General features: G+C 38.3%; 1 protein-coding gene across 1 annotated transcript; it reads left to right on the forward strand.

Annotated features, from left to right (window-relative positions):
- Positions 1–10,908: 10,908 nt before the first annotated feature.
- LOC127422868 (uncharacterized) lies at positions 10,909–48,291 on the forward strand. Its single transcript, XM_051666676.1, has 30 exons — positions 10,909–11,306; positions 16,899–17,067; positions 17,195–17,472; positions 27,320–27,489; positions 27,752–27,989; positions 28,812–28,939; positions 30,709–30,987; positions 31,332–31,427; positions 31,567–31,699; positions 31,951–32,072; positions 32,240–32,515; positions 32,632–32,727; positions 32,838–32,970; positions 33,202–33,305; positions 33,413–33,682; positions 33,784–33,933; positions 34,039–34,174; positions 34,359–34,480; positions 34,568–34,846; positions 35,448–35,543; positions 35,650–35,782; positions 35,884–36,005; positions 36,158–36,436; positions 36,552–36,644; positions 36,764–36,899; positions 38,597–38,623; positions 41,848–42,037; positions 42,280–42,548; positions 45,246–45,391; positions 46,859–48,291. The coding sequence occupies exons 1-30, from the start codon at positions 11,183–11,185 to the stop codon at positions 47,222–47,224; spliced, it is 5,160 nt and encodes a 1,719-aa protein (XP_051522636.1). The 5' UTR covers positions 10,909–11,182; the 3' UTR covers positions 47,225–48,291.
- The last annotated feature ends 23,798 nt before the right edge of the window (positions 48,292–72,089 follow it).

A 72,089-nucleotide genomic window follows, 5' to 3' on the forward strand; every position in this document is an offset into this window, starting at 1 on the left:
CTAGAAAACGTTATTGCTAATTATTGTAAGAAGGCTATAGTATTCATTTAATGTACAACTTCAGAAGCGTATGTTTCTATTTTTTCCTTTATTTCAGTATTACTCTGTTCTGCATTACATTTCAAAGTGGTGGTGTCAATAATTCCTTCCTTTTTCAACGTACTTGTGGAAAGAGTTTATCTTTCTGCCTAGTTGAAGAAGGGAAACTCTTTAGCAAAGGCAGAATTGTTCTGCTCAATTGTTCCCAACTCAAATTTGGGCACTATTTGAGTTGAAAAGTTGTTGCTTCAGTATTTCACAAGTCTTATGTTCTACTTGAAGATGCTTTTTCAGCTAATATATTTCAAGCAAAGCTGATTTAAGTCAGCTTTGGTCCTTATCTCACGAGTGCTGAGAACACTTATCTTCTCTTTATACTGACAGGTCACTCTTGGTCTGGACCAACTCTGTTTGAAAAGTAGCCATGTCTGTGTTCTAGCTGTGAATGATACAATGCAGCTCTTCAAGCTCTGCAGACAATCTACCAGTTTCTGCTCTCAGCTGTGTACTGTCCCTACGCAAATCAGCCAGTTCATTTTTAAATTATTGGAACTTTAGATCTGTATCTTTGTCCTGCTCGTGGGCAAGAGACATTTTATCTATGGATTGTTTTAGTTGAACAGGCCAACATAGTGCTAAACTAGAAAGAATCTTGATTAATGGCACGCCCTTTTAACTTTGGCGCACTGTTTCAGCTGTTAACTGCATTGTTAGATCAGCCATATTAATAAATACTTAACCACCCTTAGCAGCTAAACTGTCTAAATTTACCACACAAGTGTAAACAGCTGTAAGCCACTAAGACAATGGATGTCACACACAGACAACTTTCGGCATGCTGGGGCTTTTGCAGTGATCCGGTGCTCAGTGCTTTCTTTTTGTGGGTGATGGGGGTAAGGCGGCCTGTGCAGCATGGAACCCACTTCCCTCAGTCGCTTTCTGTAAGATAAACACAAATGAGTGTTAGCTTGCATCAGTGAGAGGTCTCTCTTGGAATTCTTCCGCCAGTGTTATATCACCGTCTCCGTGATTGGGGAAATGGAATCTAGTGTGAGCAATCATAACAGTCGGTGTGGATGGTGCCGGTTACTAGAGGCGACACTGGTTGAGGTATTGGCAGCTCGCGACAGCTTACAAAGTGAATCAACCCTATGCTATAGTTTTGGTAGCAATTATTTAAAATTAATAATTTAATCAACATTAACATGTTTAAAAAAAATTAACAGAGAATTTGCAAGATCTATGCCACAATACACAAAGTTCAATGCTTCTTAGTAATCACAATTCTATACATTTGGCAAACCAATCCTATTCATAAATAGTACCAGTGATCTAAACAAGGAACCTAGCAATCAGGCTTGGAGGGAACCACTTTTGCTATGCAACTGGTTACTGACTCGAGTAAAGATTACATTTCCTGCTAAAGTTAAGCTCTTGTTATCTTTTAGTGTACTGACTTGTGATGATAAAAGAGAAGGCTCATTTCAATCTAGGGGCACCAATTAATGGGGCACTAGTTAATGTAGTGATAATCACACTGGGCACCAATTGAAATGAATTAGGCCCCACATAAGACACCAAAGTATGTGGTGATTTTTGATCACACGTCACTTAAGATGTGTATTTGTGTGTGTGAATATGAATATCAGATGGCCCCTCCCTCCATCTTCGGGGCACAGGTGTGGAGTTCCACTCTGTGTGGAACTCATTTGCATGATCATTGCATGCTTAAGGTTCACAGTTAGAACAGCATCTTTAAAATTTTTCCTATGTGTTGTTCACTTTCTAAATCACTTCCAAAATATTCTTGCCTTTGTTCTGAATGCATAGAGTCTAAATATAATTTAGTAAATAATAAAAAATACTATGCAGTGTAAAAATGTCACCAATGAGATATAAAACGATATAAGATTTAAATGCAAAACAGCGCATTGACAGTATGGACATGTGGTACCTGTTACTTTCCTCAGCGCTGGCTAGGACGGGCCAATCACAGTCGTATATTATTACCCCCCACGGACCCACATTCAAACAAAATCTACCACTGGTTGTAGCTTAAATATCTAGATACCTCAGCTTTCATTTAATATTATTTTGTGGTATTGTACTTCTACACTGAGATTGTATATTCAAACTTAAAGGCATAATTCACCCAAAAATAACATTTCTGTCATTATTTAGGGGAGAGCGAGGCACAAACTAATGTGGGGTTAGTTGTAACACACACTGTTTAACATTTCCACACACACTGGTAAAGCCCAAAGTATACTTCGGTTTTGACGCGAACGCTTAGCGTCTGCGAACAGTTGAACACGAGCCTGTCAAAGTATACTTTATTTGAATGTGCACGTATACACAGGTGGTTGGTGCATGCCCGCTATGACTGCAATGATATACTGGACTATTTCTCCTCAGGAGTTTAGACACATAAAGATGTCTTTATATTATTTCAGACTCTAGTTACACAAATACAGGTATCTCCTGACCTCCTCACACAAGTATTCTTGACATGCATATCCACTGTTGTTGTTTCCACATTTGTCTCTTGAGGCCTATACCATGAAGCCAGTTTTGGTGGCTATCCAGGTTAGTTTTAGTTTAGTTTGTGTCAACCCTGGGTTTTAGGAACCATGAAGGCTGGTTTGCTTTTTTTGCCATAGTAACTTACGCTACACGGCTAACCTGCTCCGTGGCAGGTTTTGTTCTGGGTAACAGATCGCTAACAGATGCTGAACCAATCAGCTAGAAGTAAAATAACATATCTGATGAAATGAAGTCACTCACATGTGTCTCTTAAAGCGCACTTTACAGAAAAAATCTTTTTCGACTCTTCATGGTAAATTATTTATTTGAGAGCCTAAATATAAATTTTCAGCTGATGGAGTCTTGTATTTAAATAGACTACAATTGCTTTTCATTTAGATAATATAATATAACATAATATAATATTAAGCTATCTATAAAACAGCTAGTAAGATGGATTAATATAATACCTGCCAATAGTGATTGATTTTAAAATATTAAAAGCTTAATCTGTCCACAAGATGGTAAAAGGTATGAATGCCACTCAAACATCATCTTTCACAGGCTAGAGATAAAAATACAGTATTTCACATGAAGTTCAATATAAGCAGTACACAAATTCTGTACATCTTGTTATTGCATGTCAATTATTGAGTTTGATATTCAGAGTGCTCATTTTTTAATTATTCAATAGTAGCCTATATTAATTTGTAATAGTATTAAATGATTTGAAGCTTTCAATTTAAATGAATATGAAATAAAGTTTTTAAGCTTTTAAAATTAATAAGCCTGTGTGTTCTTGTTGTGGACATATACAGTATGAATTCAGAATTCATTTCCAGCAGTCCTCTTGAGCTCCCGCATCAGCTGGGGTGTTTCTTCTTGCTGTCTTCAATTTTGTAATTATTGTACAGTGATCCTTTGTGCTGTGTAAATGTGTTATAATCTTTCATATTTGTATAACAATCTCTTGTTGTGCTGTTTAAATGTATTTAAATTCTTCATATTTTCATAATGTTCGGGCTTCAGCAGAGAGTTAAATCCCGCTTACTCTCTCGCAAGAAGTTAATCTGAATCGCGCTCACGCTTTCCGTGTTTCACTTGATTGGCTGTTCGCTGCAAACGTCAGTCATTCATGTGCACACACGCGTGAACTAATACTAACTCCGGATCAAAGCCTGAGGTGACAGAGAAAGTTGATTGGATTGTTAAATTGAAAGTTGATTTGAAAGTTGATTATGCTTGATTGGATTGATTTGGTTTTGTCAACTCGTAACCAATCCTGTAACACTGAGTTTGTTCAACGAGCTTTATGGTACAAGCCAGTTTTTACTGGCTATAACATCTAGCAATTCTATGTGACAGCAATGGCTTAAATGTGAGTGTTGCCTCCTTGTGGACCCACTAATTGGTGCAAATAATTCCAGGTGGATACACACACGTTCAGTGCTCGCCATATCAACACTGTGTAGAGAAAATAGTGTGGCAAAATTCAAAAACTTTAAAAGATATTACAAAAAGTTAATTTTACCGTAGCAAAAGTATAAATTCACACGAAACTTAATTTTCATCTCTGTTTTTAGTATTTATTTAAAACTAGGCAAACTTGGTATCATTTTAATATCTAATCTGTTAGCTAGCATCTTGCATAGCCTTTTAATACTTAGCTAGCCAGCAGAAGTGACTAGCCAGGTGTAAATCCCCATTGCGCATTAGAAAAAACTATGTGCAATTCCATGTAGTCAGATATGTAATTTACATAATTCCCATTTATGTGTGTGTGTGTCTCATCAATCCTTGCATTATTTCAGCCAAAACTTTGGCTTTATTATGTAGGCTTTTCATTGTCAAGTGTCAAAATTATTGATATATTATACTGTATTAACCAAATATTTTAGTTGGTCTTCTATTTATTTTAATTAGATAAGATATAGTTACAATGTGCCCTGCCTAACTTCTTTCCAGGTAAATGACAAGAAAATTATACACTGTATTCATGAAACAAGACCACATATTTGTACCAAAGATGTGTAAAATTAATTTGAAAAAAATAAAATACTTTGAACCCCAAATGCATTAACACAAAAAGTGTTAGCTTGTGCCCCGCTCTCCTCTACTCACCCCTCATCATTTGCATAACTAGAACGTGGTGTAAGGGTTGACCCGTGAGGGTAAGAAAAAGATGAAAACTGGTGTAATTAAAATGACAAAGGGGTCCGTAAAAAAATTAATAAAATTCGCTTCTGTTAGACCGTGACACTACAGGTGGTTGTGGCCTCCCCTACACATCTCCCTGTTTTCTTTATGTAACTTTCCTCAATTATTATTATTTTATTTTTTTGCATTTCAAATTGTGATGAGGACTGACGTGTGCTGAAATGAGGGCTTTCATAATACTATGGAAATCTCTTGCCCATGAACTATTAAAGTGATTTGCAAAAATTTTTGCATGTACAGTAAGGTCTTTGGAAATAGAGTATATAAAAAAACAAACAAAAAACAAAAATAACAAGATAGATCGATGAGTAATTGTGTATTAACACAAAAGTATTTTCTCATAATGTATTAGAGAAATAATGACTATATATTAAGAACTATATATTGTATATTATACGATTTCACTGAAATTAGTTTTAAAGAACATTTCTAATTTTTAGACTTTCATATGTTAGAAGACCTAAATCAAGTTCCATAGGCTTATGCATGTACAGTAGTTGTTTCCACTCGAAAGGGAAAAAAGACTTGAAGATGATCAATATAAGGGGTAATGTTGCACTGGGGCTAGCAAGATCCAAGATATGCCATTGCCCTTCATGCTGTTTCAAAACTGTGTAACTTTCATTTTTCCGTGGAACACAAAGGAGAAGTTAAATATGACAACTTCAATCACCATTCACTTTTAATGGATGAACAAAAAATGCAATGAAAGTGAATAGTGATAATGGGAATGGTAATAAGTTACTGTTATCTAAATCTACTTTTCAAGTAAAAAAGTACTGTAATGTAATACATTTTAAATTCTGGTAATCAAATTACAGTTACTGTCTCTCAATGAAGTTAATTAATTTGAAGTACATAACTTGGGTTACCAATTTTTTAAATAATATTATCTATATAAAATACATTTAAAAAATGAATTATGTCTTATGTACTTTATTTGCATTTCTGTGACAGCTGAAAAGCGATTACAGACATAATATAGATATTCTTTTAAATTCATTGAGTGGAAAAACAAACTTTTCTGTGAAATGTGTTTTAGAAAATAACTTTAGTAAAGTAATTAGTAATGTGATTACTTTTTACTGAAGTAATCAGTAATCTGCTTAAAATTTAGAGAGGTTAATAGTAATCTGTAATGTATTACTTTTCTTGAGTAATTTACCCAACACTAACATACTGCCTAACATCTCTTTTTGTGTTTTATGCAAGTTTGGAAAAACATGGGTGAGTAAATGATGACAGAATTGTAATTTCTGGGTGAACAATCCTTTATCCTTTAACTATCTGGATTTTAAACTATCATATTTCTTTCAGCCAGGGGTGCCATCACATGCCACAAAGTACTACAAAGCTGTGTTTTGTTTTAAGGTGTTTTTAGGTTTAATGATTCTAACCATCACTTGTTTTGGACATTTACTTCATCTAACTTATTAAACTATTTACTAACCTGCTCAAACTCTCACTGATGGGTGATGAGGTACCAGCTGTCTCCTTTTGCTGCAACAAAGGACAGTTCGGACTGCTGAGAGTATTATTGGTTGCCCCCCCCCTACAAAATATATTTAAATATTGCTGAATACAATACTATCAATGTCTGCTTTCATTTTTAAATTTCAGTCAGTTTTCATTTTAAGCATCTTTAGGTGTCTTCAGTCTCCCCGCGCTGTATGCTGAGAAAAGTGCTCATTTAAATGAAAAATAAAGCTCAACCAACTAACTATGGCTACAAATACACATTCCCTACCAAACGGTGGCACTTTGCGTCACCGCAATAGCAAGGATTCACAAAATTGAATTGTGGTTGACACTTTTCTGTCCATATATCGATGTAATCAGTATATTGCCCACCTCAAGTAACTTAAAATTATTTCCTGACATTATCTTTTAGCCTCCCACATCCCTTGACAAATCTGTTGAAGAAATAAACTATGCTCTTTTGAGCTGCATGTGCATGCTTCATGGTTGTTTTGGAAATAGCTCACAAAAACCTAGCTAGCTAGCATTATCCACTCCTGCATAGAAAAAAGCTCAAACGTGTACATTTGCCAACATTTGACAAGCTAGCAAGCAAATTAAACATACAAGCTATTTACATAACGCTAAATATGACAATCCACATTTTGTTTTATTACTCCTGACACATTTTTGCTGGTTATCAAGTTAAATGTGAGTTTGGATTATTATTTCCTCATTTAAGGGCACCTTTATATATTTTTTGAAGAACTTCAGAGCATACCAGATTTTGTTTTTGAATATTTTTTTAAATGTGAGTATGTTGGCTACTACACTCAGCCATGCCATACACAGGTTAAATGTTAGCACATTCAATTAAGCAGCAGGGCAACCAATTGATTTTGACCAATAACAATGGTTCCAATCACAACGCGAAAGGTAAAGTCAGGACTTGGTCACATATGAAGATTCTATTTTGAAAAATGCAGGTTAAAGATGCATTCAGTAGTTTTGAGCCAATTTTAAAAGTTTTACACATTAACGAATGAATTGTGTTTTTGTGAAGTTTGATCCGAATGTTGTACACTCACATGAGATGAAGACTAGACTCATAATAGTTTTCTATCAAAAGTGTTTTATTCTACATAGTGCACGTCACCCCCTTCAATGTGTTTCACCATGCTGAAATCACATGACCTGCGTTGTTTCATTAAACGTCGAAGAAGAGAATCCTCACACTCATTGGCTGCCACCTGTGTAGACACTCTTGGCTATGCTTAGAACACTGTTGTTTGGAGACACGAAGACCTAAAAGAATCAGAATGAGCTTTATTGCCAAGTATGCTTACACACACAAGGAAATTGTCATGGTGACAGAACACAATGGAACATACTTATTTATCATGCTTTAGCAGCGGAGACAACGGGAGATCCAGTAGCTGTACTGCCGAAGAAGCAAAAAAAAAGGTCTGAAGCAACATGCTTCAAGCAAGAAGACAGTCAAAACAACCTTGAGCTGAACACGCTCAAAACGGTGGAGATGATTGTGGACTTTAGGAGGAACACCCCAACACTGACCCCCCTCACCATTCTAAACAGCACTGTGGCAGCAGTGGAGTCATTCAGGTACCTGGGCACTACCATCTCACAGGACCTGAAGTGGGAGACCCACATTGACTCCATTGCGAAAAAGGCCCAGCAGAGGTTGTACTTCCTTCACCAGCTGAGGAAATTCAACCTGCCACAGGCGCTGCTGATACAGTTTTACTCAGCAGTCACTGAGTCTGTCCTCTGCACTTCAATAACTGTCTGGTTTGATTCAGCTACGAAATCAGACATCAGAAGACTACAAAGGACAGTTCGGACTGCTGAGAGTATTATTGGTTGCCCCCCCCCCCCTCCCCTCACTCTGGACCCCACTCACCCAGCCCACTACCTTTTTGAACTGTTGCCTTCTGGCCGACGCTTCAGAGCTCTGAGCACCAGAACCGTCAGGCACAGGAACAGTTTTTTCCCTCAGGCTCTCCGTCTCATGAACAGTTAAATTGCCCCATTGAGCAATAACTATGTGCAATACACAGTTTAGTCTTTCTTATATTTATCCAACACATCCAACCTCTTCTGCCATTTCATTCCTCTGAAAAAACAAAACAAACAAAAAAAACATTTGCACTGTACATAACAGATTTGTATTTACACTGTACATAACAGATTGTATTAGATTTGCACTACCCATGTGTATGTGTGTATGTATGTATGTGTGTGTCTGTACGTATGTATATAATTGTTGTACACTGGAAGCTCCTGTCACCAAGACAAATTCCTTGTATGTGTAAGCATACTTGGTAATAAAGCTCATTCTGATTCTGATTCTGAATTAACGTTCAGTTATTATCTTTAATTTACCTGGGAGGAAATGTAGGTGTCCTCGCTGATGTTATACATCATTGGAAAATAGCAAATGCATGTCAGAGTAATGATGGCCCAGCAACAGTTGCTAAGACAGGATTGGTCAGAAATGCTTTTAAGGCAGAGCTTAGTGAAGGGTCAGTTACCTTGTACAATTAATTTTGTTTGACAATATGATGATCATAGCAGGCCAGCTATCCATTCTCTTTTCATTTTCAAATGTAAGGCTAGCCATAGATTGGAAACTATAGAAGCTAATTGTTTTAACTTCTAAATATATATTTAGAAGTGTTTGCATTTCAGTTAAAAAATCTGAGATGTTATATCAAGATATACAGTGTTGTGTTTCTGAAAGCAACTGTTAAACAAAACAAATAACCCACACAAAACAACACATGAAAAAAATAAACAGAAAAGGAATATAAAAATATGCAAATGTAAGATGATTTGCAATCACCATAGGCTATGAGAAGCTTTGTTTGTACTGATAATGAAATAGAGATAATTACAGTATTTTCATAGACATTACATTTCAGGCACGCACACATGCTTGGTCTGATCTGACCACTATGTCCCTGGGAGTCAGGTTCAATCCACTGGAAAACACATTTTGTCACCACAGTGGGGGCCTCTGAGGAATAACTAGTCCGTGGATTTGTAAATGTTTGTAAGATGCATGGCATCATCTCTTTGAAAGATATTCAGAACTTTGTTTTTGTGCATTTATTTGCAAGTACGCATAGTATTCCCAGTCACAACTGTACTGTATTTATGCATTCATAAAGAAATAGAATTGGACAAACAGAAATCATGATAGGAAATCTATACACATTTTCCACTCATTTCTTTGGTTCAATCTTCTACACAGCCCTGTGATGGACTGGCCACCTGTCCAGGGTGTTTCCCTGCCTTCGGCCCGAGACAGCTGGGATAGGCTCCAGCACCTCCCACAACCCTACATAGGACAAGCGGCTATAGAACATGGATGAATGGATAGGAATCTTTCTGCACTCTTTCATTGTGACTGTTATATCATTATTTGAATGAATAACTACTTTTTGCATGTTGGTCCTTTTTATGGTACCATCGATTTTATACCTGCCCCTAAATGTTATTAAAGTTCATCAAAAGACTAAAGGTGGTTGTGGCCTCCCCCTCCTCAACACATCTCCCTGTTTTCTTTTGGCAGCTTTCCTTGTTTATTTATTTTATTTTTTTTAATTGTAGTTAGGACAGACATGTGCTGAAATCAGAATTTTTATAATACTACATAAATCTTCTTCACAAGTGATTTGCAGAAAAAAAAAACCCCAAAACAAAAATGTTTTGCATGTACAGTACAGTTCTTTGGACATACAATATATTTCAGAAAACAAGAAGAGAGGCTGAAAAGTAACAGTGCAAAGATGCTTTCTGATAAAGGTGCCGAGCCCTAATTAACTATATTGTTTATTATTTTGTCACTGAAATTCATTTTATAACAACATTTCTATTTGACTCTGAGACTCTGCTTCATTGAGTTATACTACAAGAACCCAACATTTACTGCAAGTATACCCTAATGCAATGGGTTCTCACTCCCAAGGCGTCATATTTTAGCAGACATTTAGCCTAGTATTGTTGTTTAGCATTTTACAAGTTTTCAGGTCAACAAAGAACGCTTTTGCTCACTGCCCCAAACACCAGTCATTTATTTCCTGGAACTATAGGTAATTTGCTTATATGTGTTTATGAGTGTAATGCTTCCTTAAAATTGTACACAGACATTTTGTTGGGGGAAACTGCATGTAAATATGAATATTCACCCACTCATTACTATTGAAACATTTACACTTGTAATGTGTATACTCTCTATGAACTATTATGAAAAGCAAAATGGTGGTGATATAAGTCAACTTCAAGTTAAGCTTTTATTCATGTTTGTTTTTTTATTTTATGTAGGATCACTGTTAGACAAAGGTTTAAGCAACTTTGTTAATGGATTGATAAATAACAGAAATAGCAAGCTAATCATGATTTTCTTTATTGCATTGGTTACACTTTAGTTTTAAGTCTTCATGCTTGAATGTTGAACACAGAACCTATGGAACAGTGTTAAAAAAAATCTTCTTTAACTTGAGTTTGTCAAACCAATATGGTGTTGTTTACAACAAACATTTATCCATTTGCAGTTTCCCTTGGTTTACATTTATACAGTAATTTTGGCATCGCATGGTCAATTTAAAGTGTGAGTTGCACAAGAACAATGGAATTAAATGTAGATTTTTCACACTGCTTAATATACCTTATATTCATGTGATGTCATCCTACATAGTTCATTCAGCATTTGCATATGGTAGATTAGAGGTGTCACATCGTAGATAACAAAAGTAGTGTTTATTTAATACTCAAACACATCAGCTCTCAACACGCTGGAGGGTTAGGTGAGTTTGTAGGCTATATTACATTTTACTGAACTTCTTTTGATACAGATGAAATAGCACTTTTTCATTGGACCAGGCTTTTATTGTTTAATTATTACTTTGTGTTCTACATATTTATGAATGATAATGGATATATTTACTATTTATTTTCTCCTCATTTGCAAAGCTTAATAAAGGCAACTACAACTGTCTTCACAACAATGGGATACCTCAAATATCTGATGCTGATATTTCTTATCAGTAAGTGTTATTTATTTATTTATTTATTATTATTTTACAATTTCAGATCCTCAATGAGTTATGTATTTGGACAGTATTCACCCTATATAGGGGACAAAATATTTTACAAGTAAATATTCACAGTATTATTACAAATCTGCTTTTGCTCAGGCATTTTCAGTTAGAAATCAATGCAAAAAGATTACTTCCAATGCAAGAAAATCAGAAAATGGGTGTTGATCCATCAAGTTCAAGGAGCAAACTTCCTCTGTATAAAGAAACACTAAACAATTATAGGCAAAATAAAAATAAAATAATAAATAAACAAATTGATTAATAAAGTGCAAAAAAAATAATAATCTTGTAACACATGGCAAGCTAAGGGTTAGAAAGGACTAGAAATAATGTCACTGTATACAGTTATCAATCTAATGTATGTTGATCATTTCATTTCCATGTCTTCCTGATGTCCAGACCTGCACTGAGTCTGTGGCCTGCATGACTACTTAGATATAACATTCACTTGTAAAGAAACAACAAATTAGATAAAAAAATATATATAACAAGATGGCCATACTGTATACATATTTAATTATCAGAGTAATAAGACTCCTTATTAAGGTAAATGTTGGTTTTGCTACTCTTATGGCACTTTGATATATTTAGTTGCTGGTCACAGATATGAGGCAGATTCTTGCTCTGAGCTCTATGGATAATTTATAACTGCATGGAAGTTTTACATTATTCAACTCGATGAACACAATCACGCTACCTGAAAGAACATGTTGTATCCTTGCATAACTCTGCCACAAGGTGGCACTCAAACAATGCTTTAAAAGTAGGGGTAGACCGAGTACAGTTGGAACAGAGGGACAGTTGCAACACTGAATATTTCCCTTCTGTTGAAAGTTTGAACTTTAATTTTCAGTGCATATTCAAATTAGTATCCTCTCTCTCTCTCTGTTTGAAGAACATAGTCCACATGGATGAGAATTTATAATTTTTCATTTCCTTGCTCCTCTTTCATTGTGAATAAATCATAATTTCTGAATGACCATGAAAGGAAACTTTGCTTGTTGTAATTATTAATTTGTCTACCTTAAATTACCTAAAATATAAAAAAATATGTACAGTTGTTTTCCAGTAAACTTAAAATATATTGTACTGTATCTATTCTTAGAATGTAAACCTAAAATCAACCTAAAATCAGTAGTTTAAATTTTTTGATAGTTTATCAAATTATGATAAACTATTTGATAAACTAAATGATACTTAATTTCATAATTCGCAATGCTTCATGGTATTGTAGTTTGTGCCCTCGTAAAAGACGGTATGTATAATATCAGTGTCAGTCTTGTACCATTGCATTTTTGTCCGATTTACTTTTCTTTTCTTTTTGTTTTTTTTTTTGTGCTTAAAATCAAAGTTTATAATGTCGTTATTTACCTCAGAGCTGGTTGGTTTTGTTCATGGCTTACAACTCTTTTATGAAGGATTTTATGAAAAACCTATAAAAAAAAAATTTAATGGGAAAAATACTTCCGGCACCCAGACAGCTGAAAAGGTGGGCCATTAACACTGTTGTGCTCTATTTGGAAAAAAGAGGGGAGCTGTGGAGCTCTGGTGGACAACAGATTCTTTGCCTCACATGCTCATAGCTATCATACAAAGTGAAATGGAGGTTTCGACTACATTAAAAATAGAATGAAAAGTTTTAGTATGCCTGCTTTTAAATACATGTATTTTGTTCAATTTTTGAACTAGTATTTTGAACACATTTACGGGTTAACAAATGACATTACTGCCAGTTTATAGTATGGATCTATTTTTTCAAGTAGATGAATATTTACTGTAGGTGGGGCACTGCCCTACAGTACCTGCCAATAAAGATGAGCCACAGCTGCTGTACAGCCAATGCCAATTGCTTCCTCCCCCTCTCCTACAATAGAATTCACCTTTAATGAGTTTAACGATTGGTGATTTTCAGAGCACTAAACTGAGAGGTAACCATCCAAAAACATGAAAAAGTTTTTTTCACTAACAAATTGCTATAGTTTGTTTTATAGAAACCAGTTACACTGACCAGCTTAATGACGAGTTGTCCATGGTCTAACCTGTGGTCATTCTTACAAATGGAAAAAGTAAAACCATGAAGGGCCATCATGATTGAAGACTTAAATGAATGAACTAAGCTCAGTTTTCCTCCTGTGTCAAATCTGTTCTATTCTAATGCTCTCTGATTGTAGGGCCAGCACACTGCTACATATGCTCCCACATAATTTAATTGATTAAACAGCAACCTTTCAACCACTAAGGTCTTTGTCAAGCAGTGTGCAATCATTCTTATGTTAACATTTATTAAAAATTATATGAAATGCGCCCCTAAGTGTATCTGGTATTTTCTGTCGGCTATAAAGAATCGAAAGATGTCCAATTCATGATTGAATCACTCTTTGGAGATGGTTGTTTTCAATAAAATGGTGGATCCATTTGAATCATTCAGACAGCTGACTCACGCATTGAATTGTTTGGAGTGGATTCTCACTCATTAAAAAAGTAATGGGACGATACTTCAGTGAACAAAAATAGCATTTGATGAAGTGGAATAATTACCTTCAAACAAACAACTGAAACCAACACCGCATCTTATCGTTTACCAGCAAAGAAGAAAGACTTTATTAATTTCAACAGCTTCATGTGCATTGTTTTTAGATGTTAGATAGATGTTTTTTGTTTTCTAATAAATAGGCATTAGATCTAATTGCAGGTGATTATTTTTGGTATTTTATAAATAAGTAATTTATAAATAATTTGAAGGGGCTTAAATGAAGCAAGCTACTTTAGTCATGTAAATTGTAGTGTAACTAGCTACTTTCTCGACAGGAAAGCATACTGTAGCTTTCAGCTTGTCAGTTTTAGTTTAGCTATTTCTTTCCGTAGAGGAGTTGGTATAGCTACACATTTGAGTAGCTTGCCCAACACATTGAATAGATCCAAATAGGCCATAGAGTTGGTAGAGGAATAGCTTAAAACAGGGATGTCAAGCTAAATTTTAGTTTAATATAATTTTTGGAATAATAGAGTTTAAAATAGTGTTACTATTAATGCAAACTTTAATACAGTGAAAAAGACACTCTGTTAGCATAACAAAAAAATATATAAATAAATAAAAATGTCCAACATTATTGTGAATGTCCATGTACTAAAATAAAATGTTTGATGCCATGAGTGTACCTTTATGTACTATTACTATTATTTTGAATGGCCATGGAAAATGAAGCAATGTGATTTTACCTGGTTGCAAAAAGTAGTCTGTTAATTTACCTGATGAACTTTCACCTTTTGCTGACCCTTTATGCTTCTCAGAGCTAATGTGTGCTTCTAAATCACTTGCACCTTTGTTAGCAACTGACACATAAGTGCCAGCTTTACATGTCATACATTCTGCTACCCATGGATCTCGACCTGGACGAAAACATGGGAATTTTTGGTGCAAATCTTCTGTAAATTTGGACTTTCGTTTGGGCATTGTTTCCACTCAGCTGGCATTTGCTGCTACTGTCAAGCAACTGTTTGATGCCGAACACAACAGGGCTTTGTGCGTTCGCAGTGAGATTGACAGGCAGGAATTTGGCCAATAGTTGCTGCAAGCCTCTTATAATCGACCAATTGGTGTGCGAGAAGGTGGGACATACAAAGAGGGGTTAAAGCAATGCAAATATGCACGCATAAACAATGAAGTATTAGATAGTGATGGGCATTCTGGCTCTTTTCAGTGAGCCGTCTCGTTCGGCTCAGCTCACCAAAAAGAGCCGGCTCTTTTGGCTCCCAAACGGCTCTTTAAAAAAAATATGTTTTGTATTTTTTCAAGTCAAACAGTTTGCGATAGTTTGACTATGATTGGTGTTAAAACAATTCTAATTAAATTATTAAATGAAATCATACTCTTCCTTAACCACAAAGTATTTAAAAACGCATTGGTTTGTTATGAAAAAGAATGCTATTAAACATTTGCATTTAAAGTATATCTTTGTAATGTATATAAACAAAGTGCATATAAATCTAACCATTAAAAAAACGAATACAATCTGAACAGCATAATAGAATATTGCACCATATCAAAGAAAAAGAAATAACAATTAGCAAAACTGCAGCATCCCACAAATTGAAATACATGTAAAAAAATGAAGGATGATATTACACGTGCATTTAAAGTATAACTTTTTTTTAATGTAGACAAACAAAGTGCATATAAATGTTACAATTCAAAACGAATACAATCTGAACAACATGATAATAGAATATTGCACCTTATCAAAGAAAAATAAATAACAATGTGTGACTGTGTCTGTGAGTGAGTTGGCTCCGCCCTCCCTCACACATCTTTGGTTCATTGGTTGACACTGTCTGACACTGTTGACACTGTTCATTGGGAGTCTGATTGACAGGAACAACAGGTGAGCATTTAGGCCTATATTATTTTATTTATTTTTTCGTTCTTTGAATTAGTTAATTCTATTCATTTAAATCTTTTGATTATTCATATCTTTATTTTTTTATATTTTTATAAATAGATTCGGCTCTTCTGATATGCGAGCTGGCTACCAACGTTCACCTACCAGCACCGGCTCTTAGAGTATAGTATTATAGTATAGTATAGTTTTAAAATGCCCCCTGACTCCCAAACTAGGGTACCCCCAGTGAATCTCTGCCATTTCTACCACTGCTTAGATTCACAATGCATTCAATGTGTAACCTGTGAAGGAGCTAATTTTTTGCTAATGCAAGGTGGGTTTTTCAAACTACAGTGGTTCAAGCTTTAGGAATGCTGAGGTGACTAAAGAAATGTTAACAGCAAGGTGGTGTAAAACTGTGCATTTCTTGTCGACTACCACCTTCTGCTACTTATACCAAAGACGGAAATATGTGCAGTTAGAATAGCTAATAATATAGGAGAGCATTGTTTAGAACCATACTTTGACCTTATTGTAATGCAATATGAAGAACTTAAAAGAATATAGTCGCTCAAGAGCAGAGCCCAGAGAGAATAGCCAGAGAAGAGTGAGAGGAAAAAGCCCAGAGCATAAGTTACAATCCTGTTTTATCCTTATCTTGACCATGTGACCACAAACAGACCTGATACATTTAAACTGACCAATCAGCAGACCATTTTTATCCCCCACTGTATTCTAATTGTGACCATTTGCAGAGCCCCAGTACACAAAAACCTCAGCCAGTGGGCTGATAGATCACTATCAGCACTCTCTGGAATGCAAGAGGTCTATTTTCACAAATAAATGGAGTTTTCTGCACAGAAACGAATTCCTTTGTTATTTTTAACCCTACACTAATACTGTAAATAGGAAGATGTTCAACAATTTGAATAATGGTCAGCTTGACACAATATATATATATATAATTGTGATAAGCAAACTTTAAGCAAACTCTTTCACTTTGCACTCTTTTAATGGGATGAAAAAGTAATTAATGGTAATGATGAATTTAGGGATCAAAATTGCTAAAATTGGTAAATGAGTTAAATTATGGTCTGCTTAATATAATCAACTCTTTCAGTTCATTGAAAACTTTTCCCTTCAATATTCTCTTCAGCAGAATGCTGTGAAGTGGCCCCGTTGAACACTTGTATTGTGGGGGGTGAGAATGCATCTGTAGGTAACTGGCCTTGGCTGGTCAGTCTACATTACTTTGATTATCACATCTGCAGGGGATCCCTCATCAGCAGTGAATGGGTGCTCACTGCAGCTCAATGTGTTTACCTCTTGTAAGACAACAAAACAGATTTGTAAATCAAATAATATAAGATTTAATGTCAAGATAAGCTTGTTGTTGTTACAATTCCCACAGATGTTCAGAACCATCACACTGAGCAGATTTGTTTCCTTCTTCAGACCCTTATCCAGTTCATTGACTGTTCATCTGGGCCAACAGAACCAGAACATTTCCATCATCTCCAATCCAAACATGGTGAACCGGAGCATCCAATCCATCATTCCCCATCCAGACTATGACCCCTTACAGCACACCAATGATGTTGCATTGCTGAGACTGAGTAAACCAGTTACTTTTACCAACTACATCAGCCCAATCTGCCTAGCTGCTAATGGCAGTGTCTTTCACAATGGCATCACCTGCTGGTCAACTGGATGGGAATACAGTGGCCTTGGAGGTAATGTGTTATCAAGTTATGATATAAATTGAGACCAGGGTTGGTCAAGGTCAGTAACGTATTCTAACTACTTTGGATTACTTCTTCAGCACTGGTAGATTTTATCACTTGTTTTGACTATAAAAACTCTTCCAGTACAGTAAGACAAAATACACATGTTAAAAATACATTCTCTGAAAAACCTAAATATCTTACACAGTGTTGTTTCTAAAACAAGATCAATCAAATTGATCTTGTTTTAATGACTTTTAGATATTGTTACAGGAAAACAATAAAAAAAATTATCATCAAGAATACGATTTTTGCCCTAATATCAAAGGTCTTACTAGAAAAAATAAATTATGATCCAACGTGAATTTTCTTGATATATGATCGTGCCTGGTAACGTGCATGTAAAATTCCTAGAAATAGCATTTTAGCTTAGCGTAAAGCTGACAATTTACACAAGGTTTATTTCTGTTTCTTCTGCTCCAAACTTACTTCAAACGTACTTCTCTGTCTGCTCGTATGAGCAGAAAGTGTTTCACCGCTGTTCAAATGCACTTTGGATCGCATCATTTATATGTATAAATTTAATCAAAATACTTTTTAAATGTAACTGTATTCTAAATACCAATGATTTAAATTGTAACTGTAGTGGAATACAGTTACCTATATTTTGTATTTTAAATAATAAAGTAAAAATGTAATCCCGTTACATTTATTTCGTTACTCCCCAACCCTGACTGAGACTTAGTTTTAAAAGATCTCTAAGAATGATTTTTTTCTCTTTAAAATGTTGTACCTCTAAAGAAATGAATAGTACCTTTGAAAAATATGTTTAAAAAAATCAAGTACACTCACATGAGATGTGAGTCCAGGCATATCATCAGAATCAGAATGAGCTTTATTGCCAAGTATGCTTACACATACAAGGAATTTGTCTTGGTGACAGAAGCTTCCAGTGCACAAAAAATACAACAAGACAGAGATAATAATAAAAAATAAAAATAAATATAAAAAGTGAATAGAAAATATAAGTATAGTATATAGAAATACACGATAGACCTAATATTTGCTGGCAAAGGAAGTACAACCTCTGCTGGGCCTTTTTCTCAATGGAGTTAATGTGGGTCTCCCACTTCAGGTCCTGTGAGATGGTAGTGCCCAGGAACCTGAATGACTCCACTGCTGCTGCCACAGTGCTGTTTGAGCGGGGTCGATGCTGGGGTGTTCATCCTAAAGTCCATTATCATCTCCACTGTTTTGAGCGTGTTCAGCTCAAGGTTGTTTTGACTGCACCAGTGAGCCAGCCGTTCAACCTCCCTTCTGTATGCAGACTATCATCATCTTGGATGAGGCCAATGACAGTAGTGTCTTTGCACCTTGGTGGTGCAGTAATTGGTGTACAGGGAGAAGAGTAGTGGAGAGAGCACACATCCCTGGGGGGCACCAGTGCTGATCGTACAGCTGCTGGAAGTGAATTCCCCCAGTCTCACTAGCTGCTGCATGTCTGTCAGAAAGCTAGTGTTCCACTGACAGATAGATGTGGGAACAGAGAGTTGGTGTAATTTAGTCCAGAGAATAGCTGGGATGATGGTGTTGAAAGCCGACCTGAAGTCCACAAATAGAACTTGCATATGTCCCTGGCCTGTTGCAGGATATGATGCAATCCCATGTTGACAGCATCATCTACAGACCTGCTTGCTCAATAAGAAAACTGAAGGGGATCCAGAAAGGGTCCAGTGATGTCCTTCAGGTGGGCCAACACCAGTCTCTCAAATGACTTCATGACCACAGACGTCAGAGCGACCTGTGATTTTGGGTTTCATTGGAACAGGAATGAAGGTGGAGCATTTGAAACAGCAGGGAACTTCCAGTGATTTGTTGAAGATCTTTGTGAAGATGGAGGCCAGCTGATCAGCACAGGATTTTAGACAATAGCCTAATAAAAGCTGCTGCTATTATTATTATTATTATTTTAAAACATTCTCGTTATTGCTTTTTTAAGAGTAGAACAAGACGTAATTTAAACTACATGTATGTGACATTTCAATTACATATCTTTTCCAATTTGTATTGACAATATTTTACAATATTCAACTTTTTACACACAAAAAAATAAAAAAAATAAATAGACAAACAAATAAAAAATGTCAAATGTGCTTACAGTACATTTGTTTCAAATAGGTTAGGTCTTTGTTGGAATCACTACAATACCATTGAAATATAAAATAAAATGTATGACCTTTAACCCTTAGTGAGAACTTATTTTTTTTCCAGCTGGAGGTATTGCATAACATCTCTTACCCAAGAAGAGTGAGTGTGTGTCTCAGTCCTCGTGCAAGGAGTGTAACAAATACTTTCATAATGTATTGACTCTTTGATAGTGCTATGTTATCTTCCTTAGCCCCAAAGAGAGCTAGAACTGGGTCAGGATCCAGAGGTCTTCCTATAATGTCCGACAGTATTAGAAAATTGAGAGTCAATAATTACTGATGCTAGGACACTTCCAAAACATGTGTGCCAGTGAGGCTCCCACTTGTCCACATCGATCACAGTTTGAGTCCACAGACGGGAACATCTTGAAGAGCTTTACTTTAGAAAGGTGGATTCTGTGCAATATCTTGAATTTGAAAAGTCCATGTCTAGCACACATTAAAGAAGTGTCAACCCACTCTTGTGCCCCATCCCACTGATCGTCTATGAAACTTATTCCTAGTTCCTCCTGCCATGTCTCTCGTAGGTATTCTAATGTGACATTACACTCAAGTTGTGATAGTGTATCAAATATAATAGATTCACCACCTTTAGTAAATCTATTGAGTCTATTGGTGAGTTTGGCGGATCATCAGGGAAGGATGAGAAATTATTTTTAACCAAGCTGCGTACTTGCAAATACTTATAAAAAAATGAGAGCTAGGTAAATTCAGCTTCTGGTTTAATTTCTTGGAATGAGGGGAAGCATTTATCAATGCATAGGTCTTTGAGTGAACAAATTCCTTTCCCATACCAGGTGCGAAATAACGTGTCTGACAGGGAGGGAGCAAATGAGTGATTAATGGGCTATAAATGGAGCATGCATGCCATTTAAAGTGTCTTCTGATTTGACACCATATCTTAAGAGAATGAAATACCACTGGGTTTATTATTCAGAATGAAGGAGGGGTAGATAAAGCTGAAAAAAATAATCCTGGCCACGAGGGGAAGCATGAGTGATTTTCTATTTCAGACCAGTCAACCAGTGATCCCTGAAGTGTGAATGAGAGAGCTCTTATATTGAATGACCAATAATAAATTGAAAATGAGGTTATCCCATACCCCCTTAGACTTAGGTCTTTATAAGTAAATCTTTTTTATTCTAGGAGTCTTCTTATTCCAGATAATGTCACACCAATTCATTGGCTGATGGCACTTAAGCGACGCCACTAAGGAGATACATCATGGGCTCCTTATGAGTGTCACACGTAGCGCCATCCCCTCAGATTTTCTGCAAGAGGCACGAGCCTATGCAGCGACTAGAGAGTATGGCCGGCTACGCAGTGTCTCGTTCCGATAAATCCCATAAAGGGACGAAAAGGTGTCAGCCTGTGTACTCTGCGCATAAAACGAGAAACAAGAGAATGTCTGCCAATAGAGACTACATTCACAAGTGCGTGTTAAGCCGCTATAGTGGCAACATACACTGGCAGCCAAAAGTTTGGAATAATGTACATATTTAGCTGTTTAGGAAGGAAATTGGTACTTTAATTCAGCAAAGTGGCATTTGACTGATCACAAAGTATAGTCAGGACATTACTGATGTAAAAACAGTACCATCACTATTTGAAAAAAGTCATTTTTGATCAAATCTAGACAGGCCCCATTTCCAGCAGCCATCACTCCAACACCTTGTCCTTGAGTAATCATGCTAAATTGCTAATTTGGTACTAGAAAATCACTTGCCATTATATTATACAAAGCTGAAAGCTATTTGGTTTGTTAAATGAAGCTTAATATTGTCTTTGTGTTTGTTTTTGAGTTGCCATAGTATGCAATAGACTGGCATGTCTTAAGGTCAATATTAGGTAAAAAATGGCAAAAAAGAAACAGCGTTCTCTAGAAACCCATCAGTCAATCATTGTTTTGAGGAATGAAGGCTATACAATGCTTGAAATTGCCAAAAAACTTCAAACAAAGGTGTGCACTACAGTCTTCAAAGACAAAGGGCAACTGGCTCTAACAAGGACAGAAAGAGATGTGGAAAGCCCAGATGTACAACTAAACAAGAGGATAAGTACATCAGAGTCTCTAGTTTGAGAAATAGATGCCTCATATGTCCTCAGCTGACAACTTCATTGAATTATACCCGCTTAATACCAGTTTCATGTACAACAGTAAAGAGAAGACTCAGGGGTGCAGGCCTTATGGGAAGAATTGCAAAGAAAAAGACACTTTTGAAACAGAAAAACAAAAAGAAAAGGTTAGAGTGGGCAAAGAAACAGACATTGGATAACAGATAATTGGAAAAGAGTGTTATGGATCTTAACCCCATTGAGCTTTTGTGGGATCAGCTAGACTGTAAGGTGCGTGAGAAGTGCCTGACAAGACATCTACATCTATGGCAAGTGCTACAGGAAGTGTGGGGTGAAATGTCACCTGAGTACCTGGACAAACTGACAGTTAAAATGCCAAGGATCTGCAAAGCTGTCATTGCTGCACGTGGAGGATTTTTTGATGAGAACTCTATGAACTAGTTTAAGAAGTTCTGAATTTTTTTTTCTCCAAATTGTAATAGTAATTTTTCACATTATTAATGTCCTGACTATACATTGTGATCAGCTGAATGCCACTTTGGTGAATAAAAGTACCAATTTCTTTCCACAGGAGCAAAATCTGTACATTATTCCAAACTTTTGGCCACCAGTGTAAACTTTGAGCATTGCCGGGGCAACCCTGGACCCGAAACACTCCTGTAAAAACTCCAGCACTGAACCAATAGGGCAGTGAACAGGATTCTCATTTTGCGCTGCACACCAAGATGCGAAAATACGCCACTTGAATGTATATAACCTCCTCGTTGATGGAGCTGTTGCATTTAAAATGGGATCAGCCACAGCAAAGGGATAAACTATCATTCACAACTGTGTGCAGCAGGCTGATCAGAGGAAATGCACAAAGACGTGCTATCAGCCACTGATGTGCCAGCGAATCGATGCCCAGTGCTGCCAGGGGCGAGTGAGAAAACCAGAGGGAACAGTGCAACGTCTCGCTCGAAGCGAACAGGTGAGGATGTAATGTCCATTCTCAGGGTATCAGACCCTGTCTGGACAGAAGATCCTCCCCCAAATTCAACTGGCCTGGAACATGTACAGCTCGTAGAGACTTTACATTGTTCTGTGCCCATAGAAGAATGCGATGTCCCAGCTTCAGCATTGCACGAGAGCACACTCCTCCCTGACAGTTGAGGTAGGCCACTGCCATCCTGTTGTAAGACTGGATGATGACATGATTGTCCCAGATCTCCAGAAGGAAAAATGTCATTGCCAACAGCACAGCTAACATCTCCAAACAATTTTATGTGCCAATCCGGCCGCTGGCCCATCCACACTCCATGAGCTGGACGACTTTCGACACAGCACCCCAACCCACAGAGGAGGCGTCTGTCATTATCACTTTGTGGCAACACACCTGTTCCGGTGGAATGCCTGACCGTAGACAGTGCCTGCATTTCCATGGCAACAGTGTCTGGTAGCACCCACACGTCACTATGATGGAACAAAACGCATGCTTCAGTGGTTGTAGTCCCTTTATAGAGATCATCCAGCACTGAAAAGGTCTTGCATGCAACAAGCCTAGGGGATTGACAGCGGATGCTGTGATCATGAGCCCAAATAGCCTGTGAAATGTTCGTGCAGGGAGAACATGTCCCACTGTGAACATCGCTAGACAATGGCGTAAGGACAGAATGCGGCTGGAGATAGACATGCCTGCATCATTTGCGAGTCTAGATCCACACCTAGAAACAGAGTCTGCTGCCTTGGCATCAGGATGCTCTTGTTTATGTTGACTCGCAGCCCTAGATTTTTAAAATGGCTGAGAACGACATCTCGATGTTGGGCAGCCAGACTCTCTGAGTGAGCTAACACCAAACAATTGTTGAGATAATTCAAAATGCAGATGCCCTGAAGCCTTAAAGGCATTAGAGCTGCATCCATGCTTTTCATGAATGCACGTGGTGTTTCCAGGGCAAGTCCGAAGGGAAGGATGCAAAATTGGTACGCTCTGCCACCAAAAGCAAATCTGAGAAAACGTTATTATTTGTTTGTGTGTCAACATTCTGATTCAGCATTTCGTTAGAGTGAAATGCAAATGTCTCAAATTCAGAATGGGATGCAAGCTGCTATGTTTTTTCTGGACTAGGAAATAACGGCTGTAAAAACCACATTCTCTCTGAGGGGGGAATCTTAACCATTGCCCCCTTTTCTTAAAGCGATTGATTTCCCAAATCAGTGGTGATCCTTGAACAGAAACCTCTATCAGAATAACCCCGTAGAACATTGGTGGTGCCCGCCTGAATTGAATTACATACAGTAACCATGCTTAATCGTTCGAATGACCCAATTCTATAAATGTATTTACTGCTACCAAGCCGCTATGGACAGACAGAGGAATTAATGCATGATTCTCTCTTGCAGTGCAATGTGTAACCAATAGATGGCGCTCTTGGCTTGCTTTTGGGGGCTGCCCTGCAATCATTGACACAGCAGAGGGGAACTTGTGTACCTCTGTTATTGTGACTGATTGAGTGGGGTTTGATAATGTTTTAGCCTATTGTATTAGACATAAATGATGGTTGCCCTTAAATGTACTGACAGCAGAGACGTTTCCAGAAAAATTCCTTTCTTGGCATTTTGATTGGGAAAGAGTGTATGAACACTTGGGGAAATGCTTTTTGGAACAAGCTGATTTATCACATCAGCCCCAGCATTCTTTTTGGGGAACAGAGTGTGGTGCTTATAACTGTGTGTTTTGTAACCACTTGTGCTTGTTGAACATTGAATTCTATAATGCATGACTCGGGACTCTTGGTCACAGAGACAGAGGCTGAATTTGTGATAAAAATTCACATTGCCTGTTCCCCAGTGCAAGCTGCATGGGGAGACTGGGCTATAATCTGTTTTTTTGGGTGTTCGAGGCATGCACAAAGGTGAACTTGTCCCGATACTGTCCAATGGGCAAACAGGGAAGAACTGGATAAGTTTGCACAGTCCAATTTCATTCAATGAATGGGGGCTGAATGGGGGCTTCGTTTCACAGCGAGCATGTCAGGCTAACTTCTGATGTCTTTGTGTTGTACATTGAGTTTTATTATGTGTGCCCAGGGACCATGGAAATGGAGGCAGAGGCAAAAACTCAAGCTGAAAATATCCAACGCTCATTCACCAGCACAAACTACGGGCGAACTTGATTCAATAATGTCCTCCGTTTCATAATAAACATGTTAGCGGGCTTCGGCTGGCCGGAAGACTGTGGTCCTCCGAACGGTGCCGATCCAATCTCCAAGCACTCATGTGAGACGTGAACATGCAGGGGGGAAGCGTTTGCTAACCTCAAATCGTAGAAGGAGGCACACATTCCATCACCCTCGCAAAAAAAAGTTTCAGCTTGACTGACACATTTCCCACCACAATCCACGGGGGGAAATCTACGAAAAGTCAAAACGGAGCTGGTGAATTCAAACAGACACTCCTTTACGTGATGCACATGGTTGGACTGCAAAACCATAATATGTAGATCCAACAGCTGTCTGAAATGAGCGACATTCATGCCATCATCGAAAAACCGAGCAGAGATAGCAGTGAGCGTCTCTTCTCTCGCAAAAATGCCTACGTAAACCATGAATCGGGCAAAAAAAAAAAAATTTGTTCAATACCACGCATCTCCTTATAAAATCCACAGAGAATAATGGCATGGACGAAGCACTCAGCACGTTGGTTTGCCATCACTCAGTTGGGGAATTTTCTCTTATTCTGGCCTCCTTATTCCCAGGATGGGGTTCACTGACCATGCGGGATCTCACCTGCCATGAGACAGTAATCTGAACAGGGGAGAGAGAGAGAATGAGAGGCAGAGGCCACGCCTCCAACTTCCTCATTCATGTGAGCTCTTTCAGAACTACACAGAAAAAAGACAATAGGGGCAATGGGGCCTATCTTGTTTTCTTACCATCCAACAATAAAGCCTCTTATACTGCGTTTCTTAGTGGCGGCGGCTCACAAATCGCGTGGCTTTCACACGCAGATTCAACAGAAAATGGCCACCAAAGCCAGCCATCACGAGCACGTCTAATGGGCGAGAGTGGCACATTCGTTTGGGGGGAGGGCAAAAATATGAAGGTAAATCTGTTGCAAAACTCGAGAAATTGTAGATTTGAATTTGAGAACTTGTACAATAAATATTTGTACTAATGAACTGGCATGATTGTATAGGGCTTTAGGCCACATGACCACTAACGTGTCCCCAAAGCGTCTAAGCGACGCAGCTTGGAGTTCCCTACGAAAGGGAAATCTTATCAAGTTTTTTGAAAAATTACTTATTAATAAAAAATTGAATGCACTGGAATAGGAATGCAATTTTTGGTTAAATGTTCATTTTTACAATATTAATGTGGCCTGCTAGAGAATTAGGGAAATTGGACCACCTTTTGGTAATGTCTGATAATGTAATTTAGATAAGTTTGCCTTAAATAATGCTAAGAGGCATTTAGTAATAGTGACCCTCAAGTATTTGAAAGAGTCTGACACCTTGAAAGGGTGGGAATAAGGTGCATGAGGTACAGTTATGTTGTTAACAGGGAATAATACACTCTTAGAAAAGTTAATCTTGTATCCTGAGATTTTCCCAAATTCCTCTAAGGTTGACAAAATGGCTGGTAGTGATTTTGAAGTATCTGAGATATATATAATAATAAATCATCAGCACACAAGGACACCTTATGTTCCTTCCTTCCTCTAAATATCCCTCTATATGCTTGTGAGGTATGCAGAACAATGGCTAAGGTTTCTATAGCAAGTGCAAATAGAAGGGGAGAAATAGGGCAACCTTGTATGGTAGAATGGCTGAGTAGGAAAGAACTAGGACTATTGCCATTGGTTTGTACAGAAGCTTGGGGGCAGGCATAGATTAATTTAATGAATGAAATAAACTTGGGTCCGAATCCAAACTTTGATAAGTTCGAAAAAATATAGTCACACTCTACCCTTTCAAATCTTTCTCTGCATCTAGGGAGATAAGTATCTCAGAGTGATTGGGGTTAGAATAAGGGGTGTAAATAATATCAAATAATCTTCTAATATATATATAAAAGAAGTCGGTTTTTAATCAATCCTGTTTGATCTGGAGAGACCATAGAGGGGAGGACATTTTCCAGGCGAGTAGCTAATATCTTAGCCAGTATAAAAAATAACCCTTGTTTTCTACATCAAGGCTTATAGGTCTATATGAACTTGGATCCAATGAATCTTTATTCATCTTGTGTATTAAAGAAATACTAGCTTGATAAAATAATGGAGGTTTGTAATACTCTGATGTAAACCCATCGGGGCCAGGCCTAGAACACTGCATACTGCTTATTGCCTGAATTATTTTTTAAATAGTTCAAGATTGTTCAAAGGAATCTTTATTCTCTGAGGAAATATTACCTGCTTTATCTTGATAATCCCCCTACATTCACACATAACTTAAAGTTAATTTTAAATCATTTTTTAAATTTTAGAAATGAAACTTAGATTTTTAAAAAGGTCACATTTGTACTGTAAGAGTATCACAGTTATACATTTATTCATTAGAATGTCTCAAAAATCAGTTTTCTTCTTAAAACCCTTAGATTTTCTGCCCAGTCAAACTCTGCAGGAAGTAGAGGTAACAGTGGTGGGGAACAAGGAGTGTGATTGCATGTTTCAGTTTCAAGACTTTCAAAACCCATTTTGGTACATGCCAAGAATCACTCCTGCAATGATCTGTGCTGGAAGAAAGACATGCAAAGGGGTTTATTACGTAAGTTCATACCACAAGCATTTCATACCACAACATTGTTGAATTGTTGGTCTTGGTTTACACATGTTCCACCATTGTCCTGTGCCCTGTGATGATGGGGATCCACTGAATTCAATGAGGGGTTCGGGTCCACCCTTAGAATTGTTGTGACGGCCCATTTGATAATTTTTTTTTCATAAACTTTCAAATTAATTTAATGATTATTATTATGATTCCAAGTTTCTTCTTTCTCTCTGTCTGCCTTTTTCATTTTCATTTTCAGGGAGATTTTGGTGGCCCATTACAATGTAAGCAGGGCTCTGTATGGATCTTGGCTGGTGTCACTAATTTTGGGATTCCTTGTGGTACTGAAATTGCACCTAATACCTATGCTAGAGTTTCTAAGTTCCAAAACTGGATCTTGGAGAATGTTAACGGAACAGACATTGGATTTGTGAAATTTACATCTGATGGTGAAGATAAGGACAGCAGCTTTCTATGTGATGGTGAAGATATATTAGGTAAGAGTGAAATTAGGACATTCATTCCTCCCCGCCCGTTATGAAATTATCAATAATAAATTCCAGAATTTGTAAAATTGTAATCATATACATCCAAAACATTTTCTGGTGGTCTTATTTATTTATTACTTATTTATTATTTATTGACTTTATTGATTTATTGATTTATTCATGTTTTATACTTTCTCTTATTTAAAAGAAAGTAAATACATTTCTAAATATAAAACAAATAATTATTAAATGGTATTTTATATGAATAGGTTTTAAAGGGGCATGACAGTTTCTGAAAAACAATTCTCTGTATTTTACTCAGTTGCTAAGCCATTCTAAGTTCACACAAACAGAAAATCTGTAAGATGAATTCATAATACTGACATAATACTAATAAATACAAATACTAACTCATGTGGAGATAGGGCAATATATTAGGTTGCATGGCTACCCCAGCCTCTATGTTTCTGTTTTATTTTTTTTATTTTTTTTATTTTTTTCAATTATAAAATAAAATGATATTATTTACAAATAGCAAAAGACGATTTGATTTCATTGACTTTTGTTTAATATTTAAATAACTTCTGACCACTGCATCAAAAGCAGCTTTTGATGCTCCAGCGTGAGGAGCAGCATGATTTCAGGGGGCAAAAATTTCTGTCTTCACTTACATGTCATCTCCAAATACTTTTAAAAAGCCTTGGACTAAAAGTGCTGCTTTGACTAGTCAATGCATTTCTAATGTCTTACAACACAATACAATTAATTTGCTACATACAGTACATGACATATACATTCTATTGTAGATCAACTGTTTTTAACATTTTATAGTTCCAGACATTTTCTACCCATTTGGAAATGGAGACACAGTGAACCCCTCTCAAGATGATGGAAGCTCTCCACTAGTATTATTGAAAAATCCCTTTGTATATTTTGGGCGTGTTTATCAACAGATTTATGTAAGTTTCATATATATATATATATATATATATATATATATATATATATATATATATATACAGTTGTGCTCAAAGGTTTGCATACCCTGGCAGAAATTGTGAAATTCTGGCATTGATTTTGAAAATATGTCTTTTATTTAAGGATAGTGGTCATGTGAAGCCATTTATTATCACATAGTTGTTTGGCTTCTTTATAAATCATAATGATAACAGAAATCACCCAAATGGCCCTGATCAAAAGTTTACATACCCTTGAATGTTTGGCCTTGTTACAGACACACAAGGTGACACACACGTTTAAATGGCAATTAAAGGTTAATTTCCCACACCTGTGGCTTTTTAAATTGCAATTAGTGTCTGTGTATAAATAGTCAATGAGTGTGTTAGCTCTCACATGGATGCACTGAGCAGGCTAGATACTGAGCCATGGGGAGCAGAAAAGAACTGTCAAAAGACCTGCGTAACAAGGTAATGGAACTTTATAAAGATGGAAAAGGATATAAAAAGATATCCAAAGCCTCGAAAATGCCAGTCAGTACTGTTCAATCACTTATTAAGAAGTGGAAAACTCGGGGATCTCTTGATACCTAGCCAAGGTCAGGTAGACCAAGAAAGATTTCAGCCACAATTGCCAGAAGAATTGTTCGGGATACAAAGAAAAACCCAAAGCTAACCTCAGGAGAAATACAGGCTGCTCTGGAAAAAGACGGTGTGTTTGTTTCAAGGAGCACAATACGACGATACTTGAACAAAAATGAGCTACATGGTCGAGTTGCCAGAAAGAAGCCTTTACTGCGCCAATGCCACAAAAAAGCCCGGTTACAATATGCCCGACAACACCTTGACACGCCTCACAGCTTCTGGCACACTGTAATTTGGAGTGACGAGACCAAAATAGAGCTTTAAGGTCACAACCATAAGCGCTATATTTGGAGAGGGGTCAACAAGGCCTATAGTGAAAAGAATACCATCCCCACTGTGAAGCATGGTGGTGGCTCACTGATGTTTTGGGGGTGTGTGAGCTCTAAAGGCACGGTGAATCTCGTGAAAATTGATGGTAAGATGAATGCAGCATGTTATCAGAAAATACTGGCAGACTATTTGAATTCTTCTGGATGAAAGCTGTGCATGGGACACTCTTGGACTTTCCAGCATGACAATGACCCTAAGCACAAGGCCAAGTTGACCCTCCAGTGGTTACAGCAGAAAAAGTTGAAGGTTCTGGAGTGGCCATCACAGTCTCCTGACCTTAAAATCATCCACTGCGCCACTGCGGTTCATGCAAGACGACCAAAGACTTTGCATGACCTGGAGGCATTTTTCCAAGACGAATGGGCAGCTATACCACCTGCAAGAATTTGGGGCCTCATAGACAACTATTACAAAAGACTGCACGCTGTTTTTGATGCTAAAGGGGGCAATACACAGTATTAAGCACTAAGGGTATGCAGAATTTTGAACAGGGGTCATTTAATTTTTTTCTTTGTTGCCATGTTTTGTTTTATGATTGTGCCATTCTGTTATAACCTACAGTTGAATATGAATCCCATAAGAAATAAAAGAAATGTGTTTTGCCTGCTCACTCATGTTTTCTTTAAAAATGGTACATATATTACCAATTCTCCAAGGGTATGCAAACTTTTGAGCACACATATATATATATATATATATATATATATATATATATATATATTTAAATTAATCTCAATAATTTATATACAGGCACATTGACATGGCTGTATTGTAATATTGTATTTTCTCTGCTTTAGGTAAATAACAACGGACACTTGACATTTGATGGGCCTCTTTCGCAGCCAATACCGAATTCTTCAGTATCACAACTGAAAATAGACATCGTTGCTCCACTTTGGACAAACATGGACAACCATGTCAATGGGACCATCTCTTTTCACCAGGTCACCCGTGGTGGACTCTTAATAGGAGCCTCAAGCCACATAAACCAATATTTCCCCAATTTGAACTTCACTGCCTCATTTCTCCTCATTGCCACTTGGGATAAAGTCCCATACTTCAACAACTCATGGTCGGTAAGCTCTCTTCTTACCCATGTCTGGTAGTTAACCCATGGTAGGCCCACATAGCTACCATTATATTCCAAACCAAAAAGTTTTTAAATAGCATTAAAAAAAAGCTGATCATGATCCTTAAGGCATGTAAATTGTATAAAATGTGAATGCAAATATTGTTTTTAGTTCAAGCTGAAATTTATAATTTCTGTGGAAAAAGATAAAAAATAAATCTTTTTTATTTTTTTGAAGTTGGGATAGGAGAAAGTATTTTTGCACACTTCAGGTTTTAGGCACTGGGGTTAATCCTAAATAGTTTATCTCTGTCTTTTATCTATTAAGATAATGTTCTGTTTCTGTTACAGAGTTCATCATTTCAAGTTGTTTTGGTGTCTGGTGGTTCTTTGTCTTTTCTCTTGATGAACTATGGAAATATCTCATCAACAGATCAACATTTTCAGGTTAGAAATTATTAGAACCATATTACTGAAATTTGGGACTCTTTTAATATTATGGACAACTTTAAAATGTCTTTCATTATACAGAGGAATACATGCTCAAAAGTCTATGAATTTTGTTCATTTATTATTGTTTACCTAGGCTGGCTATGACACAAGAAACTCAACACATCATTTTTTAATTCCTGTGCTTGATGAAAATATGCTCTCCAACTCCAGCAATGTCAATGTGCCTGGACGTTGGGCATTCCGTGTTGATTGTGGACCTGAGGAGGGTAATGTGTTGTTTAATACAGTGCAGTGATTCTCAGACATTTCAGTTACAACCTAGTCTCCACCTATAAAAAATCAAGACCAGAGTAACTAGTATGAACTCAAAGCAACTGTAAACAAAAGTAAAATATCTCAAAGACATTTTATTCGTACCATTTATAGTATAACCTCAATATAACACTTAGTTATACTCCAAATTAACATTACATATTTCAATATATTTTAAGTTATGAGATTACATTTATAATTACAGGTTTATTCTACCCATATGGAGATGAGGATACAAAGAACCCTCAGGAAGATTTGGGAAGTTCTCTTCGGATCCCCCTACTGGAGCCATTTGTCTACTTTGGGCTTATTTATAATCAAATTCATGTAAACAGTATTTTCACTTTCATGACATTGTACACTGGATTTTAAAATCTTTTAAAACAACATCAGTAGCGATATGTTCCACATGGAGTATGCTTTGTTTTAAAATGTTATTAAAATCCAATGTTTGGGTCCCATAAACAGTAATAATGTTTAATATGGTCCTGCAGGTGAATAATAAGGGCTACTTGACATTTGATGAGCCGTTTTACCAGTGGAATCCTGATTATTTTCCTGCATCAATCAGAGACATCATCGCTCCACTGTGGACAGACATTGATATTACACGCTATGGTACCATATCTTACCGACAAGTAACAGATAGTCGTCTCTTGGAGCGGGCCACAAGAGACATAAACCAATATTTCCCCAACTTGAACTTTTCTGCCTCATGGGTTTTCATTGCTACATGGGATAAAGTACCATACTATGGATACAGACATGCAGTAAGTCCCTATTTTAGGCTGAATGCATTTGCATTGCATTGTGTTTTCCTTGAACTGAAATCTGTGAAATGGAAAAATATATTTTGTATTTATGATAAATTCCTGGTATCTTACAGGTGTCAACCTTCCAAGTGGTTTTGGTGTCTGGCAAAAACCTATCATTTACACTTATGCATTATGGTCACATAAACCCTGTCAGATACCCTATGACGGTAAAGCAGTTTGGAAAATGTATTGGTTAAATTATATTTTACCACCTAAGCATATGATCTTTATTTATTAATTTTGAACTAAACCTTCCCTTGTGTATTTTCATTCACAGTCTGGCTATGACACAAGTGATTCTACTGATTTCTTTTCAATTCCTGTTGACATCACAAACCTATCATACACAAGCAATGTCAATGTCATGGGTAGATGGGTATTTCGCACTGACAGTGCATTGAAAAACAATGGTAATAGCTGAATTGAACTGGTCTTTACTTCAAATATTTCATTTAAGTCATAACTTCTTAAAACATGTCAAATAAATAATTGGGTAATTAGTTTGTACATTTTTGTTTGGAAATGTAAATAAAAAAGAGAAGATCCTATTCAAAGGCCTTTACACTATAAATTAATTCACTAATTCACTAAAAATCATTTACAGCTGACATGAGCACTGAAAAATAAACATATTATTTCAGGACTGTTCTACCCATTTAGTGTGCGGGACACTGTTTATGGATTTAATCCTACCTACTTGCAGAAGCCATTTCCTTACTTTGGGCGCACATACAGCAATGTTTATGTGAGGACACTCGTAAATGCAATCTTTATTTTAATAGTTATCACTTATTAGACTGGTATTGTATTAGTATTTGTTAACATGTCATCTGTTATTTAAACCCTTTTTAGGTTTACAACAAAGGATTTCTTACTTTTAGGTGGCAATTGTTTCAGTCAAATCCTCAGTCTTTTCCTGCTTACACAGATACAGATATTGTTGCTCCACTATGGACAGATATTGTCAGCAGTGACTTTTACTTCCAACAATACAATAGTTTGCGAATACTACAGCGAGCTACAAAAGATATACGGCAGTATTTTCCTAATGTACATTTTACTGCAGACTCAGTTTGTGTTGCTACTTGGGATAAAGTGGCATATTCCTACTCTTCAGGGCAGGTAGGCTTTTACTAGATTTGTTAAATTTTTTAATTGTCATAGTGACTGTGAGATAATAAACAGCTACAGGTCTATTTATGAATTTTATGTTTGTTTTTCAGAATTCCTCTTTTCAAGCAGTGCTGGTCTCAGGTTCTGGTTTGTCATTTATTTTATTTAACTATGGCAGCATTGCACCAACTAAACATGCTGCAGTGGTGAGAGAACTTTTAAAAGGCCCATTTTTCATTCTAAAATTATTATACTGTTTTGCAATAATGTAATTTTTTTTTTGTCTTTAACATTTTTGTCTTTAAAAGTTTCTTTACATCTTATGACATAAACCTGTAACTAACATTTTTGTAATTGATATATAGGCTGGATATGACACTATTGATTCAACCATTTATTTTGCAATTCCTCTATCTAACATCACTGACCTGAGCCACTCCTCAAATGTCAATGTTACGGGACGTTGGGTTTTTCGTGTTGACACTTTGCCAAATGAACATGGTAATATGCTTCCATACATTCCCTCCCCCCCCCCACTCTCTGTTTAGGTTTATGGTTAGCGTGTCATACCCAATACCTATTTAACCTGTCCTTACTTGAAAATGCTGTACCATACTTATTTAAAACAACACCCACACTGACAAATTTCAAATCCTAAGCCAGAAAAGATGACATGTTCTTCCAGGTTTATTCTACCCAACTGGAAATCAGGACACTGAGAATCCCCATCAAAGGAATGGAAGCTCTCCAGCTCTACACTTACAGTATCCATTCATATACTTTGGGCGCAAATACCACAACATATATGTGAGATATCATATGAATTACATTATTGTATAACAAGCCACAGCCAAAATATGTTGACTCATCTAAAAGTTCATGTCTTTACTGTAGGCCAACAATAATGGACATTTGACTTTTGATGAACCATTTTATGAAAGGGTCCCCAGGGCTTTCCCTTCCAACTCTTCCAGAGACATAATAGCTCCACTTTGGACAAATTTTGACAATAGTGTCAATGGAACCATCTCTCACTGCTTGGTTACTCAAAGCCGTACTCTGGACAGAGTGAGAGATGATATCAGACAGTATTTCCCTCAGTTTCATTTCACTGTGTCTTCTGTCTTCATTGCTACTTGGAATAAGGTGCCATACTTTAACAACTCCAGGGCAGTAAGTTGATTATATTGTTAGGTTTGTAAATAAATTATCTGAAACTATGATTGTTGACAGATGTTGGACTTTAAAATTCTCGCCAATATTCTAAAAAGATTTAAATGATTGCATGAATGTGCAAGTAGTTTTATTTTCTGAAACCAGGCTTAACTTCATGTTAGTTTACATTTACATTTATTCATTTGGCAGATGCTTTTATCCAAAGTGACTTACAAAAGCAGAATAATACATAAGTGATTCATCTTAAGGAGACAGTGGTACGAAAAGTGCTGCATAACAAAGTTTCACTAACATCAGAATAGTAGTATCCAAGACAAATTAGAGTGCAACAAGTATACAGTATATATATATATATATATATATATATATATATATATATATATATATATATATATATATATATATATAGTGTTTTAGGAAGTGGCATGGCACAAATGTGGGCACTCATCCACATGATGGAGGGTTAGACATACAATTCTGTCTGCATGTTGTAGATATGCAAAATAGAATTGTAATTATTTTGACGCTACTTTTGAGTATTAGCTTAGGTCTTGTGGTTTTCTCTTTGAAGCGTAATGTTTTTCTGGACCTTTCCTAGGAATCCTCTGTCCAGGTGGTTCTAGTCATTGGCAGAACTCTCTCCTTTGTCATTATGAACTATGGAAATGTCTCCTCTACAGATAAAAGTTTTCAGGTTAGAAAGAATTAGAATCTTGCAAATGTCTTTCAGTGGAATGGTCCAAAGCTTACTAAATGAACCCAATATATGATTGATTGATTGATTGATTTTGCTCACTTAGGCTGGCTATGACACAATAAACTCAACAAATTATTTTTCAATTCCTGTGCGTAATGAGAATATGCTCTCCAACTCCAGCAATGTAAATGTACTGGGACGCTGGGTATTCCGTGTTGATGGCGGACCCATGGAGGGTAAAGTCACTATTTAATGTAGTGAATATCAAAACACATTGCTGATAAATAGCCAGCTTAAAGTCTTTAAACATTCATAGTAATATTATTGGGATTACTAGGAATATTGTACCCATTTGGAGATGAAGATGCAAAGATCCCTACATCAGATGATGGAAGTTCTCCACCGATACCCCTGCTGGAGCCATTTGTCTACTTTGGCCGTATTTATAACACAATATATGTAAGAAATTTTGTGGCTTTCATGGCATTTATTCACTTAATGTAACAAAATTAGTACATATTCAACAAGGAGGATGCCGCATTTTAAGATGTTACTTTTTCTGTTTGTTCTGTTTAATACCCATTTAATTATGTCAAATTTTGGTCCTGCAGGTGAATAATAATGGAGACCTGACATTTGATAAGCCACTTTATCAGTGGTATCCTGATAATATTCCTGCATTCTTGCTCAGAGATATCATTGCTCCACTGTGGACAGACATTGATATTACACACTATGGGACCATCTCTTACCGACAAGTAACAGATAGTCATCTCTTAGAGCGGGCCTCAAAAGACGTAAACCAATATTTTCCCAACTTGAACTTCTCTGCTTCATGGGTTTTCATTGCAACATGGGATAAAGTACCATACTATGGACAAATATGGACAGTGAGTCTTTCTTCCATTTTGATTGCACATGCATTGCATTTTCTTTTAACAAAGTGTGTAAAATGGAAAAGGAGTGCAGTATCAGGATTTATGAGGAATTCCCTGTATCTTCTAGGAGTCAACCTTCCAAGTGGTTTTGGTGTCAGGCAAAAACCTATCATTTACACTTATGCATTATGATTATATTGCCTCCACCTTTTATTCAGAGGTAAAATACTATGGTTTCTGTATATAATTATGTTGTCTTACATAAACTTATCTTTTACAATGTTTATTTGGATTTCATGGAACGTTTTTTTCCTTTGTGCTTTTTTCCCCTGTTAACAGTCTGGCTTTGACACAATTGATTCTACTGATTTCTTTTCAATTCCTGTATCTGATGCCACAAACATTTCATACACGAGCAATGTCAATGTCATGGGCAGATGGGTATTTCGTATTGACAATGCAACAGAAAACAATGGTAATGTTATTATTAATGATATTTGGCATTCAACCTCAAATATCTAATTGTCTATTTTTTTCTTCTGAAAACCGAAGCATTTTTTCTGTCTGTTTCTTTATACACATACACACGCACACATGCCCACATTTGTTTGTGTGTATGTGTGTGTGTGTAGTATTAGTAGAGATGGACGTTTTATACAGTGGCTCCAAAAAGTATGTGGGCACTTAAGCCATGTTTAAAATGAATGCTAGTTGTATTAGATAACAAAATATCAAACAAGTGTTATTCATTTAAAAGAAAAACAGCTCAAGCACATTTTTTCAAGCAAATATTTCACAAAGTGAAGTCTGTTCTTTTCTCCCTGAAAAAGGCCAATGCTAAAATGCATAGGGGAGTTTGTTTTTTTGTATACAGCAATGTGATAATAACGGATTTAATAAGAATGCTATGGTTATTTTATTTTTGGACTAAGTATATGGATATTTTCTGATTTGGGGCAAATTCCAAATGACTTTTTTTTTTTTTTTTTGCTCTTAAAGGGCACTGCAAGTATAGTCACTTTAAGGAAGTAATTTTGCCATTTATGACCATGTCCTTGTGATTTTGAAACTCGAGGTAATTCATTGAAGATCTTACCTGAGATTTTAAAAACATCCATACATTGCTCTTGTACACCTAAAAACTATCAGTGGAAAATATTCCTCATATACAGTACACACATATAATACATACATACTGTACAATGGCTTGGACTGTTTCTAAGAAGTTATTGGATTAACAATGACATGTACTTGTATGTGTGTGTGTGTGTGTGTGTGTGTGTGTGTGTGTGTGTGTGAGAGAGAGAGAGAGAGAGAGAGAGAGAGAGAGAGAGAGAGAGAGAGAGAGAGAGAGAGAGAGAGATTGAGCGTGTGATTATCTAGTTCTGTCACAGTCTCTCAGCAGTTATCTGCAGTAATGCAAATACTAACAAATAGAGAAGCTGTTAGATAAACAAATTTTCTCAGCTGTACTGGGGCAGGACCCTGCTTTGAGTGATCGTGGAGCGATAGACAATGGTGATTTTCTCTAAAGATGTATTGTGCATGCATGAATTAATGTCTTTGACAGTGTTTATGACTCATTCAATGTTTTGATGGTCATTCATATATGTAATGTCACAGGGATAAATCCAAATTCCCACCTTTACCTCTCTGCACTCCTCTCATTCTCTGGGTTAGAATGCTATGAAAACAAGCAGTGCGAACAGTAAAGTGTTCCAGTGCTGTTGAACTGTAAATCAGCACTCTTGGAAATGATGCTTGTTTTCAAATGGAATTCACCATTTGGGGAATTCCATTTGAAACTATATGTCTAAAGTTAATGTGATGAACTATGCCTATGGTTACTCTGCTAGGACACCTGTGTGAACTTGAGGGGAACTGACTTCATACATTCACTAAAACTCACCTTGACAATAGTTAGTTAAAGGCCATGGCAAAAAGTGAAGTTAGTTCTGAGAAAAGGTCTAGCATCGTTTGTTCACAGATGTGAATTTGTTTGATATATTTTGCTATACAATACAATGAAATTCACATATTTTTGAGTGTGCCTAAAATATCCAGATTTGTTTGTGTGTGTGGGTGTGTGTGTGTGTGTGTGCGGCATGGTAAGAAGAAATATTTGTATGTATATGAACAGTATGTAACATCTGTCTCTGTTTTGTTTTTCAGGAGACTGTGGTGCAAATGAAACACAAGGTATATTAATAAGAGGCTGACAATGTAGTTTCTAGTTCCCAATTTGTGTATAGTAAAATATATTTGGTGATATCATTGCAGTTTCATTTCTTTACAGCCTTGTCCATCAAATATGTGTATTTAAAAAAAAAATATATCATGCCTGGCTTGCAGCTTGTTTCCATTACTGAGCAGCACTGAAACAGAACAACAGTCAGAACAGTTTACAAAACGTAAATCCTTTTTTTTTTTTTTAAACATAGAGCTGTGTATGGACACATGCTTTCAAAGGCAGTCTCTAAATTGGATAAGTACACAATCACACACATTAAAAATGTAAGTTATTTAGTTTAGTTTATTTGTCCTAAGGAGGAAATTCTTTCCACAGTGGGTGCATATATAACACAAAAAATAAGACATGCAGACTTATACAGAGATGCACAAAAATACAAGGTTTTCAGGGACACTTAATTACAGGGATCACACAACAGATATAAGGACCTGGACTGACACTTACACATCGCAGGCTGAATTTCTTGTAGTTTATTTAGACTTATTTATAGGCAGGAGAGAGAGAGAGAGAGAGAGAGAGAGAGAGAGACAGAGAGTCATTGTTGTTATTATTGAGTAGTGCAAGGTTGGCTGTGTCATCTGCATATTTAAAGTAGAGGGAGGTGTTGGATGGACTTTGACAGTCGTTTGTATAGAGGGTGTAGAGAAATGGACTAAATACGCACCCCTGTGGGGCGCCAGTGTTGAAAATTATGGTGGGTGACAGTGAATTGTCAACCCTTACTGCTTGTGGTCTGTTGAAGAGGACGTTATGGGTCCAGTGGATTAGTGGTGATGGAACTTGTAGGTGCTGTATTTTCTTTATTACCTGATGGCGCTGGATTGTGTTAAAAGCGGAACTAAAGTCAATAAAGAGAGGTCTGGCATAGTACCCGGGGGTGTCTAGGTGTTGTAGCATCTGCATCATCTGTACCTCTCCTCTGCTTATATGCAAATTGGAGGGGATCCAAAAATGGTAAGACATATGGAAGGATGATGTTTGGAACCAGTTTCTCGAAGCATTTCATTACAACAGAGGTTAGCAATACAGGCCTGTAGTGGTTTAGATCTGATAGGTATGGTTTTTTAGGAACAGGGATGACAGTTGTTGTTTTCCATATAACCAGGATTGTTGAAGAACAGAGTGATCTAAGGAAGAGAGAGTGAAGGATGGGTCTTCGTTCCAGGGTGCAGTTTTTCAGGACCCGACCTGGGATTCCACCCGGCTCATTTTGGCCTTAAGAATTTCATTTTTAATGTCCTGGTTTATAGTTTTAAGACCTGCAAAGTCCTTCTGCCTAAAAGCATGTTTTTTTCTTGTTAAAAAGATGTTTACTTTGTAGGGTGATCCAGGGTTTTGAGTTTGGGTATGTTCTGTTAGTCCTTACTGGTATCATAGTATCCATACAGAATTTGATGTTGTCAGTGATGACCAAGATCTGCTCGTCCAGCTCTCCATCAAAGACTTCCCAGTCCGTACATGCAAAGCCACCTTGAAGGCGTGCAATAGCATCCTCCGACTAGTGTGTTACGGACCATTGCTGTTTCAGCTGTTGCTTGTAAACAGGAAATGTAAGCGCAGCGTAGTTCTAGCGGGAAGACTAGCAGCTGTACATCATCGCACCATTAGCTAGGTAACTCCTAGCCAATCACATGTAAGCCATTGCTTTATAAGTCTGCTCACATTCTATCACACTGCTGTTTCAGTTGTGCTAACACGGCAACCTCCACCACCCCACCACCACCAATCGAGTCCCGTCCTGCACAGGGGTAGGCTCTTTGCCCCTGCCTCCTATCTCCGGCAGGATATGACGGTTCCGAGTACAACTTCTTCGGACCGCCAGATGGGGCTTACGCCAAAGAGAGACATTACATTTTCTGTTTTATATTCATCAAATAAATGTCATGAATTTCACTCAAGTCTGCAAGTTTTCCTGATAGAAGTATGTTTATGATGTTGTGGTCCGCTAGTCCTAGTGGTGGAAGTGCTCTGGCTGTGTAGGCTCCAGAAACATTGGCGTGGCACAGATCTATAGTTTTGTTAAATCTTGTTGGTACATCTACATATTGGCTGAAGGCTGGAAGAGCATGATCAAGCCGACAGCTGTTAAAATCACCAAGGAGGAACATTAGGAAATTAGGCACTGGGCTCTGTGCAGAAGAGGTACCTTGTAAAGATGGTTAAAATTAAAACTGATGCTCCTAGCATTTCTTGTTGCACACACAATGTATGACATCTGTATGAGAGCACTTTAATATGACAACAAAGCCAAATCCTGGACATTTTAGGCAATTTAGAAATCCCAGCAATTTGCTTTTTAGGGTCTGAAAAAGAGAACATTTTTGGAGAAAAAAGAGGACATATACAGGACAGAGAAGGAGACATTTTAATGAATAATTATGTATTTAATGGCAGTTGATAGGTTCAGTTGAAAAGACCCCATAAAAGGGGCCCAAAAGTATCATTAATGTCATGCAACTCGTGCGTCATATCCCATGTCTTCACAAGGCATGCAGTTGGCTTTGGTGAGAAATAATCCGAAATATAAATATTTTTTCAGTGAAAATCTTGACGTCTGCTGCAAACTTCTCTCATGCACTCATGAGCATGCTATGAACATTAAGATTTTCACAGGAAAATCTCTGACATTTTGATTTGTTTCTTACCAAAATAACTGCCATTGTACTGAATGGACCGGAATATTACGAATATAAAAATGTAGCTTTATAACAACATGAGGGTAAATCAATTCCACTTGTATCTATTAAATTGATGGACAGCATTTGGAATTATGCATCAGTGTTTTAAAAAATAGGTAAATGACTGAGAATTTGGTCAACGCAACCTCTTATTTTTATATCATGGGCAACCCGAATGGTTTTGGACATTGGCAGCTTTTTTTTGGACTTTTTGTTGTCACAAAAATTTATTTCCAGTGTTTTTTTTTAAAGCTTTCTGTGGCTGTTATGACACCATCTAACAGTGCAAACTCTTTCAGAGCCTCTGCTGTTTACCATTGTCCATAACGTTGTCTAGCTAATAAAAAACAAGCGGAAGTGCAGAGCATCCTACAAGAAGTCTCTCGTCGTAATGGCGACACCCGCAGTGAAGTCAGGAAAAAGGTGGATATGCTGCACCACTTAAAAACTATTTGGGTAATGCAATGTTGTGCATTTTGTTATTGCTTTATAAGGAAACGTTTCCAGTGCCGTAGTGTGTGGTAGAAGTACAATTGCCACCAGTAGCAGGATAGTAGGAGGTCAGAATGCACCAGCTGGACATTGGCCATGGCAGGCTAGTCTTCGTTGGAATGACAGACATTTCTGTGGAGCTTCTCTTATCAACAAAGAGTGGGTGCTGTGTGCTGCCAACTGTGTTTATGGGTAATGTTTTTGAATTTTTCTATTTGGCTGTGAAAAAATACAGAGATGTTTAGAAAAAGTACATCTTTTTACATTATACACTGATCTGAGTTATGCACATTAGTAAAAACAATTAATTTTATCACTTTAGTTGTTACATTCATTTTGAGTAAATGTTTTAGAAGACTCCCTTGCCTTCTCTAATGGACCATCACTGAACTCTTAATGGTTACTTTCTCTCCATTCCCTTTAATCTTCCTCAGTGTAAACCCTTTTTATTTGAGCGTGCATTTTGGGCAACAGACCCAGGAAAGAATCAACACCAGTGAGGTGTCCAGAAGTGTGCAGTTGATCATCAAACATCCCAATTACAATCATAGTACAAATGACAATGATATTGCTCTGCTCAAACTGAACTCTTCTGTCATCTTCACTGACTACATCAGACCTGTGTGTCTGGCAGCTGATAACAGTGTGTTCCACAGTGGCACAGAGAGCTGGATCACTGGATGGGGAGACAATGGTAAAGGAGGTGAGAATTCTCATTGTCATAAGCAACTGAATTTTGCAGTTCTTAGTTCAGTAGACATTAAAGTCAACATGAAATGGCAACTCATTTTACTTCCATAATATGACATATTTCATAGTTAAAAAGTATATCCAACGTGACAATGCAAAGAATTAATTGGACCATGAAAGTGGTTTCTGTAAGACAGGTGGTAAGGGAAGGGGTTACAAAATTTTTTGGTGCTGTTCAGCTGAAAAGGAGAGTTTATTAAAAATTACGCATACAAACTTAAATATTATTTAACATCACGGAATCAACCTGACTACAATAGGCTGCACCAACAAAAAACATTTTTCAGGTAGAAATAGCTCCTTAAAGATGCACTCAGTAATTTTTTCCTCATTATTTTTTTTTATTATTTTACATTAAATAGGACATAAATTTTGCAATATATGTAGGAAATCATGACCGCTTAGGTCTTTCCACGTTCCGTCCAGGGGCCAAACATGGAGATTCCAGAGGTCTGGTCGTGGGTGCCAGATGGTGCCCCATCCCTGAGAAAGAAGGTCCTTCCTCAGGGGAATTCGCCGGGGGGGGGGGGGTCTGTCGCGAGGAGCGTGAGGTCCGAGAACCACGTCTGGGTGGGCCAGTAGGGTGCTACCAGGATGACCTGCTCCTTGTCCTCCCTGAACTTGCACAGAGTCTGTGCAAGTAGGCTCACTGGGGGAAACGCATATTTGTGGACTAATGTGGACATCGCCCGCCCGGAGAGCAAGGTCGGTTGCCGAGCGCAGTTCCTGCATCAGATCTGGGGCAGAACTACCCTTGTGCAGTTCTTTTAGCGCCTTGGCTTGGTGGACCTGCAGGAGAGCCATGGCGTGCAGGGCAGAGGTGGCTTGTCCAGCAGCACTGTAGGCTTTTGCCATCAGGGACGACGTGAACCTACAAGGCTTGGACGGTAGCTTTGGGCATCCACGCAAGGTGGCAGTGCTCTGCGGGCATAGGTGCACCGTGAGCACCTTATCCACCGGAGGAATCACCGTATAGCCCCTGGCTGCCCCGCCATCGAGGGTAGTGAGGGTGGGGGAACTGAGAAATTGGGACCAGGCAGTAAAAGGTGCCTCCCACAATTTTGTCAGCTCCTCGTGCACTTCCGGGAAGAAAGGCACTGGAGCAAGGCGTGGCTGCTTTGAGCGGCGCCGTGAGCCCAGGAACCAATCATTGAGCCACGAGGATTCGGGGGAGAGCGGAGGGTTCCACTCTAGCCTGACGCTCACGGTCGCCCGGGAAAGCATGTCCATCATTTCCATATCAGCCTGTGACTGGGCAATCGTCCCCGAAGGGGGGAGCCCAGCTGAGGCTTCTGCGTCCGACTGGACAAGCCCGCTCTCCGATGCTGCGCTCGAGAGCTCATCAGCTTCATGGGCTCCGAACAAGAGATCGAACTTGCCGTGAGACGAGCCGGCAGACTCACCCGGAAGCCCGATCGGGGCAGACGAGCGTGCTGGGGAATGGGAGGTCCGCGGGGGGATACCCGGTGGAGGTGGTCCCATTGGGCTCCCCAAATCGCCCCCAGTGCTAACCGCGCTGGCCTTATACCCATAGGTAGAAGGACCAAGGCGGGGAACCGCTGGGGTGGTCGCGCGACCGCAGTGTTGCCATGGTCATGTTCTCGCAGTGAGAACATGAACTATCCACGAACGCTGTCTCCATGTGGGTTGTGCCCAGACGCGAAAGACAGCGATTGTGACCGTCTGAAGTTGAGAGGTAACGACCGCAACCAGGAATAACACACAAACGGAAAGGCATCTTTAAAAAGATGCGTCTTTAAAAAGACGTTCCGTGTGTGCCGCTCTTTTAGAGAAATATACTCTTTCAGGAAAATATACTCTCTTTTTTCTGCCGAAGCGCCCAGGGGCATTCTCTGCAGTGCACCAGTGCAGAGGAGGGAGAAGCCACTGAAATGCGCCGTCAGATCCAGCAAAGATGAATGAACAGTCAGCTCAGTAAACATCGACCGTTTGGCTCCGAAGAGAAAATCTGAGTGAGTGGTTGCACGCTAGCTCCTTTTATACTTGTATGTCCGAGGGAGTGGCATGCAAATACCACTCGCCAATTTTCAATGGCCTTTTATCAAAGACCAGAGGTGTCTTGGGCTCACAAGAGTGACCCCTAGTGTCACTACATCGACACAATGTCGAGTGAGTGACAGATAGGGAATCACATTTATTCTTATCACACGCTTAATCTCAGTAACTGTCATGTTATTTGACACTTTCACACACTGATTAAACTAATCATAGCTGACTGTGAATACTACATTTCTACAATGGCATCTGAAACTGAAAACTATTCATTTTAAATTATGCTGCATCCAAGTCGCTAGGTGTCAGTGTAAGTCCAAGATGACAAAAATAGTTACTGAGTGCACCTTTAAGGTAACATGCAGGTTACCACTATTCACAGTATTTGTATTAAGTAAATGGGGTCACTTTTGATTTCATGTTGACTTTAAACAGTCTGTTCAATTTCACAGATTGTTTACAGTAGGCTGTGATTGCTCTATGTAAATACAATAAGCCCTATAGCTTACTTTTATCATTCAGTTTCAGATTCAACACATTTGTAGTTATTATATATATATATATATATATATATATATATATATATATATATATATATATATATATATATATATATATATTTATTTCCCTCCAATAGTATCCCTCCCATCCCCCAAGATTCTTCAGGAAGTGGAGGTTTTAGTAATTGGTAACCGAGAGTGTAACTGTCTCTATGGAGTTGGAACAATCACAGACAACATGATCTGTGCTGGTCAGCTAGACGGAGGCAAGGACTCATGTCAGGTATGTATATACTGTTCAATGTCCCCATTTACAGAAAACACAGATTTACAGGGTTTTGTTTTGTTTTTTTTGCTGCTGTGCTGCCACATTATATAGTCAGGTTCAACAGGTTGTTGTTTAAAGGTACATGCACATTTCATAAGAAATGAACAAAATACCATTATTGAGTAAAATTGTGAGTGTGAGTGTTCACAACTGCCTTCTTGTCTTAGCCCGATTCACTATGGTAAACTTACAATAATGAATCATATTTAGTAATTACCAGCTTTCGTCATTTGTTCTTGTGTTTATGTCATATACGTAAGCAAAGAATAGAAGGTCCGGCTACTAAAGCATGTGTTTGGGTGCTGGGGAAGCAGCGGCAGATTTCCTACTTGGCTTAGATTACTTCTTTTTCTACTTGTGACTCTTGGTGTAGCTATCCAACTGCAGAGCCACAGAGCCATAGGTGGATATATCTCCAATAGTCATGATCTATCGAAATCATCTTTAGTACTTCACTCCAAAGAATGAGCAGTCTACTTATATTATTTTTTCTTTTCCAGGCAAAGCATTGCCAACATTAGTGCAAGAGCTTGCTAGGATTTGTGCTGTTAAATTTTGCATGTCAATGAGAACGTCAGCACATGACATGATTGATTGCCCAGTCAATGCTGTCTATCATGTACAACCAAGACATTACTGGGGTCATATTGTACAATCTGATAAGCAACAATTATAAAGGACAGAAAAAAATTATACAGTGCACTGCCAGTTTAAGTAACAAGCAAACAGGATATTTTTGAAGGCACCTGAATTTTCTGCTTTGTTTTCTGATTTGCTGACTGCTGTTTGTGAAATAACTTTTAATTATTTATTTTGGACTGACAGAAATTTTGTCCACAGAAAAAGAACAAAAAAAAAAAAAAATAGAAGAAAGTTAACACTTGTTTCCAGACATTTGTTTTTTTGATTGTTGTAGCATTATTTGAATGGGCTATTATTGTGGTATACAGAGTGGCAGATGATGCATCCAAGAACAGCAGACAGTTTGGCTGACTTTAACGGTGTGAAAAAATAGTATCGTAATCCCTGACTTCCTCACTGTGACTGGACAAGTGAAGTTTCCCAACACCAGCTTGGTACTGTTGATATTTAAATGAGGATGATTCTGTTAATGTATTTATTTTATCTATAAAGTAGCATATCTTTGGAGTCGTTTTTGTAACTTATTGTCATTAAATGGTCTTTTTGGATTGGGGAGGATGTCTTGAGTTCTGAAAGATACAGTAAGTTTTCATAGTACACTGAACTTATTCCGTGTACACTCTTATTTCAAAAGATCAAAGGAAGTTTGATACTTCATGATATAAAAAATGTTGGGCAAATGTTTGGCAGTGGCTTAAAATGTGCATGTATTATGTTGTGGCAATATGTTGTAGCCAGTATATACTGTATGTTCAGTTTGTTTGTGATTTGTATTTCCAGGGAGATTCAGGAGGGCCAATGGTGAACAGACAGAACTCTGTATGGGTCCAGTCAGGTATTGTTAGCTTTGGGGAAGGCTGTGCACGACCTAATCTCCCTGGAGTCTACACCAGAGTACCGCGCTATCAGGAATGGATCTCCTCTCATGTATGCAGTGATCCTCCAGGTTTTGTCCAGTTTACCTCCAATGGAGCTGATTCTGACAACAGTTACTCCTGCCCTGGTCTACCTCCTCTCACCACATCTACTGCATCCACATCAAGAATAACCGTTGCAAGATCTGCTTCACAAAAGTTTTTGTTCCCACATGTTTTATTTAAAGCAATGCTGTTCTCAATTTATATGTTAACATACTTACAAATGTAGCCAACAAAGACATTCTAACATAATTAATCATAACTATGGGCTCTCTCTACAGCTATGATCCTGCAAAATTTAGTTGTATTCCTGATCATTCTTATACAATTTTCATGTCTCTCAAGAACTCTGAAATAGTTTTATATTAAAGTCCTTTCTTCCATGAAGTACATGTGGGTAGGGACGTGCACAGACATTTTGGGGGGCAGGGGATCAAGTGGAAAAAAAGGGCTACAAAATAATCAGTTCATACAGAGACCATGGTCTTCTTTAGTATTCACTAGATTTATCACAAGAGCAGGCAACTGCAAAGAAAACTATGCCACAATGTGCAAGTTTCAAATATATATTTAGAATAAATGACTGCACTAAGGAGAGGACATAGTTTCACAAATAATTTGTTTATTTTGCACAAGGCAATAAACCATTTTAATTCTTTTGGTGTTATTGGAATACATAACACTTCAAAATCAGCAAAAATCTTCACACTAAACTGAAAAAGGCTGTTGCTGCTATTTCAGTGTTTATATGGAGACCAACTGGTCCTCAGTATCCTCTGTGGACGTAACTTGGGAGGCACTTAAGGCGGTTCTTAGGGGTCGGTTCATACAGTATGCCTCATTCATCAAAAAATCCAAAGCACGAGAACTCGTGGAGTTGGAAGGAAATATTAAAAGTGCAGAGGCAGAGCTGAAGCGCCGTATGTCATCTGATGGCCTCAGAGAATTGACCCGATTTAAATATAGATATAATACTATTTTGTCGCAGAAAGTAGAGTTTTGGTTATTCAGGGCAAGACAGTCATACTTTGAGTCAGGGGACAAAGCAGGGAAGCTTTTGGCTAGATATATAAAGCAGAGAGAGTCTCGTTCTATCATTTCCTCAGTGAAATGGCTTCCGTCCATTTGGAGAAGTGGTCCACAATGACTAATAATAGTTTATTGTTTTGACACGGCGGCATGTGTATAAAATAAATTTGCAGATGTTGGAATAGTAGTTCCGGATGCGGTAACGAGTCGTGTTTTATAGGCTTATGTCTGTTATTCTGTGCGCATGTTAAACATGAATCAAGGATTAAATTTACCACATTCCCTACCCCGTTTATGCAATAAGTTTGATTAATTGACTGGATTACCATTTCTTTTGACACATGAGAAATACCATGATAATGTCGGCAAAGTACTACTATGGCTGTTTTTGTTAAAGCTAGGCACCCTTATTTGTCTTGTAACAAATTATTTTGATCTGGTTTTACTTCATTAGAGGCCCAGTGTTAGAGATAAGATTCAGATGGATTAGCCTGCAACAATTTGATGTCAGTATCTCTGACTAAAGTAAATTGCATCATCGAAACAGTTTCATTGATTTAGATCACGGCTTACCACAACTTCCTTCGCTGCCCATTTTGCAGCCTCATCAGCTAATCTGTTTCCCCTTGCCTTCTCAGAGTCTCCTGTCATGTGTCCTGCTACTTTTATTACAGCCAGTTTAGCAGGCAACTGTGCTGCTCTCAGGAGCTCTGCTACTAGGTTATAATGGGATATCCATTTGCCCTCGGCTGTCTTAAAATCTCTTTCTTCCCACATCACGGCAAAATCGTGCACCACCCCATATGCGTATTTTGAGTCTGTGTATATATTTATTGATTTATCTTTAGCCAATTGGCATGCTCTGATCTATGTAAACAGCTCAGCTGTTTGTGCGGATTTGTATGGAAGTGAATATGCTTCGATAATATGATTGGTAGTTCAGTTATGGCATAACCACACCAGTATACAGCATCATTCAGTTTTGAACATGACCCATCTATATACCAGTGATGCCCCTCCTCCAGGGTGGACGAGAAAAGTCCAGCCTGCAAGAGGTGGATGCATGCAGACAATCCAAGCAATCATGTGAATCATCAGAAAACTGATCATTGGTTAATAACTTATGCAATGACAAAGTTGGACCATGCACAATGGAGGCTGGTTTAATAGTCAGATTAGCAGTAGCCAACAAAATAGCTTCATACCCCGATCAACGTTGTGCTGTCATGTGTTGTGTAATAATATTATGCATAATTGCTCTTACCTGATGCAAGGTGTGCACAGTCATAGGGTGTGAAAGAACAATGCATTCTGCATCTTGTACCATCAATGCTGCAGCAGCAGCTGCCCGCAGACACGCAGGGAGGCCTTTGGAAACTGCATCTAATGTCTTCGACAAGTACACCACCGGTCTATATGTTCCACCATGGGACTGGGCGAGGATCGCTGCTGCTGTGCCTCCAGCCTCATGCACATACAGATGGAAAGGTTCACCGTAGTTTGGCAGACCTAGTGCTGGTGGGGAACTTAGACTGTTACGCAAGTGCTTGAAAGCCATGTCCATTTCAGCAGTCCATTTTATGGGCTCTTCAGCCCCTGAGAGTGTGGCCTCTCTCAATATCTTGTCATACAATGGGCAGTTCGGGACCCAGGCTCGACAATATTTAACTAAGCCCAGAAAACTTTGCATTTGGGTCTTTGTTGTTGGATGCTAAAAGGTGGTTATTGTCTTGACTTTGTCTGTGGAGAGACAAACTGTTCCTTTCTGCAGCTCATGACCCAGATAGTCAACTCTCGGTTTTACCCATTGCAGCTTGAATTTTGACGCCTTGAAACCAGCCCGCGCTAGTACATTGCAAACAATCGTTGAGGTAGCAGTGCATGATTCGGCGTCCGGGCTGGAAACCAGGATGTCATCAATGTATTGCAGCAGACAGGTCTGTGGTGGCAGCTTGGTGTCTTTCAAAGTAGCGTGCACTACAGCAGAGAACACAGCAGGCGAGTCTCTAAATCCCTGGGGCATTCTTGTCCACGTGTATTGTCGGCCTCCATACGTGAACACTAACAAGGGCTGTGTGACGGGCGAGACTGGCACACTGAAAAAGGCAGAAAACAAATCAATCACAGTAAAATAAGTGTAGTCTGCTGGAACAGAATTAATAGTTGTGTACATATCTGGCACCACAGGAGACAATGGAACAATGAAATCATTAATTTTCCTCAAATCTTGTGTTAGTCGCCACGTACCATTGGCCTTTTTGACAGGATTAATCGGTGTGTTATATGGTGAATGGGTTGGCTCCAATATACCTTGTGACAGCAACAGTTGTATTATTGAACCAATACCTTCTTCCTTTTCTTTTGAGAGTGGGTACTGTTTGCAGTACACTGGTATGTTAAATCGAAGTTCAGCCACATATGGCCTAACGTCAATGAGGCCAGCCTCATCTTTGTGGGTGGTCCACAATGCTGGGTTGACACTGAGTAGTTCTTGTTTCACATCAGAAGACTTCATAGACGTTGAGCTGAGCACTTCACCACAAGTTCCTGTACACACAGACTGAAAATACACTGAAGGAAATAAAAGTTGCAAGGAGTTAGAGTCAAATGATATCTTGGCACCAATTTTGTGCATCAGATCACACCCTAGTAAGCAGAATGGAGAGTCAGGTAGGATAACAAAATCATGCATTTTGTACAGAGTTGGGTTGTCTGGGGAGGTAATGGGCAATTTTGGTGTCATCTGACATTTCACAGGGATGCCGTTAATTCCTGCAGAGTTTATGGTGCATCCAGTAATCGAGCCTTCGTAACATTGCCCTGCCAGGGAACATTTTAGAAGTGCCAGTGTCACCCAAGAACGTATAGGGTTTACGATCAACATACAACTCAAGAAAGGGCAAGGTCGAATTGTCACAATGCAAAACAGAAGGTAGAAAATATAAAGAGGGCTCAGTACTCTGCGGGCATCCCTAGCGCAGGATCCACTCTGTTGGGTAAGCAGGTGCAGAGCGCTCTGAGGGTCGATTACGCTGAGCATTTCGGTAATTTTAATTATCATTACGATTTCCACAGTTATCCTGTCGGCGATTGTGCCCGCATTTAAACTGTTGTAAATCATATTGTCACTTCCAACAACCAGACTTGAAGTGTCCCGGCTTACCACAGTAATGGCAATTTCTATCGTTCTTACCTTGTACGACTTGTGCCATTACTGGGGTTGGTTTAGTCAGGAATCCCACTGTGGATCTTCCCACCCACCTTTTACCATCGATTTGGCCTCGCTCATATATCGATCTTCAAATGAGCGTCTCTAGGGTACGGATCAAATTAGTATTTTTATTTTATTTAATTTTTTTCTCTGACCACCCAGCCAAATTGCTGATAAACGGTTCAGTATTATAACCTTGATTATTACGAAACATCCATTGTTTTGGTGTTTCCTCCGGTAAAGGATGGCTTATCTCCTGTCTCACAAGAGATATTTGACCTTGAGACTGAGCTCTCCTTCCTATTTATCTTTCAAAATAGGGAAAACCCGACTAGTCGTGAATTTGAGATTAAGAATCTCCTTCTTATTTATCTTTCAAAATAAGGAAAACCCAACTAGTCATGAACTTGAGATTAAAATTCTCCTTCTTATTTATCTTTCAAAATAAGGCAATTGTCAACTCTACAAAAGAGGACTCCTGCCTATAGTTGTGGCTGAGATTAGAATCTCCTTCCTATTTATCTTTCAAAATAAAGCAACCGTCAACTCTACAAAAAGAGGACTCCCAACTATAGGCGTGACCATCAAATTCTCTACCAAATTTTGCATGTAATATTTCAGCAAACAGGAGTTCTTAAAAATTTTATATAATCTTGTCCTACCTGTCTGGAAATATCCCACCTTCTGACACCAAGGCTGTTAGGAATTTTTAGAATTGGCCCCTAAGTATCAAGTCAGGTCTGCAGTCGCTGTCTCAATCCGGATCCTCATGAGGGGAGAAATGACACAGACACTTAAGTATGCATCAAAGATTTATCGTACTTTATTGTTCAGCTCAGCATTATATACCTTTGTAGGAACAGGAAAAGCAGTACACTAACTACATTATCCAATAAGATCAGTCATTACCTAATTTGAAAAAGACATACATACAGATTCTGCATTAATTTTGTAATTGAAACGAAAATGTTCTAGAATAGACGAGTTCAACTTTTGACTTCAGACACTCCGAGGAGTAAAACAGGGAACCTTTCCACATGATTTCCATTAATGACACACACACAATGAAAAAAGGAAATTTTAGGAGTACTAGCTGTGTAATGTCAGCTTGCTTGATTACAGATCAACTGAGAAGGTCAATTTAGAGGTGCTGAGAGGTCAAGTTCTCTCACAACAACTAAATTAAAGTAATATTCTCAAATGCATGTCAGGTTGCCAAATCCCTTCATATTAATACTGGCTGTGTTAGTAATGCACACAGCAAAGAAAATGCAATTTACTAAATTTTTCACACAACTATCATGACTCTGCTATCTATAAAAATTCACAGCAAACAAACAATGAGGAAGATGAAGAAGAGGTAGTGTGAGTAAAGAAAAAGAAAATCTGAGAAAGAAGTGATGAGAAAAGGGAAAAGTTTTCTCAAGTCTTTCAGGTGTGTGCATGGAGATGTGTGCAAGACCAAATGGAGATGGTGTAATGATGGTGAACAGAAAGAGGACATCAAGGTTGAAGATTAGAGTAAAGGCTCAAATGAACTGCGAGTCCCTCTAATTGATCGTGTTATGAATTATTGTCTCTCTAAGACACACAGAGTGTTCGGCCTAATGTGAGCAGATCTACAGTGACTTCAGTCTCAACACAAAAGAAGAAGAGGGAGGAATGGCATTGGAAGAGGAAGAGCAGGGACAATTAGAAATTTAGAGACATTTTATGATAAATGTGTTAATTCAATAGTAGAGTTGTGTGTCTATAGCTGAACATGTTATGAATTTAATAGAGAACATATCTATTGCTTTGATATTAGTATTTAATTTTAATAAACGCATTATCAGAAAAGAATACATTGCTTCATTATGCAGTGAAATTTATTTGTTCTGCAAAATTGAGTGTCTGTTTCTATGGCTGTGTGAATTGTTTTGAGAGCACTGATTATAGTTTGGAGAAATGTATAGAATCGACTGAGAAAATCTATATTTCCAGTGGGGCACAAACAATCCCTTAACCTAACATGAACTCAGGAGATTGAAACAGTTTTTGAAACATTGACAGATAATACCAAGAGCTGTCCGTCATTTTTACAGATAAAAAGAAATAAGTAAATAATTTTAACCTAGTGCATCAGTTTTTGCTTCACTCTCTCTCTCTCACACACACACACACTCTCCTGCTGTTTGTGTGTGTATGCATGTGTGTGTGTGTGTGTGCGTATGCTTCATAACTGGTGCAATCACCATACTGTACCTGGTAATATGTTTATCTTTTGACCAATTTCGAGGGTCTCTGATTTCATGACTGAATACATCAATCATTACTTTAGTGTGTTACTGGATGACAATGAAGCGCAAAAAATTATAATAACAATAAGAAAGCACAAAATGATCCTTTTATTTTATAAATTACATTAAGTTTAGAGCAGAATTGTTAGTCATTTTAGTGGAGTACCTGTATTAACTGAGCTTTAGGGATGTGTGTGCTTCTCATCTGTGACACTTTATGTTGTTATCAGGCACAATGCATGTATACACACTTTAACTGGCAAAGTTTAAAAATATATATTTTTGCACATAGGTTGATTGATAGGAATAACTTTCACCCTAGAACTCCTTGGTTTCACCAGACTTAAGCATGAGTCAAATAAATCTTGCATATACTCTCCTCTATAGATTTCTTCCAATGTACTTTATTAACAGACAAAATATAGTATAATTTTCACATGAATTTAAATTAAATCCATTTGTTTTGGGACAACATAAATATAAACTGAAACTGGGTGAGGTATTTCTATTACTGTGTAAAAATGCTACAGTAAAAAAACATTAATTGATCAACAGTAGTTACCTTAACATATACAATAAAAAACGATAATTTATTAAATAATATATTGTAAAAAAAAAAAAAAAAAAAAAAACTTTTTAGATGTAAAAGTATGATTTTACAGTATAATTAGCGGTACAAAATAATATGTTTAACAAGAGAATACATGTACTTTTGCTGTATACAATTGTTTAAATTACAGTGAAAAACAATAATTGTTTTGCATGACCCTTCACATTACACACATTATATTTTATGGAAATTGTTGTTTCTTCTTATTTTTTAACATCAGTTATGCACATTGGGGTGTATGTTAAATTTTATGTAGTTTAGTTAATGTTTATTGCATTATTTTAGTGTCACATATTTTACGCTGATGGTGTTTTTTTTTTGTTTGTTTGTTTTTTTTTTTTGTGGGTAACTCTGTGCACTGTCTCCACATTTGTATTGGCCATTGCTCCTAGAAGGGCCACTCATATTTTTGTAGTTCCAGAAGGCTGGTATATTAAGTATAATTTGATAATATAAACTGTAGTGAACTGTAATTTACTGTAAAAAAATTTCCCCAGCATGCTTTGCATGAGACTCGATGGTGAGAGTAAATGTTGTAATTAAGAGCTATTTTGTGTGGTTTTATGCAATATAAATAAAGGGGGAGATTTGGAAGTATTTAATCTTCTGTTATGTTGAGATTTAAAAGAGTTTCTGTAATGTTGGAGTTTAAAGGGTTACCACTCTAGTGAAGAATTGAACTTGAGCTTAAAAGCTCCAAAAGTTTCTAGGTCTAAAAAAATAAATAATACTAAATGAGTTTAAAATGCATAGTGGAGTAAACCTAGACTCTTATGGTTAAAACACTGAAATGTATTTGTTGGCAAGGCACAGTAATAACAATATGCTTGTTTGTTTTTAATTAATAGTCTGCAAATGTTTTTTTTTATTGATAATTTGTAAATTATTATTGTTTAATAAGTTAATATTTATAGGCAGTTTGTTAAGGTTTTTTATCCTTAGTAAACAACTTGTTAATCATACCTAACTGATGTATTTTAGTTGATGCAAACCAGTGGTAAAGAAGTGTTTATGAGAGCATTAAGAAAACATAAATTCATAGTTAAAAAATATAACAAATATTTAATGAATTGAGTACACATTTCTGCTTAATGTGTTATGTTTTAGGATAATTTACTATTAAATCATTGAATGTTTAATAAAGGTCATAATAAAGCACTTACTAACCTTTTACGCCTTTTGCGTGACCTAATCTAAAGTGAGAACTATACATGCTTAATTTAACATTTATTAACATGGTTCAACAGTAATGGCCAACTGGCCTGGGGCCAGTGTGATCATTTCAGCCTTTCGGGCCAGTTGTCACTAAATCTTATATTTGTTGATCTTGTAAATGTGTTGTACATGTGTCCTAGTGTGATTATTAAACCACAACAGTCTGCAAGTTCATTAAAGAAATATCCAGTTTTCTGGTGCTGCACACTTAAAAGTGATGTGTGAAGCCGTTGACCTGCTAAAAACACCACATTATGACTAGGCGTGCTGTGTATTAGATTACAGAAAGTGAAACGCTCATTCAATGAGAAGCATGCAGCACATATCAGAATATTTATTTAATTAAATTGTAGCCTCGTACCAGTATAATAATCACACGACCATGTAGAAAACTGCTTATCCGGAATTGAGAAACTACTGTAAAATAGACATAGAGACTGACACAGTGATCCGTCAAAATAAAAGCTTGGTTTTAATTGTCGCCTGAAATTGAAGAAATTACAACAAAAAATATGTTACTGCTGCATAGTACAAATTTAATAATAATAATAATAATACAAATAATAATTATATTATTTTATTTTTATAAATATTATTATTATATCAGGAATAATTATATTTAAGCACATCTCACAAGCAAGTGTGCCTTTGTACTAAATGTACTGTAAGTTTTTCATTTATACAGCGATACTCTGTTGTGCTCACACTATTTGATAAAAAATAATGTGTTTTTGATTCAGCTGTGAAGATGTGATTCAAGCACTTTGCTGTCACTTCCTGTTCCAGTTTCTGCTGGCACGCTGCACAAGTGTTTGTAGCTTGCTAGCCTGCTTTTTAGCATTGCTTATTCTTATATGTTCATCGTTTTATCCTTTGCCATTTTGCCGCGTGCTTCGGGTTTTTCCACTTTTCTACTGTTTCAACTGCGTGTATTTCACTGTGTGCACCCGTTTCTCTCTCCACCCCAGCCAACATCTCGTGTCTCGACTGCATGCTTTTATTTTCTCCACTATGTTTTACACACATTATTGCATCAGTCTATAACATCAGTTTATAACATCTGCTGATCAGGAACCACATCGTTCTCAAACCCTCGCCACACGAGAACAACCATAAAAACAACAAACAATTGTGGTAAGTCATGGCAACCACTCTTGTTATTTCTTCCTGCATTGCATGCCACGTTTACTAAAGCTTCCTCCGTCAGCATTAAGGGATTCACATGTGATAAATGTAAGGAATGAGTCAGGCTGACAGAGAAGGTTAATGAGTTAAAGACACGCATTTGAACACTAGTGGAGGTCACTGAGAAAGAAAAGCCTGTAGATACTGTTTCAGATGTGGGTAGTACAGCAGCTAACACACACAATTTGGATCTGGCTGAAGAGCCCCTGGAGCAGGGCATTTGGGTGACGTCTTGGCAGCACACTTGCTCAGCAAAGCAACAGCATTCTCCCATTCCTGTTAGGGTTTCCAATCGATTCTCCCCACTCAGTGATGCACCCAATGAGAATCATGTTGAAAGAGCCTTAATAATTGGTGATTCTGTTGTAAGGAGCGTGGAAATAGAAACTCCAGCCACCATTGTTAAATGCATTTCGGGGGCTCAGGCATCTGACATCAGATAAAAATTTACAAGTGTTGGCTAATGCTAATTGTAGATTTTTTTAAATTATTTATGTCTGCACTAACGATGTCTGGCTTCGCCAGTTGGAGATCACTAAAGAAAATGTTAAAGAGGTATGTGAACTTGCAAAAAAGGACTCATGTCAGATACGTATATAGTGTTCAGTGTCCCCATTCACAGAAAACACGGATTTACCTTTTTTTCCTGCTGTGCTGCCACTTTCTAGAGTCAGGTTCCACATGTTGTTCTTTAAAAGGTACATTACTAAAGATGTTTTCATTAGAAATTAGTAAAATACCATGGAGTTAGCATAACATATCTGTTCTCAACCACATTCTTGCCTTAGCCCGATTCGCTATGGTAAGCCTACAATAATGACTCTTAGAGTAATTAACAGCTTTCGTCATTTGTTCTTGTGTGTTTATGTCATGTCCGTAAGCAAAGAATAGAAGGTCCGGCTACTAAAGCATGTGTTTGGGTGCTGGGGAAGCAGAGGCAGATTTCCGACTTGCTCAGATGACTTATTTTTCTACTTGTGACTCTTGGTGTAGCCATTCAGCTGCAGAGCCATGGGTGGTTATACCTCCAATAGTCATGATCTATCAATTATCTTGAGTACTTCACTCCAAAGAATGAGCAGTCCACAAATTATTTCTTTTCCGGGCAAAACATTGCCAAAATTAGTGCAAGACCTTGCTAGGGTTTGTGCTGTTAAATTTTGCATGTCAATGAGAATGTCAGCGCATGGCATGATTGATTGGCTAGGCAACTCTGTCTATCATGTACACACAAGACATTACTGGGGTCATTGTACAATTGTAACATGCACACAGACACAAATGACTGGTTAACCCAGATGCAGGAGCTTTATTGAACACCGATTAGAAAGCAAGCAGTAATGCGGGGAGAGGAACTTAGCTTGTTGAGAGTTGGAGATCACAGGGAGATTACATGGAGAGTGAGCGCTGAGTATAGCAGGAAGATGAAGGCATCTTGGAAGGTCTAGAATTTGGGAATCGATGGAGAGCGTTTAAGCTTCTCATTGGAGTTAGGCAAGCAAGTCTTTGGTTTCCTTGTGGAAACTTGACAAGGATGAAGTGACAGGGTGAGTACTTATAGTGGTGAGTTGATTGGGAACAGGTGTGGGTAATTAATACTCAGGGGAGAGAGAGCAGAGTATGGAGTGAGAGTGGGAGTCTGGTGTGGATGTGACAACAATCTGACAAGCAACAATTATAAAGGACAGAAAAAAATTACACAGTGTACTTCAGGTATAAATAACAAGCAAATGTGATATTTTTGAAGGCACCTGTATTTTCTGCTTTGTTTTCTGCTTTGCTAATTGCAGTCTGTGAAATAACTTGTATTTATTTCTTTTGGACTGACAGAAATTTTGTCGACAGAAAAAAATAGAAGAAAATCTACACTTGTTTCCAGACATTTGTTTTTGATTGTTGTAGCATTATTTGAATGGGCTATTATTGTGGTATACAGAGTGGCAGATGATGCATCCAAGAACAGCAAACAGGTTGGCTGACTTTAACAAAGTGAAAAAATAGTATTGTACTTCCTGATTACCTTACTGTGACTGGACGGGCGAAGTTTCCCTACACCAGATTGGTATTGTTAATGTTTAAATGTGGGTGGTTGTTTTAATGTATTTAATTTATCTATAAAGTTGTATATGTTTGGATTGAGTCATTTTTGTAGCTTATTTTGAATAAATTGTATTTTTGGATTGAGGAAGATGTCTTGAGTTCTGAAAGTTATAGTACATTTTCATAATACATTGAACTATTTTATTTAAAAAGATCCAAGAAAGTTTGAAACTTAATGATGTGACAAACTTTTGGCAAATATTAGGCAGTGACTTAAAATGTGCATATATTATGTTGTGGCAATATACTGAAGCCAGTAGTATATAAGTTCAATTTGTTTGTGTATTTCCAGGGGGATTCAGGAGGGCCAGTGGTGAACAGACAGAACTCTGTATGGGTCCAGTCAGGTATTGTTAGCTTTGGGGATGACTGTGCATGACCTAGTCTCCCTGGAGTCTACACCAGAGTATCATGCTATCAGGAATGGATAATCTCCCACATATGCATGATCCTCCAGGTTTTGTCCAGTTTACCTCCAATGGAGCTGATTCTGACAACAGTTACTCCTGCCCTGGTCTACCTCCTCTCACCACATCTACTGCATCCACATCAAAAATAACCTTTGCAAGATCTGCTTCACAAAAGTCTTTGTTCCCACATGTTTTGTTATTTAAAGCAATGCTGTTCTCATTTCATACATTAACATATTTACAAATGTAGCCAACAAAGACATTCTGACATAATTAGTCGTAACTATGGGCTCTCTTTACAGCTATGATCCTGCAAAATGTAGTTGTTTTCCTGATAATTCTTATACAATTTTCATATCTCCCAAGAACTCTGAAATAGTCTTATATTAAAGTCCTTTCTTCCATGAAGTACATGTGGGGGTTCAGTTGTATTAAAAAAAAAAAAAAAAAAAAATCTTTACCTTACCAAAGCAAATATTGTCAATCCAATCCAATCTTTATTTTTTTTATGTGGTTAGATAGATCGTCATAAACCCCTATGGAAGATCATATTACAAATCAGTTTTCATCACTGAATGAATAGTATACCAGCAATGGGTCAATTCATGGGCAGGTGAGCAGCATCTACAGAACATGTCTGTATCAGTGGCATCTCAGGCTCATTATTTCTGGTGAGGCACAAACGATCACTTAAACTAACATGAACTCAAGGGTTGTGTCAACCGATAATTCTACATAATTGACTAGTTTTTGAAACATTGACAGATAATTCCTGATGCTGTTTGTAAATTTTACAGAGAAAAAGAAACTTTAGAAAATTATTTTAACCTAGTGCATCAGTTTTGACTTCACTCTCTCTCTGTCACACACACTCACACTGTGTGTGTGTGTGTGTGTGTGTGTGTATTAACAGGTGCCATCACCATATTCTTCTTGGTAATGTGTTTCTCTTTTGACCAATTGTCTACGGACTTTCATTTAATAAATTACATTATGTATAGAGCAGTATTGTCAGTTATTTTAGTGGAGTACCTGTATTAACTGAGCTTTAGAGATGTGTTCTCATCTGTAACACTTTATGTTGATATGAGACACAATAAGGTTCAGGGAACTTGTGCATATACTGTATGTACAGTATGCACTTTAACCGGCAAAGTTTAAAAAACTTGTTTTTGCCCAAAGGTTGACTGACAGGAATAACTTTCACCCTAGAACTCTCCACTGAACACTGCAAAAATAAATAAATAAATAAAAAAATAAAATAAATAAATAAATAAAAATTACATTTTTTATGTAAAACAAGTGCATTTTTACAGAGAAAATACAGTATAATTTAACATTCATTCAACATTTTCAATAAAAGTGTTAAAATACTCCAAAATACATTTATTAACACAAAATGTAAATTTTTCTTGTTATTTACAGTTTTTCTCAATCACTTTGGCACAATCGTCAAATGACTATTAAACTTCGTCAAACTATATGACTAACTATATGAACATTAGGTCATTTGTTCACATGACTATAGACATTTATAATTGCTTTGACACAAAATACATTGAGTAAGCCTTGCAGATCAAAATAGTTTGCATTCATTTGCTATTGAATGATATTATTCTCAAATGCAATTATACACATGTTCATTGTGTAAATCCCTACATGCTAAATAGAACAACCAACAATCACAATAACTGTCACACATATATTAGATACATAATATTTATGTGGTATTGTAGTAATAGTTGTCAGATGGATAGACTTAGGCTAGATGGGGAACAATTCAATTTGCTCACAATTTAGAGCAACCAAACGCAAATGCTGTCCAATTTAGCTGACAGGTGAAACTCAGAACCTATCAGTTCTCAAACACATTTATACTGCAAGGGTAAGACTGAATTTCACAGCTGTGGAATATGGAGCAGGCAGGAGACAGACAGGGGCAAGAGCCTGCTTGTGCAAGAGGAAGGAGCATTAGAGTGCAGGGTGATATGGTGAGGGGGAGAGGAAGAGGTGGGCACAGAGGATGAGGAAGAGCCAGAGAAAGGCAAAGGCACAGAGAAATCTCAAATGAGATACGGGCAACAGTTATAGACCATGTCATCAGCCATGGCCTAAGTACGACAGAGGCTGGTCGGAGAGTGCAGCCTAATCTGGGCCAGTCCACAGTGTTGTCAATAGTCCAGACATTCAAGAGAGAAAACCAGTGTGTAATCAAATATTGTACTGCAATATTCCTTCACACTGGTATTCCAGTAAACTATGTTGGGCCTCATGTATTCAGATAGAAGACAAAGGCAGGCCTAACACAGTCGAAAAAACTAACTCAGGCCCCCACATACCAAGTTGTAAATCTCTTACTGATAAAAATTGCGCCAAAATCAAACAAAGGGAGTCCAAAACAGACTACAAATCCCATGAAGCCTTGCTCACTAAAGGATCGAACTCTCAACTCCTATTAGATGAGGCACACAACAGGATGTCCCTCAACCATGACATCATCAGGAGTAGAAGTACCTCTGAAATGCTTCCGGGATTTGCTTCCAGCAACTTTGTTCACCGTGTTTAGATGCAGCTCATCGCTGCTCTCAGGTGCAACCTCGTGGCACAAGGAAATAATGTCCGACTTGAAACTGTGGCCATACAATCTCCATCTCGCTGGATGAGTTGAGATTACTCTGTATTCAACCGAACACACTAACGGATCCGAAGGAGACCGCCGAGCAATCCGCATCTTCATTCGTTTGCCTGCAGAAGTGAAGAGATTAAAGATTTCTCTTCCATCTTCAATCAAGTTGACATTTCTGATTTCTCCGCCAGCTCGCCGAGAATCAGCAGCCGTACGCCCACCGACAGAGCGAGGAAACGGCCTCCTGTCATCACCCGAGCCTCGAGGAACCGAGTCTGAGTTAAAGGACGGATGAACACACATTCTGCACTGACAGGATGTCAGTGCTCGGATTCAAGCCTTCATACATCGTTTTTTTCCCGAAAATCGATATTCTTCGCATGTCGATTTTCCTAAGAAAACAGTCTAATATTGAGACTGTTTTACTATCTGGTTATTAGTCCCTGATTCCAGGGTGGTGCCCCGTCAATATTAATCCTTATTAATATTCTGTTGATTTTTGATAATTGATAATTATCTTTGATGATTGTTGAATTTGAATGATCAATGTTCATTTTAATTAATGTTTCATCGATGTTAACAATTAACGATTATCTTTGATAATTGTTGATTTAAAGGATTAAAAAAAACTAACATTGATTCTCATCAATGTTCTATTGATTTTAATAATTACTAATTATCTTTGATTAATTATTGCTAATAACCAAACTTGCTCCTAAACGTAGCGCACTACATTTACTGGAGCCCATATGAGGTTTTAATGAGTTAGATTCAATTAATTAATTTAAATATTAATTAATAACTGAAGAAATAATTGTTAATTATTTCTGATAGTAACACTGATCTAAACAACCAGTAAAGCCCCACAACTATGTACAGTTAGAATTCATCATTATACTCTTTACAGTGCTGTACTCTTCTTGTCTTTCAGTATTGACAAGTACAACCTATATATGCAGAATATGTTACACAATGTGGTATATGTGTAACTGTATGATTTACAATATCTACTGTAAATTATTTGCTAAATTGCTTTACTATCTTTTATAGAGAGTGATGGAGCTGGAGGCTGATGAATCCCCACACATTTTTGTGTATGTTGATGAGGCAGGATTCAACTTGACCATAGTAAGGAGACTTGGCCATAATATTATTGGTTACCGAGCCACTGTTGATGTACCAGGCCAGCTTTTGTAAATATTGTCTGTACATGCTTTCTTTACGTATTTTTGGTTGGCTGTAAAGTGTGTACGTACAATGAGAAATGTTTTGTTGAAAGTATAGTGTGTGTGCCATGACTTTTTGACATGAATACTATTCAGCTGCCTACATATACAATGTTAGCAATTGGACAAAATTACATAGTGGGTAACTATCACACTTTCAGAGTACACTGTCATTTGACAAGCTGTCTTTGCATTTTGACTGTCTTGGTCCAAGCAATGATAAAAGAACCTAATCATGGTGTATGTCATGATTTTCATATGTGAAAATGTAATTTTAAACTGACATGTCTGTAAAAATGAATTCGGAAAAAAAGATTTCTTCCAGTGTAAATAACTTGCAAGAGTACAATTTAACATTTAAAAAAAAAAAAAAAAAAAAAAAAAGTGTTAAATTCCCCTAAAAATACATTTATTCGCACCAAATTTTGAGTTTTTAGCAAATACTGCTCATTGAGAAACAGATTTTACTTGTAAAGTTATGTTTTGAACTTTACTTAATTTTACACTATACATTTGCAACACAAGATATTGAGTTAATGCTGTACTCATAATAATGAAGAAATTCAATAAATAATTTTTAGTCAAATTTCTTGTACAGTTTACTTCAATAAAATGAAAGCAACTTTCCCTTAGTGAAATACACTTTGAAATGTAAGTTTAATCAATCCGCGGGCTGGGACAACATTAATAATTTTTTTTCTATTTTGCATTACTGAAGCTGGGTGGAGGATTCCTATAACTGTAAAATGTCCGTAATTTAATAGAAAAAGAATGTAAAAATGCTACAGAAAATAATAATAATAAATTGGTCTGAAATGCCACTTAAAATGAGTATCGAAAGAGGATTTTAAAGTATGGATCATTTCAGAGATAGAAGAAATGTTCTGAACATTACCATGTACAGCTTCTTCAACATTCAGTGGAAGAAAAGTTTTCAAAGCTTTAATTCAGCCCGAGAAAGCAATGGCTGGTATATACTCCAAATGCATTTCACCATTTCTCCTCACATGGAGGTCTGAAGACATTTAACCACAGAACAGCTCGAAACGCAGATGACAAAAGGTGGAGGGAGACAAATGGTTTAAGCACCAGCATTGCTCTTTGAGTTAAGTGCTGTTTACACAACAACGTTTTCAGCTAAAAAACGGAAAACTTTTTATGCGATTTGGTTGTTCGTTTATACGACAACGGCATTTTGGGGCCTGAAAACGCAAACATTTGAAAACAGGTTTTAAAGTGCAAGTTTTTGAAAACGATGCTGTTATCGTCTCCGTGTAAACATACAAAAATGTGGTCATGCACACGCGTATTACGTGTTATATAAAGAATGATGGATTGATAGGCATCAATTTGAGATGTATAATTATCAATATGAATACTGGTGTCTGTGCAAATAACAATAATGAACAATTTATTCATTTGGAGTGTTTTGTATGGAGTGTGAACATTGTACAGTAGGCAGAACCTGCAATTTGAAAATCTTGAAATGTATGGATTCAAATGGGAAAAATATATTTGTATTTTAAATGTTATTTATTTAATTTTATTTGATGTACCTTAACCGTGCAATTCATTCATCCACCGCTTATGTATAAAGCCTATAGACAGAGATGTGATGCCATGTACAGTATTCAGTGATATGCTTAGACTATGAAAACATGAGGCAGTGAAAATGCATGTTAGATCCAGTGTACACAAGACTTCTCTATTCGTCAGAAGATATCCATATATCAGAGTTCTGTCTGATATCCAAAACCAGTCAACATCAACAGCTTGTTATGTTAACTTACTCTCCTACCAGCCCAAGAGTCAGCAGGGGGAATACAGAAGAAGGCAGGAGACGAAATGATGGTAAAAATGAGCAGAGTTAATTGAATAATCTTGAGAGTTCAGTCTATAGGCATGCACGTATAGGAGTACTTCAAAACAACGCACGAGACATTCAAAACTACAATGGCGGACTACAGGACTGTGTTTGTGCTGCTCAAGATTTTGAGTTTATTGACGCTTCTCCAGCAAAGTAATTGTAGTAATAAAGCAACCTCATCATCCGTCCAGACAAAATTGCTCGATGCTTTCGCCATCTTCATTGTTTGTATTCACCACTCTGTGGAAGAATGCTTATGTGCGCAGGCGCGTAGTGACATCGCCAACTACTGGTTTGGCATGCATAATACAGCATTTTTAGTTTTGACAACGTTGTCGTCTGTACGCGAAACTTTTCAAAAACGCAAAGGAAAAACTTTTCCGTTTTTAGTACATCGTTGTCGTGTAAATGTACCCTAAGACTAGGTGCTTCAGTCCTTGCATGTGTGAGGGAGGAGAGAGACGCGATAAACGCATGCATCACCCTGTTTTTGGCCTGAAAACGCAAACATTTGAAAACGGGGTTTTAAAGTGCAAGTTTTTGAAAACGATGCTGTTATTGTCTCCGTGTAAACATACAAAAACGCGTACATGCGCACGCGTATTACGTGTTATATAAAGAATGATGGATTGATAGGCATCAATTTGAGATGTATAATTATCAATATGAATACTGGTGTCTGTGCAAATAACAATAATCAACAATTTATTCATTTTTAGTGTTTTGTATGAAGTTTGAACATTGTACAGTAGGCAGAACCTGCAATTTGAAAATGCAGTCTGTTTTTAGTACATTGCTGTCGTGTAAACGTACCCTAAGACTAGGTGCTTCAGTCCCTGTATGTGCGAGGGAGGAGAGAGACGCAATGAATGCATGCATCACCCTGTTTTTATTAAATGTATGTTTTAATCTTTATTTTGTGTTACTGTTTCACTGATGAGTACTGTATATCGATAAATGTTGAAATACAAATGCATAAGTAAGAGCTGGTAAAGATAATGAGTTATAACGTTTGAAATAGATTAAATATATGTAGTGTGGTTAAATATATTTTAGCACAGTTATTTATTATTTAATTTGATAATACAACTGCTTCATTCTGTTCCGAGTATTTTAAAAGTATGGTCAGAGTAAGATAACAGCTAATGTATTTATAAATAAAAACATTTGGGACATTTATCCAAAGAAAAGTAATTTGCAATTGTTGCATGGTGGAATTTATCATTGAATCTCAACTGGCATGAAATAGCAATGAATGAAATCAACTGACAGCCCTAAAAAATATATAATCTGCCTTCCTGTGAATAAATCTCTGCGCGTAGGCACGCTGAACGCTGTAACCGGAAATGCCTGACTGCACTACTAAGAACGGGAAGCAGTTGTGCAAGTAGTTCATTACATATTTTATTTATTTGTTTATTTTAATGAATGGTCTAACAGTGTTATTTCTGTTCACAGTCAAAACATATTTTTTATTTAATGGTCTGCTAATGTTTTATTTATTTATTTATTTATTTATTTTAAATAAACAGTCAGAACATATAATTTCATTTTGTAGTTGAAACATGTTATTTCAAATTAAATTTAAACTAATAGTGTTCACACTTAGTTTATGGTTGAAACACCTATTGCATTGTGCAGCCTTCACGGTCAAAACTGTTGTGCTGCCATGCATTCACAGTTCTTTTTTTTTTTCTTTTTCTTTTTTTTTTTTTTGTAATGTATATGCCATTATAATGGTTGCTACGCCCCTTGAATGTAGACTGAGTACTTATGTAATAAAAACAATTATGACGGATAAAAATAGACCAGTAACACTTAACATTAAGGTTCCCTTTTTAAAGGGTTTATAAAGGGGTTAAATAATGACCAATAACTCATCGACAAATGCATTATAAATAAATTATATGCAGTTATAACAACATGAATAAAAAGGGTGACTTTCATATGATACTTGGCAAATAGTGAGCCAATTTAAATTCATGATATACCATATGTTCATTTAAGTACATGATTTATGATGTAATACAGATTGTATTTGCACTGTACATAACAGATTTGTATTAGATTTACACTACATATGTGTTTTTTTTTATTTTTTTATTTATTTTTTTTTATGTATTTGGCAGATGCTTTTATCCAAAGTGACTTACAGTGCCCTTATTACAGAGACAATCCCCCTGGAGCAACCTGGAGTTAAGTGCCTTGCTCAAGGGCACAATGGTGGTGGCTGTGGGAATTGAACCAACAACCTTTTGCTTATCAGTTCAGTGCTGGACATGTAAATTAACTCACTAGTAACACTGGATGTTAATAAACAAACTCTGAATCAAATCAAAGACTCTGTAGTACAATTGTAGTACAATTCAAACAATTCACTTCAAATAACTCTGATGACTCTTAACCATTCAAATTACTCTTTTGAATCAACTTTATGATTCAGATTCCATTTGACTCAGATTCACATCAAATAGTTCAAAATCACAGTTCAGGTTCACAGTTCAGATAATAACTCAGTTCAGTTCAATCTAACTCAGTAAAATGTTCATATAGGTGTGTGTAAAGAACATTTGTACCAGACTGTAGCAACGATGACTTTGATGCGTCCACTTTGTGATGACTTGTGACGACTTGCGATGACTTGTGATTTATGATGACTTGTAACTTGTGATGACTTGTAACAGTGAAACAAAACATCTGGGACAGGACAATGAGGAGATGTCATCTGGTTGGCAGGGTAATAAACACAAAAAACACCAGAGAAGCTTCAGCGCCGCTCGGGAAAACTCTGGAACTTTCTGGAACAAAATGGCGCGGCTCAGTCACAGCACGCACGTGGCCCACTTGAATAGGGTAAATCCACAAAAACAAGAAAAACACTTCTTGAATTTTGATCGTCTGCAATTGTCAGACTCTTCTGAATGCCAAAAATACTCAGAAAAAGGGAAAAAATCACTCTGTGCAAAACGAACTCTTGTTCTAGTGCACTTACAAGTGCGCTAAAGATATGCGGGAAAACATCGTATCACGATCTATGACATGGTTCATAGATGACTCCAGTATGATTCTACAAAAACTTAAATTCAGTATTGTCTCTCTTCTCACACAGCGAGCGTCGCGCTACTGTCTTCTCCAACGCCCAAGGCGCGACTGACTTCTACTTCTTCTCTCTCGCGCACAATGTAGACAGCGCCACCCACCAAAATAAAAGTCCCTTAGAGTAAAATATATCACCGTTACATATGTGTGTATGTGTGTCTCTGTGTGTATGTACATATGTGTATAATTATGTTTTATTTTTTACTATTATCTATGTCTTGCTGCTGTTTTTGTAGTGTTGTACACTGGAAGCTCCTGTCACCAAGGTGTCACCAAGACGAATTCCTTGTATGTGTAAGCATACTTGGAAATAAAGCTGATACTGATTCTGATGCTGATTCTGATACAAGCACTCATCAACAAAATACCTGCAAGAGTTGGAAACTCTTTAGTATTTTTTTTGTATATTATTTTAATAGTCCATTTAACATTATTGTACAATTTATAGGTTACTAATGTTGGTAGCTCATTAATAAATGATTCACAGTTGTTTACTTTACATTATGGTACACTTTGTAGCTTATTAATATTGGTAAGTCATTAATAAATAGTTCCCTATTTGTCACTCACTCGACGTTGTGTCGATGTAGTGACACTAGGGGTCATACTTGGGAGCCCCAAACTTGAAAAAAAGCCAATGAGAATTGGCGAGTGGAATTTGCATGCCACTTCCCCGGACATACGGGTATAAAAGGAGCTGGTATGCAACCACACATTCAGATTTTCTCTTCGGAACCAAGCGGCTGTATTCAGTGCACTGAATTCAATTCACTCCAAAGACGCACCTCAAAACTGCTGGATTTACAGCGAATTTCAGCAGCTTCTCCCCCTCTGCAACCGTGGAGTGCAGAGAACGCCCCTGGGTGCTTCAGCAGAGTGAAAATAAGAGAGCATATTCTAAAAAAGTATATTTTCATTCACAAAAAGAGCGGCACATACGGAACATCTTTTTAAAGATGCCTTTCTGTTTGTGTGTTATTCCTGTGTTATTCCTACTTGTCTGGGCACTGCACACGTGGTGAGTGGATGAGTCATGTCCTCATTGCGAGAACATGACCGTGGCAATGTTGCGGTTGCGGCTTGCGGCTTGCTTTCGTGGGATGTCCGCCGGGTATCCCCCCACGGACCTCCCATTCCCCAGCACACTCGCTTGCCCCTATCGGGCTCTCGCACGTGACCGCCGGCTCGTCTCAGCGCGAGTTCGACTTCTCGTTCGGAGCTTGGGAAGATGATGAGTTATTGAGCACAGCATCGGAGAGCGGGCTCATCCAGTCTGACGCAGAGGCTTCGGCTGGGCTTCCTACTTCGGGAACGGTCGCCCAGTCTCACGACGATGCGGAAATTATGGATATGCTTTCCCGGGCAGCCGCGAGCATTAGGATAGAGTGGAACCCTCCACTCTCCCCTGAAACCTCGCTGCTCGACGATTGGTTCCTAGGCTCAGGGTGCCGCCCACGGCCATGCCCCGCCCCAGTCCCTTTCTTTCCGGAAGTGCATGAGGAGCTGACAAGATCGTGGGAGGCACCTTTTACTGCCCGGTCCCGGCCTTTCAGCTCCCCCGCTCTCACTACACTTGATGGTGAAGCGGCCAGGGGGTATTCGGTGATCCCTCAGGTGGATAAGGCGCTCACGGTGCACTTGTGTCCGCAGCTCCTGTCTAGGGCCTGTAGGTTTATGTCATCCCTGACGACTGTGGCCTGCGGTGCCGCTGGACAAGCCGCCTCTGCCCTGCACGCCACGGCTCTCCTGCAAGTACACCAAACCAAGGCACTAAAAGAACTGCACGAGGGTAGTTCTGACCCGGGATTGATGCAGGAACTGCGCTCGGTGACCGATCTCACTCTCTGGGCGACAAAGTTCATGGCGAGGTCTCTCGGGCAGGCGATGTCCACCCTGGTGGTCCAGGAGCGCCACCTTTGGCTCAACTTGGTCGAAATGGGAGAGGTGGACAAGGCATGGTTCCTTGACACCCGCATTTCCCAGGTTGGCCTGTTTGGCGACACCGTCGAGGACTTTGCCCAGCAGTTCTCGGTGGTGAAGAAGCAGATGGAGGCCTTACAACATATCCTGCCCCAGCATGGCTTAAGACCCCGCATCCTGTCTGCTCGTAGCCAAGGTCATCCTCCTGCAGCAACAACACCGGCTCCGACCTCCGCAGGAATCCGAGGAAGGCTTTGAAGCCCCCCCGAGATGGGCGACCCAGGGGCGAGGAAACCCGCTTCTCTGGAGCTGGTCGACAGACCACTCCATCCCCCGGTGGAGGGCCAGGAGGAGATTCTTTTGTTGAAAAAATCCTGACAAAAGAATGGTTTCCTTGTCTCCTGGGTCACATGTCCAGTGTGCACGGCCGTCGTCACGACCACCGTCCACCGTCCCATTTTGGCAGGAATGGTGCTCCAGTGGTGGACCCCTCGCCCCTGTGTGCCCAGCTGTGGCACAAACACGCCCACATGGGATTGGTTCCGGTGGACTACGGGGACGAGATTCCTCCTCCCCCTTCCTTGGCCAATCTTATGGTGGGCAGCAGGAGCCAGGTAAGTGCTTCGATGTCCCTAGACTCAGCACAGCCTTGGGGCTCGAGTCCCCACGACGTGGCACCTCGAGCTCCACCCCGCCGCGAGGCCCCACCCGCCGGTACATCTGATGTGATCATTCCCTTGGTCCCCCTCGCCCGGAGTTTGGGCACGTGGCTCGCGCTTTCCAACCCATCACGATGGTTGACCCGGACCGTCTGACTCGGCTACGCGATTCAGTTCACCAGGCGCCCGCCCAGATTCAGCGGCATCTGCTTCACCTCAGTGAAGGGTGAGAACGCCGCTGCCTTGCGTGTGGAGATCACTACTCTTCTGTGCAATGGCGCGATAGAGCCTGTCCCTCCAGCGGAGATGAAGAAAGGGTTCTACAGCCCTTAATTCATCATACCGAAGAAAGGCGGTGGGTTGCAACCAATCCTGGACCTGCGAGTACTGAAATGGGCTTTGCACAGACTCCCATCCAAGATGCTGATGCAAAAATGCATTCTAATGAGTGTCCGGCATCAAAATTGGTTCGTGGCCTCAAGGACAGCGGACAGAGGACAGCGGTTCCACTGAAACCTTTTCAGAGGCTCCTGGGGCATATGGCATCCTCAGCGGCGGCAACATCACTCGGGTTGATGCATATGAGACCGCTTCAGCACTGGCTTCAGACTCGAGTTCCGAGATGGGCATGGCACCATGGGACACATTGCGTGGCCATCAAGCTGATCTGTCACCACCTCTTCAGTCCTTGGACAGGTCTCCAGGTGTGTCATGGTTACAACAGACGCCTCCAAGATGGGCTGGGGCACCGTATGCAATGGGAACACAGCTCCTGGACTGGCCCGCGGCTGCATTGGCATATCAACTGCCTCGAGTTGTTGGCAGTACTGCTCGCTCTGCAGAGGTTCCAGCCCTTGATGCAGGGCAAGCACGTGACGGTCTACACTCCCATTGCATGTCACAACTCGCCCGCCATCTACTCCTCTGGAGTCAGCAGTGCCTCAAGTTGTTACAAGCCACTCACATCCTGGGCGACCTCGACACCGCAGCGGATGCACTGTCAAATCAGGTTACCCTCAGGAGAGAGTGAAGACTCCTTCCTCAGGTGGTCCAGCTGATTTGGAGTCGATTCGGTCGAGAACAGGTAGACCTGTTTGCTTCCCGGGAATCCTCACACTGCCCGCTTCGGTACGCCCTGACCAAGGCACCCCTCAGTATAGATGCTCTGGCACACAGCTGGCCCACTGGACTATGCAAATATGCGTTTCCCCCAGTGAGCCTACTTGCTCACACCCTGTGCAAGGTCAGGGAGGATGAGGAGTAGGTCGTCCTAGTAGCAACCTACTGGCCCACCCAGACATGGTTCTTGGATCTCACACTCCTCGCGACAGCTCCCCCCTGGCGAATTCCCCTGAGGAAGGACCTTCTTTCTCAGGGATGGAGCACCATCTGGCACCCTTGACCAGACCTCTGGAATCTCCATGTCTAGCCCCTGGATGGGATGCGGAAGACCTAAGTGGCCTACCACCCACAGTGGTAGACACGATCACTCAGGCTAGGTCACCCTCTACGATGCACCTGTATGCCTTGAAGTGGCGTCTGTTCACTAAGTGGTGTTCTTCCCAATGCGAAGACCCCCAGGGATGCACAGTCGGATTGGTGCTTTCCTTCCTGCAGGGGCGGCTGTCCCCCTCCATCCTGAAGGTGTATGTAGCCAC

The sequence above is a fragment of the Myxocyprinus asiaticus genome, chromosome 32, assembly GCF_019703515.2.
Source record: "Myxocyprinus asiaticus isolate MX2 ecotype Aquarium Trade chromosome 32, UBuf_Myxa_2, whole genome shotgun sequence".
Classification (NCBI taxonomy): domain Eukaryota; kingdom Metazoa; phylum Chordata; class Actinopteri; order Cypriniformes; family Catostomidae; genus Myxocyprinus; species Myxocyprinus asiaticus.

Bases quoted from the DNA above. Each gene is read 5' to 3' on its own strand.
- LOC127422868 (XM_051666676.1), top strand. From the start codon at position 11,183: ATGAATGATAATGGATATATTTACTATTTATTTTCTCCTCATTTGCAA. The intron at 32,073-32,239 runs GTAAACAGTATT...ATGGTCCTGCAG, and splicing joins TTATTTATAATCAAATTCAT to GTGAATAATAAGGGCTACTT. The intron at 34,175-34,358 runs GTAATATGCTTC...ATGTTCTTCCAG, and splicing joins CACTTTGCCAAATGAACATG to GTTTATTCTACCCAACTGGA.